General features: G+C 31.1%; 8 protein-coding genes and 2 pseudogenes across 13 annotated transcripts; 6 read left to right on the forward strand and 4 right to left on the reverse strand.

The window, feature by feature from the left end:
• The first annotated feature begins 740 nt into the window (after positions 1-740).
• Positions 741-5230, forward strand: DAL1 (E3 Ubiquitin ligase family protein). Its single transcript, XM_088504014.1, has 11 exons — positions 741-1325; positions 1483-1535; positions 2385-2503; positions 2617-2712; positions 2946-3083; positions 3188-3253; positions 3768-3880; positions 3955-4065; positions 4295-4338; positions 4424-4526; positions 4729-5230. Exons 1-11 carry the CDS (start codon positions 1246-1248, stop codon positions 4829-4831), a joined length of 1026 nt encoding a protein of 341 aa, XP_088360140.1. The 5' UTR covers positions 741-1245; the 3' UTR covers positions 4832-5230.
• A 1393-nt stretch (positions 5231-6623) lies between these two features.
• Positions 6624-8273, reverse strand: LOC107626044 (organic cation/carnitine transporter 3 pseudogene; annotated as a pseudogene).
• A 1444-nt stretch (positions 8274-9717) lies between these two features.
• LOC107626043 (organic cation/carnitine transporter 3 pseudogene) lies at positions 9718-11563 on the reverse strand (annotated as a pseudogene). The gene has a single exon (XR_015904942.1). The product of XR_015904942.1 is annotated as an organic cation/carnitine transporter 3 pseudogene (transcript).
• Positions 11564-17707: 6144 nt separating this feature from the next.
• LOC107626046 (protein HUA2-LIKE 3) lies at positions 17708-27817 on the forward strand. 3 transcript variants are annotated; one of them, XM_016328824.3, is made up of 11 exons: positions 17708-18250; positions 19182-19258; positions 21521-23560; positions 23829-24285; positions 25237-25345; positions 25458-25570; positions 25660-25847; positions 25948-26407; positions 26515-26950; positions 27064-27231; positions 27355-27817. In XM_016328824.3, the coding sequence occupies exons 1-11, from the start codon at positions 18128-18130 to the stop codon at positions 27378-27380; spliced, it is 4197 nt and encodes a 1398-aa protein (XP_016184310.2). In that variant the 5' UTR covers positions 17708-18127; the 3' UTR covers positions 27381-27817. The 3 variants fall into 3 exon arrangements, with proteins under 3 accessions (XP_016184310.2, XP_088360142.1, XP_088360141.1); XM_088504016.1 differs by having other exon boundaries at positions 17782-18250; positions 21559-23560; XM_088504015.1 differs by having other exon boundaries at positions 17936-18250; positions 19339-23560.
• Positions 27818-28851: 1034 nt separating this feature from the next.
• Positions 28852-30973, forward strand: LOC107626047 (putative glutathione peroxidase 5). Its single transcript, XM_016328825.3, has 6 exons — positions 28852-29154; positions 29350-29426; positions 29517-29578; positions 29690-29808; positions 29903-30073; positions 30613-30973. Exons 1-6 carry the CDS (start codon positions 29095-29097, stop codon positions 30655-30657), a joined length of 534 nt encoding a protein of 177 aa, XP_016184311.1. The 5' UTR covers positions 28852-29094; the 3' UTR covers positions 30658-30973.
• Positions 30974-47528: 16555 nt separating this feature from the next.
• Positions 47529-48255, forward strand: RTFL14 (ROTUNDIFOLIA like 14). The gene has a single exon (XM_088505226.1). The coding sequence runs from the start codon at positions 47625-47627 to the stop codon at positions 47760-47762; it is 138 nt and encodes a 45-aa protein (XP_088361352.1). The 5' UTR covers positions 47529-47624; the 3' UTR covers positions 47763-48255.
• Positions 48256-49690: 1435 nt separating this feature from the next.
• LOC107626048 (uncharacterized) lies at positions 49691-54215 on the reverse strand. Of its 2 annotated transcripts, none has more exons than XM_016328826.3 (9): positions 54002-54215; positions 53366-53429; positions 52636-52801; positions 51720-52561; positions 51288-51461; positions 51070-51186; positions 50716-50895; positions 50569-50615; positions 49691-50281 (listed from the first exon to the last, which is right to left on the reverse strand). In XM_016328826.3, exons 2-9 carry the CDS (start codon positions 53411-53413, stop codon positions 49864-49866), a joined length of 1992 nt encoding a protein of 663 aa, XP_016184312.1. In that variant the 5' UTR covers positions 53414-53429; positions 54002-54215; the 3' UTR covers positions 49691-49863. The 2 variants fall into 2 exon arrangements, with proteins under 2 accessions (XP_016184312.1, XP_016184313.1); XM_016328827.3 differs by having other exon boundaries at positions 53860-54071.
• A 2231-nt stretch (positions 54216-56446) lies between these two features.
• Positions 56447-58686, forward strand: LOC107626049 (Ubiquitin carboxyl-terminal hydrolase family protein). Of its 2 annotated transcripts, none has more exons than XM_021116421.2 (2): positions 56447-57740; positions 58271-58686. In XM_021116421.2, exons 1-2 carry the CDS (start codon positions 56508-56510, stop codon positions 58271-58273), a joined length of 1236 nt encoding a protein of 411 aa, XP_020972080.1. In that variant the 5' UTR covers positions 56447-56507; the 3' UTR covers positions 58274-58686. The 2 variants fall into 2 exon arrangements, with proteins under 2 accessions (XP_020972080.1, XP_016184314.1); XM_016328828.3 differs by having other exon boundaries at positions 56448-57740; positions 58263-58686.
• Positions 58687-58828: 142 nt separating this feature from the next.
• Positions 58829-59887, forward strand: LOC148575377 (Tetratricopeptide repeat (TPR)-like superfamily protein). Its single transcript, XM_088504017.1, has one exon. It carries the CDS (start codon positions 59232-59234, stop codon positions 59745-59747), a length of 516 nt encoding a protein of 171 aa, XP_088360143.1. The 5' UTR covers positions 58829-59231; the 3' UTR covers positions 59748-59887.
• A 9868-nt stretch (positions 59888-69755) lies between these two features.
• Positions 69756-71109, reverse strand: LOC107626050 (adenylate isopentenyltransferase 3, chloroplastic). Its single transcript, XM_016328829.3, has one exon. The coding sequence runs from the start codon at positions 70917-70919 to the stop codon at positions 69909-69911; it is 1011 nt and encodes a 336-aa protein (XP_016184315.1). The 5' UTR covers positions 70920-71109; the 3' UTR covers positions 69756-69908.
• Between the last annotated feature and the right edge of the window lie 592 nt (positions 71110-71701).

The following is a 71701-nucleotide window of genomic DNA, read 5'->3' on the forward strand; positions in this document are numbered from 1 at the left end:
TGGCGCCGGAAAGGGTTGCAGGACAACTATGGGTCCCGGAGCTGAATGTCAAGGATGCTGTTAGGGAATTTTAAAAGTCAAGGATAAGTATGAGTAACTCGTCCAATCTCAAGGACCACTTTGGGGTTTTAGTCCACTTCTGCGAATGCAGTAAGATTTTTCGCAGTGATATAACACACATCTATTCCTAATGTAGCCACATCGTTTCAGGTGCGGAAAAAGTTTTATTCAACACAGTAGCATGACCCAAATATTTTTCTCTGTCATTTTTTGTTATTTTATTATAAGGCAATTAAGTTGATAATTATCAAATTTAGACCACAATAATTGGTTTGACTAAATACCGATCAATCGAACTAGTCTAATTTGATTTTTTATCTGTGCTTGTATTTAAATTGGTCGCATTTTGTCAAATTTAGAAAAACTTTTTTCTTATTACATATATTTTTTTAATATTACATAATTAATTTAATTATATTTTTATATATTGAATTAATTAATTTTGATTTAAATATTTCAATGAATGACATGCTGATTGAATCATTGAGCTAGTGAATCTGTTTTTTGTCAGATAATCGACTGTCGAATCGATTTTAATAATTATGACTAAAATTTCATAAATTTAACTTAAAAAAATGAGATCAATTTAACACAAAGCATCATTTTGAAAAAAAAAAATATATCTAATTCAATATCCAACTTTTCTTTTCATATTTCAAGTTGGGGGAATGGTCACATTTGTCTAGATCTATGTTTGGATTTAAGAGGATAAGAAAGAAAAATTAAGCAAAGCACAAAATCGTGGATGCATTGGCATCAGGAAAACCGTGCAACCAACCCCACACACGCACCATACCTCGTTTTCTTTCTCTTCACTTCCACTCATTGCATCAAATTCTCTTTTCCCTTTACTTTTTCTCAAGCACCCAAATTTTTGTTTTCAATTTCTTCCCCTTTTCTCTTTTGTGTAATCCAATAAAGTAAGAAACTTTCCCAAACACAAACCCACCACTGTGCCACCTTCGTTTTTTTGTTTTTCCCTTCACTTTCTCAGCTGCCCAAAAAAAAAAAAAACCTTTTTCTGTGATTTTCTCTACGACCGCCGCATTATTTCATCATTGCCATTCAGATAATTTTCTAATTTAATTTTCCGATTGGTTTGGTTCTGGAGTTTCTGCTAATGACTCTAGCCTTTTATCATAGCTAGAGTTTTTTTTTTTTTTTTTGAAAAAGTAGAAAGCTTCGATGACGATGATTCCATGGGGTGGAATCAGTTGCTGTTTGAGTGCAGCTGCTCTATACCTCCTTGGCAGAAGCAGTGGCAGGTAACTGATTTTCTCACTATTTGTGTTTTTTCCCCCTTAATTTCAATCCAAACTTAGACCTAAGCTATAAACATTTGTGCATTGGAATGATAATAAATGGCATTCTTATAACATATATATAGTTTTATTTTATTTTTTAATTTTAATTTTTTTGCAGGGATGCTGAGCTTCTTAAATCTGTAACAAGGGTCAATCAATTGAAGGAGCTGGGTATGTTTGCTTTTCCTTTTTGGACCCCTGACACTGAAAGTTCAATTCTTCTTATGTAGATATGCAAGTCTTTTAATTGCATTTATTTTTGTTGTTTTGAAGCATATGATATGAGTAACTGATATTCAAATTGTTGTGATGCAGAGATTGTTTGTTTCTTTGATTATTTTATAAAATAAATTGCGTATAAATATAATCATGCTTGATAAATGAAGTTTTGTGTTATATCAATGGCATTGTTTCAGATTTATTGTTGTCTTGTATTGCTATGCACCAGAGAGATTGTCACTGAAAATGGGTAAAAGAAAATACTGATCAGATTAATGATTAATCTCTGTTTCCACAGTGATAATGCTGGCTACTGAATTGAATAGTTTAATTCGGTATAAAATTGTTTTTGTTACTTGTGTCATCTTTCTTAACCTCGATTAGTTTTCCTAATTGTAGCTTCTACGGATTTTGGTTTTGCATATGGCTGGAAAGCAGTTGTTGCTGGCTAGATTGAACATTGGCCTTGTATGGCTTCTTTGTTCATCATCCATTTTCTTGTTGTGTTCACGCCATTTTTGCTGAGCTTTTTTGTTGCAACATGCAAATTTTTATTGTCACCATTTCAGTCATGACATTTTGTTGTATGCTTCAGACATTATCTATGATATTGGTGTCTGTGATATCACATTTATCATTAATTTACTCTTTACAATACTTGTTTCTTTTAGTAAGTTACCTGTAATGATACTTCTTATTAATGTAGAGTTGATGTGCATTTCTACTTGCTACTTCGTAATTAGTGATGCAATATGTGCTCTTGTGATTTGTGACCTTGCTTCGGATTTCTTCGCTTTCCAGCACAACTGTTAGATGCGGAAATCTTACCCTTGGTTGTTAGCATTTCTGGGAGAGTCAGCTCTGAAACCCCAATTCACTGTGAGTTCAGTGGTTTAAGAGGAGTAATAGTTGAAGAAACGGTAAGTAGACACAATATTGTGAAGCATCATTGATTACTTTTCTATAGGAATTTTCCTTTCTCATTCAGCCCTTTGCGATTAACATGGAACCCATTTTGCAATTTTCATTTTAGGCAGAGCAACATTTTCTTAAACACAATGATGCTGGTTCATGGATACAAGATTCTGCTTTAATGCTATCCATGAGTAAAGAAGTTCCTTGGTATCTGGTGAGCAGTTTTCTCTGTTCCTCTAGTGTATTTTGATTTATTTCTTCCTTTATGTATTATATAACTATTAGTACCGGCTATTGAGTTCTCTCTTCTCTTCTCTTCTCTTCTCTTCTTCCCTCAATGCCCAATGGCCAAAGTGGTGATAACTATGAAATGAAAGAAAAAAGTTAGAATGTTTGTGTTCACTTGAAGCAAGTATTTATATACTTCCCTTCATTTTCATGTATTAGGATGATGGAAGTGACCGTGTGCATGTGGTAGGAGCCCGTGGTGCCACAGGATTTGTATTACCTGTTGCAAGTGAGGCGTTTGAAGAGTCCGGTAGGTCACTTGTACGTGGTACATTGGATTATCTCCAAGGTCTCAAGGTATGTCTTTGTTCATCCATCAAATCCCTTTTGTGCCCCTTTCTCTCAAAAGTATTTGAAATTGGAACAAAAGTGAAACACTGAGATACCCTTTTTCTACTCAGATGCTTGGGGTCAAGAGAATCGAACGGGTACTTCCAGTTGGGACTTCATTGACTGTCGTTGGTGAGGTAATCCAATTAATTTCAATAGTATGGCTATTTACCTCAGAAGAGTCTTCTATGTTAGTTTATCATTATAACTAGGATTAGTAGTGTTACAGAGTAGATGGGAATTGTCACAACTTATAACAGGAGTAACTTCGTCTGCTATTTTCTGGAGCAATCATTTAATAAGCATGTTCTTATTTGATATAGATTGATGACCTGAATATTTATAGTGTGACACCGTGAATTGAAGTGAGATCAACATGTTTTAAGTTATCAAACTCAGACCTTAGTTAGTCATTGTTGTATAAAAATATATGCTCCAAGGGAAAAAGGGGTTGTAAATTGTTTTGTTATTTGAGATGTTTCTTTCTGTGTTCAATTTATCATCTCTCATGGCATTTTTGTTTCCATTAAAAACTGATCTGATGCTTGAGTTGGATCCTTATTTACTAATGCCATGCTTATTGTTACTTGGTGTTCCTCCCTATAGTTCTTACATTTTATTGCTCACTTAATTTGTAAACTGTATGATCAGGCTGCTAAAGATGACATTGGGACTATTCGAATTCAGCGACCCCACAAAGGGCCATTTTATGTCTCTCCCAAAACACTTGATCAGCTTATCGCAAATCTGGGGAAATGGGCAAGGTTGCTTTACATATTTCTACATCCTTATTGTGTCTTTTTTTTATAGCAGACATTGACTAGAATTTTGTTATTAGATGGTATAAATATGCGTCTATGGGCTTGACACTATTTGGTGCTTACCTAATAGCTAAGCATGCTATTCGGTTTATCTTGGAAAGACGGCGTCGTTGTGAACTGCAAAAAAGGTACACATCACTGGTGATTCTTCTCATTAATAGTGAAAAACTGAATACCATGAATGAAAGGTTCGTGAATTAGGAAGAGTTATTACAGAGTTATTGCAATGAGCAAGTGTTCATTCTTGAAGTGTGCCCTATGTAGAATTACACACCAATCTTTGGTCAACATTCCCATGCATCTCTATGTCCTATTCTTAATTAGGTGAATTAACATACTAAATTCCTGTCTATGAAGGGTTCTCGCGGCCGCTGCTAAGAGACAAGGACAAGATAATGAAGGTAAATTACTACGATTCTCTGATATACATGTTTCGAGATGGCTGTTTTCAATTGGTTATGATGAACATGTGATTTGTTTTCTTAGGTGAAAAAGCTGACACCTCACCAGACGGCATGAAAAGGGACCGTTCAATGCCAGACTTGTGTGTAATATGCCTGGAGCACGAATATAATGCTGTTTTCGTACCGTAAGCCCTTGATACTATCTTATTTGTTGCTTGATGTGTTGTGTCTACAAACTAACATATGAAGCAGTAGCACTGAGAATGACAAACGTCTTTTAATTCTGAGGGGGGAAAAGAAAAGGCCTTTTCTAAGCCTATAAAATTGAATTTTCTAGTTAGTTTGATATTCTAATCAATTTCCCTAATTTTTGTGGTAAAATGTCAGATGTGGGCATATGTGCTGCTGTACTACCTGTTCTTCACACTTAACCAATTGTCCTCTTTGCCGGCGGCGGATCGAACAAGTAGTGAAGACTTTTCGTCATTGAGTGTTGAGTATATACACGGCAGCGCCGAACTGAATAATGCAACCCGGATCATGGAATCTTGCAACAACCCTGTTATTGTTGAGCTTAGGACTATATGAAACTTTTTGCACCTTTTTCACGAGTCTTTTTCACAGTATTGCTTTGCCCAGGAGCAATTCTGAAACAAAACTGCCCTGAATGAAATATGGAGATGGTGATTTGCTGATTGATGCTTTATGCATCCAAAAATGTACATATCTATCGTCATCAGATGAAGAAAAAGGGTTGTAACTTGTATGTTTACTGCAATATATTGTATATTGCTGTTGATGTTTTCTACTTTGGTTACTACTAACATGTATGATATATTCTCGTGAGACATATAATAATGTTTACATATATGTACTTGATATAGGTTCATCATCTTTTTGCATAATTGTCAGTATCAAACAAGTGATCGAACCGATTAGATTATTGAATCGATTGATTCGGTCCTATATAAATAAAATATATAAAATAGTGAAAAATTTAAATCTAAAATTTAAAATATATATTTTTACTAACATTTTAAAAATAATCAAGTCATTCTAAAACAATATGAAATAGGAATATTAAATATTTTATTATTTTTATTATATCATAAGTTATTTTAATTTATTTTTATATTAAAATAATTATTATTTTCAATAATTTTATTAATTAGTTTATATTTATATAATATATATTATTATATACTACAAATATTTATTAAAAAAATAATATTAATAGATATATATAAAAAAAATGAGTGAGTATATAATTAAAATTAAAATAAATTAAATAAAAATAAATTATTTGAAGAAATATATCTTTATGTATTATAATTTGGATATATGTTAACAAGAAAAATGACCGTTTGATGGCTGTTCATGCATGCCTCTCTCTTTAAGTAGTGCGGTTCGAACCCTATTTCAAGACTAAGCAGTTCAAGGATTGTCAACATAATTTATTTTTAAGAAATTCCTTATCATGACATGGAAATTTTTAAAAGATAAAAACTGTAATAAAAAATGGGGTCTTATGTCTAAATTGTGTCTCAACATAAATGACATATATGTAGTAACACATATCAAAATATCTATATCTTAACAAACAAATAGTAAATATATAGTTATATACCATTTTATTTATATCTCTAATAAATATGGAGCTTGTACAAAATGGCCAACCTCAATAAAGTAAATACTAAATAAATTACTATTCCACTTATGAAAGACTTTTACCACGTTTTTCACGAGTGTTTTGGACTTCCATTTAAAGTTTACGAAAATGCAATGTAAGATAATATAAATATAAATGTTTTTTATTTATTTTTAGTATTTTTTTATAATTTTAGTTAAAAAAAGTAGAAAATAAAATTTTATAATGCTTGTCTTGCCAGTTGCCATTTTTGTAATTTTTTTTACCTATGCCAGTATGTCAAAAAATTAATCGGTTGCGAATTGGTTTTTTGTGTTGCCACTATTTAAGTATATAATCAAAAATTTAGTAAATTGGATTTGTATTTAAAGTATTCACTCACACTTAGCTTTAACATAATATAGAATACAATATATATATATATATATATATATATATATATATACCAAACACAGAAAAGGACAACACCGAAAATCATGTAGCAAAACTCCTCCAGTGAAAGCTCATGGATTCAACAGGTATACTCTTGAAAGCACAGCTCAACGCTTAGTTGATAATTAATATAATATACAACACGAGATAATTAAAGAAACTAAAAAAAACACTTTCTTGAACAGTCGTACACTTGCTTTCCTACTTTTCATATAAGGGTAGAAGTTGAAAAACTTAACGAAGGAGGTAGCATGCAAGATAACATTAATTACAATCATTTGATGAAGGATTCAACTACTTCTTGTTTGCTTTCTTCTTCATGAATAGTGTCACAAAATGCTTTGCCCTTTGTCTCTGGCAAACACACTGAAAACAAGCCACTACACCCAATTGCCAAACCAAAAACACCATAACATAGAAACTTGTTCCCTCTACCAATTGCCACCAACATTGGACACAGTGTTCCACCCAACACACCAGCTTGTCTCACCAATGACAATGCTGAGTTCCTCACACAAGTTGGGAACAACTCTGTCCCATAAATCACTAACACATCATAAGCAGTGCAAGCACAAATGAATGACACCAACTCAAACACAATTTGAACCCCCACAACTTCAATTGTTGATACAACACTTGAGATCCCACTAAGTGTTGTGAGAATTAGTATCACACTTCTCCTGTTGAACTTGTCAATTAGCATGAATGCTAGAAAAGCAGATGGAATTTCAGACAATGCATTAAACGTGACACTTAAATAAATGTTGAATGACAATAATTCAAGACCTAATGGCATGCCAAAGTACACCAACCCAATCCCTAAACCCATTGCAATAATCACCACTAGTCTTCTTGATGACCATTTCTTTTGCAACAAGATCTTGAGTGAAGAATACAAACCAAAATTGTTGAAATTTTCTTCCTTTTGAGGCATGATTGCTGAGATAGCTTCGTCGAAGTAACTAACATTACTCAACGATGTGATGCTTTTCAACGCATCAATGGCTTCTTCTTTCTTCCCTCTAACAATAAGCCACCTCGGTGATTCGCAAACGAGCGGACGGATCAGTATGGAGTATATGATGGCTGGAATGGAAGTGAACAGATACAGATTCCGCCATGAAAATCCTCTGTTCATGTAAGCCATTGCTGGTAGAGTTAAGAATCCGAGACTGAACAAGAAGAAGCCGAAGATACCGACTTGGCCGCGCCATTTTCTTGAAACGAGCTCGGAAGCGAGCACGATTGCGGCGGTTCCGATGTTGACGCGGCCGAATCCGCAGAGGAATTTGAGGATGGAATAAATCCAAATATTGGCGGAGAAGGAAGCGAGAAAGGAGGAAAGAGACATCAAGAGACAAGAGAAGAAGAGCATCTTCTTGCGGCCGAGCCAGGAGTCGGCGAGAGTGGCCAAAACAAGGCCGCCGATTAAGCTTCCGACGAAGAACATGGATGCCGGAAGGCCGGTAATGAATGATCCGACGCATTCCAAGTCCCATTCGGAGATTATGGAAGTCTTAATTGGTTCGTCCCAAGACCATGTGTCGTTGGGGAGGTTGCACATGGTGGCGCTTTTGGTAGTACTCGATTCGCAGCCGTCTTGGTTGGTGGTGCAATGCCAAGACGGTTGCGCATCGGTGAAGATGGTGATGAAAGTTTGTTGGCCGTCGAAGAACCAAGCAAATGAGACTAAAACAACTTGGAAGAGTTGCGTCCAATTGAGTTCTCCGATGCATTCTTCAACTACTGAGTTGATTGAGGTGATTTGTTCATCGTCTTCATCATCTTGAAGTTGGATGAATGAGAGTGAACTTGATGAGTAAGAGAGAAGAAAAGGAGTTGAACCAACCATATTGCAACCGTGATTTCTATGGAAGAATCAATTAAGCATATATATCATATAGTGTATAGAATTTGAAACGGTAATGCCAGGAAAAAAATTCTGAACTTATCTTATTTAGTATTAGTTGATTTTTTTTTTATATCAAACATTTTTAAATTCTGTCAAGTTATAATAGACATGATTTTAACATGTTTGATTAAAGTATTATTTAATAATTTATAATTAAATATAAATTTTATTTTTAAGAATAAATTCTTTTAATATGGGATTTTTGAATGTGATTTTTTATTATACAATATTTTTTTTTATATTTGTTTCTACTTAAAGAATTTAATTTATAGTGACATATTTCACTTTATGATATTAATTGGGAGTAAAGATAAAAAAAATAGTAATTTCCATACAATTCACATGAAATATGATGCATCAATACATTTATTTATCATTTTCTTTAGTTTTTAGAAAATATTTTATTTATATTTTAAAAAAATAATAAATAAATGTATTGATGTATCAATGGTTGATTTTATGCTTCTAGAACTTGTACTTGTTCTCCAGATTATCGATTTTGTTCTTGTACTGTTGTTATGTAGGACATTTTGTTAATTATTTAATTTTGACCTCACTGTGGAACTAAATTGATGCTAAATGAAACTTTTTTGGATTCAAATAGAACACTTTAAACCTTAAGGACCAAAACAGAATTACGTCTAAACCTTAAGGACCAAAACAGAATTACGCCTAAACCTATGGACCAATTTAGTACTTTACCCTTAAAAATATAATTAGAAAGTATTGAAATTGAAAAATAAATTGCAATAGTAATTTACAAAATGAAAAGAGATTTGTATATATATTCATGAAGGTTAGTTTTAAATTATTAGTTGTCATGTAGCTAGTGGCGCGTCATTAAGTCTAATCAATTATGTAAGATTTGATTAATTTGACATGTAACCTACTACTCTACTATAGATATTAATTTCCAAGTAGTTGAATGATAATTATAAAATTGAGATGAAACATAACCAAAAATCATAAATAGATTAGATGTTATATATAATACATAAAAACAAGAGCAGCTATCTAGGACTATAAATTGATGAGCAAATATCATAACTAGATTATTAACGATGATTAGGGATAATATTAACATAACATGGGGTTTTACTTTGAAGTTATTATGTAATAAAAAAGAAAGAAAGAAAATATCGGATGCAGAATTATTGTTGATCAATAAGCTAGTGTAAGAAAAAATAGATTAAAAAAAATATTTTGTATGTTTATAACCAATTTTTTCTTAATTTTTTAATTTCCTTACTCTAGAACCTTGTGTATGTGATAAATAATTATGTGAAGTAATACAATTTTATTTTTATTTTATTTTTTTTGCATAAAAAAGCATAAATTAAAATTGTAAAACAGAAAAGAAAATTACATCGCATCAATTACCATATTACTACAATGAATCCAACCACAATTTATTAAGTCTCACTATATCTAACTAAGCTCTTACATACATAAATAATATATAGTTAGATAGATATATATATACATGATGAAAATAACATTATTTCTTAATAATAACATAATAACAAACCTCATTAATTATTACATAATTATTGCTTTAACAACAATTTTATACTTCTCCTATTTGCTTTCTTCTTCTTCATCCATGGTATCACAAAATGCTTTGTCCTTTGTCTCTGGCAAACACAAACCAAACAAGCCAAGAAACCCTATTGCCAACCCTAAAATCCCATAACATAGAAACTTATTATTATGCTCTCTACCAGCTCCTACTAACATTGGACTAATTGTACCACCCAATGCCACAGCTTGTCTCAACAAAGATAATGCACAATTTCTCACACAAGTTGGGAACAACTCACTCCCAAATATTATAAGAACATTATAAGCAGTGTAAGCACAAAAGAAAGACACCAATTCAAACACAAGTTGCAACGAAATTGTAAAATTCGTCACTTCAATGCTAGCCAAAACACTTGAAATCCCACTTAGTGTAGTGAGAAATAGTAGCATGCTTTTCCTATTGAACTTGTGTATGAATATGAAAGTGAGGATTGTAGATGGTATCTCTAACAATGCATTAAATGTGACACTTAAATAAAGATTGAATGATAACATTCCAACTCCTAGTGGCATACCATAATAGACTAATCCAATTCCTAAACCCATGGCTATAATCACCATTATCCTTCTAGAAGACCATCTATTTTGCATTAAGATCTTGAAAGTTGAGTATAGATCAACTTTCATAGTTTCTTCCTTAAGGGGCATGATGTTGGAGATAGCCAAATCCAAGTAATCACTTTGAGTAGTGAGTGATAATGATGTGATACTTTTCAATACTTTAATAGCTTCTTCTTTCCTTCCTCTAATGAGAAGCCATCTTGGAGACTCATGAAGAAATAAATAGACTAATATGCAATATAAAATGCCCGGAAGAGAAGTAACTATATATAAATTTCTCCATGAAGAACCTTTATTTAAGTAAGCTATTGGTGGCAAGGTTAAGAACCCTAAAGTACACACTAGAAAACCAAAGACACCTACCTGACCGCGCCATCTTTTGGAGACTAATTCGGAGGCAAGAACAAGTGTGGTGGTTCCAAGGGTGGAACGGCCAAATCCGCATACGAATTTGAGTGCGGAATAGATCCAAATATTTGTAGAGAAGGAAGCAAGGAAGGAAGAGAAGGACATTAGAAGACATGAGTAGAATATCATGTTCTTGCGACCGAGCGAGGCGTCGGCTAGAGTGGCCAAAACAATGCCTCCAATTAAGCAACCGGTGAAAAACATGGAAGCCGGAAGTCCTGTAATGATCGTATTTACACATTCTAGACTCCATTCTGATATTATAGAGACTTGTTTAGATTCGTCCCATGCCCATAAATCCTTTGAGAGCTCGCAAATGCTAGCTCTCTTGGTAGACATGGTAGTCGATTCGCAAGAGTTGTTACTTGCGAATCGACTACCAGTCTGGTTGGCGCAATGCCAAGACGGTTGTGCATCGGTGAAGATGGTGATGAATGTTTGTTGGCCATCAAAGAACCAAGCAAAGGAGACTAGAAAGACTTGAAGGAGTTGAGTCCAATTGAGTTCTCCAATGCACTCTTCAACTATGGAGCTAATTGTAGAGATTTGTTCATCATCTTGATGAGGTTGTTGTGCAAATGAGTTAGATGAATTAGGCTGGGAAAGAAGTTGGGTTGATGAATCAACCATAATTACAATCACTCTATGTTTCTTGTTTGTATACTAGCTAATAATTAATTAGTTGTGTGCAGCAACCATAGCTCGTATCATATAAGCCAAAAGCTTAGGAACTATTCATCTATTATTGAAAAAGGAACTTTAATTTTACACCACATTTTCTATATCTTGATGATAATGTGTCTAAAAATATCAACATTAATGTTTGTAATATCGTCAATCAATCAGCAATCATATTTAAAAGGAGGCCACTCAGATAAACACGCCTAAAACGTCTTTTTTTAAAGATGTCTTTATGTTGTGTTTTAATTGGTTTTGGTATAATTTATTCGGTGTTCCTCATCACATATTATTAAATTCCTCAAAAGATTTTCTTTCCAAAAATAATAAAAAACATTTAATTTGGACTAAAACAAAAAAGGTAATAGATTAACTATTAGATTTTTTTTTAAAGATTATTTACATAAAAAAATATATTACATTCATCAATATATATATATATATATATAAATATATAAGCTCTTAAAAAATTTTATAAATAAAAAAATAATTAATTTTTATTCGTATAATATATAAAATAATTACTATATTATTATTATATTATAGATTAAAATTTACTAATTTAAATTTTGTTTTTATTTTTAATATAAGCATTAGAAATAAATAATTTTTTTATAACAAGATATATTGTAATAAAATATATATAATATTAATTAGTTTTTAAAAAATTCTGAAAAGATGGTTTTTTCTAATAAAGTGTTATTAAAAAATTAACATTATAAAAACTAATTTCAACCAATATGATATAATATGATATAATAGGTTATTATAAATTTTTATTGAGTTTAAATTTTAAATAATTTTTAATTAAATTTCGAATATTTTTATTTTAAAAAGTTAGAATATTTTAACATCATTTTTTTCGTATCTTTTTAATTGAGTCTTTGATTTTTTAAATTATAAACCTTATTTATAATTAAGAGTAATGTTTTAACACCACCAATTAGTCACACATATAAAAATACAAGAACAATTCTATTGTCATAATTATAATCTAACTTTATAAGCAATACAATACAATGAAACTATATATAAGTAATATAACTAAATTTTATCTACATCTATAGTCACATTTCATAAATAATATAATTAAATTATATTTATGTTTATAATTAAAATATGAATAAAAATACAAAAAAGTATCAGGATGGTTAATTTTTTTCATTCATAATTTTTTATTATTTTTGTTGTGAAAAATTTAATTATTTTAATAATTAATTATTTTTTAAAAAAAGATAATTGAATAACACAAAAAAGTCTTATTAAGAGTAATTTATTTATATATGATTAAAAAATAATTGAATAATTATATACGGTAAAAAATTAATATTATTAAAAAATAAAAATAAAATTTATTTTAAAATTAAAAATAAAGTTTATTTAAAAATAAAATTAAAAATCATGGTTTTTTTTCTTTTTTCCAAAATTTATCTACGAGTAATTCTATAAATATTTTATGATGAATAAAAATATTAAACTCATACTAAAATTTATTCTAATAAAATTTATTTTTATTCTACTAAATATTAAATAAATTATTGAAAAGAATTTTGTTTCCTCCATTAGAGAAGAATGATAAACTTCCATACTTCTATTATGTTATGGCAATAATTTGGCCTGTTATTTTTTAATGTACATAATAATAATAATAATAATAATAATAATAATAATAATAATAATAATAATAAACAAGTATATCACAGTAAAAAAGAAAGCACGTCACCAAATAATTTATCATCCGAATTATATATGAATCAAATTGATAATATGAGAGCTAACACTACAAAAATCGACAACAAAGTTAGAGACTTACAAAACCTTTCTTAAGATCATAGAAAAAAAAAACGTTTATATTTGTGTGATATACAAAGCAATTATCATATTATTATTATTATTATTATTATTATTATTATTATTATTATTATTATTATTATATTATATATATATATATATATATATATATATATATATATATATATATATATATATATATGAGCAAAAAAAGTCCAACTGTATATTTTAAAGTAAAATTTTTTTTAATATTTGATTAAATGTTCTTGTATTTAGTACTTTTTTTTTTGCACTTCCTCTTAGTTAAAAATATAATCATTATAATTTTTTAGTTATTATTGTTAGGAGTGTTTACAGATGGGATATGGCTAAAATTTCTATCCAATCCGCACTAAACTCATTAGATCAAATTCGATATTCGCACTTTTTATGTTTGGATCAGATATCAAATATATCCATAAAATAAAAAATATAAAAAAATTTTATTTTTATAAAAAAAAGTCAATAATTTTTTTGTTTACGTTTTTAAACATATTTACTTCTATCTGATTAGAGTGTGGATCCGATTCGATCCAATCCGATCATCTTACAGATCAGATCATATTCTCAAATTACAGATCAGATACGGATAAATACTGTGGATTTATATGGATATGATCTAATCTATGAACACCCCTAACTATTACTATAGGTTCATTGTTGCAAAAGAATGTTTCTTTTATTATAAACTATTATTAGATTTTAATTACCATTAAAACAACTGAATGGTCAACTTAATTACCATTATTATATCCATAGTTGTAAAAACCGAACTGGATCGGTTGGTTTGACCAGAAAATTAGTGAACCGGATTAGAACTGGATTATAGTCCAGTTTGGTTTACTCTTTGGACCGTTTAAGGAATAAAATCGGTGTGAACTGGTAAGAACCGGTGCAAACCGGTCTAACCAAACTGGTTTGCTTGAAAAATTTTTTAAAATGTCTCCACAAGGTCTGGAACCAAGAACCTTGGAGCAAAAGTAACCTCTACTTGCCACTTAGCCATTGCACTTCTAAGTACTATATTTGACAAATACTAATTATATAGTATACATAAATATCTAATTTAATTTAATTTTTGTTTTTTCTATTTTTAAAATTAATTATATTTTAATTATATACCATTATTAATATAAATATATATTTCACTAAAAATATATTAATTTACTTGATCTATTTTATTGCTAGTATTGTGATTAAGGTTATTTGTTTTGATGTTAGTGTTAAAATCTACTGATATTATAGTTAGATGATAGGCTTTGTGAATTAATTATTTTTTTATTGTGTCAAAATAAGATACTATTGTAGTATTAAAATTTTATGGTTTTTTTATATTAGTTATTTTTAGAAGTTGAGACTTGATTCTTCATAAAATGTTAGTGAAGATATGCATTTCAAATTTTAATTTTAAGTTTTTAACTATTTTATATTTTATATTTACGTGAGACCAGTTTTATCGGTTCAACCAGTGATTTATTAGTTGAACCAATAAACCAGTGAACCAGTAGCTTGATCGGTTCGATCACTGGTTCAGTTCTAACAATTATATTTCAATCTAATTTCAAAAATTTTGATTTACTCAATTTAATAGTTATGACTCACAATTGGTTCCTAATCAAGCAACAACAAATTATGTCTCCCAATTGGTTCCTAATCAGTTCTAACAATTATGTCTCCCAACTTAATAGTTATGACTCACATTGGTTCCTAATCTTATTTTTGTCACTGTCTCACAAAATCATTAACGACATGCTGAAATGGACTAACGACTGCTACATTATACATTCTAGCGACTATTTGATGCGACAATTGAAATTTTTTTACCTTATTTTTTATTTTCAACTAAACACTTAAAACCCTAATATGAGTCACGGATACCTAAGTTAAAAAATCAAACTAAGTAAATTGAAACATTAAAAATCAGATTAAAGCTCGAATATAACTTCAAAACAGAACTTTAACTTATGTAGTGATTAATTTAAATGAAAATCAAATAAATCAAAATTCAACATAATTTTTATCAATGTTTTTAAATTCGAAATTTCTATACCAAAATTAACTAGGATTTTTCTTTAAATTAAAAATTTAATGAAATAGTGACTTTAATTATCTTAACCAATATCCTAATTAATTTCTTTTATGTCTTAAAAAAAACCGTATATGAGAAGAAAATAATTAATTTGTCTACTTTAATAAATAGTTATTTTACTAAAATGAGAAACTATTTTTTTAAAATTTTTAAGAACTAATTAATATTATATATATTTTGTTACACTACATTTAATTATAAAAATTTTATTTATTTCTAATACTTATATTAAAAATAAAAAAAATTAAATTAGTGAATCTTAATCTATAATATAATAATAATATAGTAATTATTTTATACATTGTACGAATATAAATTAATTATTTTTTTATTTATAAAAATTTTTAAACGCTTGAGCTTGTTATATATATATATATATATATATATATTTATATATTTATATATATATATATTGATGAATGTGATATATTTTTTTATGTAAATAATCTTTAAAAAAAAAATCTAATAGTTAATCTATTACCTTTTTTGTTTTAGTCCAAATTAAATGTTTTTTATTGTTTTTGGAAAGAAAATCTTTTGAGAAATTTAATAATATGTGATGAGGAACACCGAATAAATTATACCAAAACCAATTAAAACACAACATAAAGACATCTTTAAAAAAAGACGTTTTAGGCGTGTTTATCTGAGTGGCCTCCTATTTAAAATTGATATTGAAAGACTAACACTCAATATTGTATTTAGTAATTAGAGACTAAAATTAAAATTTTAATCTCAAAACATAAAATTTTAGTCCCATTACTTTTAAAAAGTGGAAATAGAAAAAATTGAATTTTCTAAAACTAAAGACTAAATCAATCATATTTTGTTCAAAATTAAAATTAAAAGACTAAGACTCAATATTATATTTAGTAATTAGAAACTAAAATTAAAATTTTAATCTCAAAATATAAAATTTTAGTTCCCATTACTTTTAAAAAGTGAAAATAGAGAAGATTAAATTTTCTAAAACTAAAGACTAAAACTCTAATAATATTTTTTTTTAAAAATAATTTCATTTAAATTTTCAAATTCTAATTTATATTTTTTCTTCTAGGTTTTAGTGTCTAGACATTACTTGTATAGTTGTATTACATGTATACTGCTTTCATGATGTATGTGAAGATTCATAGCCCAGTAAGAGCCCAATAAGGCCCAAACTTGAAACGTCTGAGTCCAGTGTTTCCGATTACTGATAAAAAAAAGAATCGTTACCAAAAACAGAAAAAAGAAGAAACAGCTGTGAATCTTTCCAGAACGATGAATTGAAAAATCTAGGCCAGTCAAGTCACGTGCTCCTAGTAAACAATCGTCGTCATCATCATGAATCATAATCATTCACTCAAAAAGTCAAAAGCATACATAAACACTTACCACTCTCTCTTTGATAGTTTCTGAAAGATAGAGTCAAGTTAGCTTTTTAATTAACTTTCTATTCATGTCGTTAATTAACTGTTAGCATTGTTAAATATTAAGTGACAATTGACATGTTCTAAACGAAAGGACTAGCTACTACTCTACTAGCTTAAGAAATTGTGTATCACTCTAAAAATTATATTTTTAATTTGGTTTATTATAAAATAATTTTGCATTATTAATTAAAGGTGTCAAAATACAGTAGTTGGTAACTTTTTTTTTTCTTTTTAATTTGAAGATTGTATCTAATACATGATCTTTTTCTTTAAAAAGATTCCTTTAGGGTAATGTTATTTTTTCTGGAGAAAGAATAAAAACTAACTACGAGTATCTCGAATTTAAACTATAAATTATAAAGTAAATTGCTTAATAATTATTAATTAGTTAATTTTTTTTATTAAAATTATAAATCTTCTAAGATATTTAAAAAATATATATTTATTTATAAATATGTTATATACATATTAAAAAATTAATTATTATTTATTTATATATAAATATATTATTTTATTATTTTAATTTATATTTTATTATATATTATATACGAATAATTAATTTAGTGAGTATTATTTATTATTTTTTATAAGATTAATTACTTTGTATTTTAAAAACACATTTTAAAGTATAATAATAAAAAATTGTTAATTTTTTTTATATATTCAATATATTAAAAACGAAAAAAAATTAATTTTTATAATAATTCATATAAAATATTTTTTTATGATATATTTAACCTATATTATTAGATGCATAAGTTAGCGAAACGTTTTTTATAAATGAAAAAGGGGTTTGAATTTTGAAAAAGAGCACTGGGCGCACGTTAGCCAACTTCACCGAGAGTTTTGATGAGAGCCCATAACTGTGTCCGTGCGCATCTTAGCTTCCACCTCATCTCACCTAACTAACTTTCTCTTCTCTCTCTCTCTCTCTCTCTCTCTCTCTCTCTGCAAAAGTTGTAAAAAAAAACGAAACCACTTGTGTGTGTGACTGTGTTGTGTTCCAAAAAATCTCTCTTCTAACTCTCTCCGCTTTCTCTCTCCTAATTAGGGTTTCTTCTTCTGCTTTCTCCGCACAGCACACAACACACTCTTTTCTCTTCAATTTTTCCGTTTCAATGCCTTTCAATTCTTCCGTTGAATCTTCAACAGTGCCTTCTTTCATTCTCCACCAAATTCCTCATTCGATTCGCATCCGAAATTCACTCATTTGACACCGCCGGCTTCTGTTGGAAATGGCTCCCAGCCGGAGAAAGGGAGTTAGCAAGGCGTCCGCCGCCGCCGCCGCTCGCCGCCAATGGAAGGTGGGCGATCTCGTCCTCGCAAAGGTTAAAGGCTTCCCTGCGTGGCCTGCCACGGTGTGTATCTATCTCATTTCCTTTTTTTTCCCGATTTTTTTGTCAATATTTTTTATTTAATTGAATTTTATGTTGAAGCTGTCATTGGATTGCGTGATGCTGAACTTTCTCTTGGGGGGTTTGGATTTTTTTATTAATTTTTGTTTTTTTTTTTTTTTGGGGGGGGGGGTGTTTCAGAGTTGGACTTTGGGGTTGGATTCCAGCTGGAAAAAGTTCATTTGTGGCCATGATTTTAGCTTAAACTTGCCTTATTGTAACTGGATTTCATTATTTACTGCACAACTCAAATGGGATCCTTATGCTTTTAAAATCTTAAATTGTGTTCTTGATTGTTTTGATTAATGAATGTTTTGAGTGTCGGTGTTTGATCCATGTAGCTGGCCTTATTGTTTTTAATTAGCTGATTTATTACTTTCTATGGAGAGGCTACCTCCTTTTTAAGTGAGTGATGGCAATGAGAATTGTTGAAACCAGAAAGCATATGGCATATGCTGAACCAGGTACCTTTGGTTTGTCCCATCTTTTGTGTCATAGGAAGAATGAACAGTTTTCTAAGAATAAGTGTTTGATCAATGTAGCTGACCTTGTTTAGTTGGAAAAAGCTTCACTGTTGTTGTTAATTAGTTTGTTTATTACTTCCGGGAGCACTGCCTTCTTTTTGGAAAATAATGGCGATTGAGAATGGTAGAAACTATAAACCATGGGCAGAAACAACCGTAGTCTTGACTGTCCCAACTTCTGCTTCATCCCCGGGTAAAAGAACAGGAATAATTAGTATAGTAAGAAAGAGAAAAGTGGGGTTTTGGGTACACAAAATAAAGAATTTGCTAACTCTTCGAGTTCCATTAATATTTATTTGTTTAAGTCTATTTCTCCTTATTCAATGTAATGTGTGTTTCATTTTACTTATTGAGTTCTTTGTCGGTGGCAGGTGAGTGAGCCAGAGAAGTGGGGTTACAATGCTGATTGCAAGAAAGTACTTGTTTACTTCTTTGGAACCCAACAAATGTAAGTACTCGGACCCATGTTTATTTGATTTCTTAACACTGCTGCTAATATGCCAATTGGTGCGGGTTGTATAACTTTAGGAATCAAACCAGATATACATGCTCAACTTTCATTACCAGGCAACTTGAAGTTTTGGTTTACACACATTTATGATGTCCATAATCTTGTGATGGCTTCTCGATAAGACACTAACTAGTAAGAATCGAGTGTGGTCTTCTTTTTCATGCCTCAGTGATTTGTTATTGTCAACAAAGTTGCTAGGTCGCAGTGTTAATTAATTAATGCCCCTTATTTTCAAGCATTCTAAGAGCTTATGCATGCATGAATATTATGAAGCTCACATGACAAGTTGATTTCCCTTCTTGTGTGGTTGGTTTGGAGACATGCTTTCATTCAGCTAGTTTGGTGGTATGCAGTTTGGGTTAGTAGTGGTTATAAAATTTGTAGGTAGTTTAACTTTGACACATGGTTCTGGTTACAAGTGTGTTTATAGTTGTAAAGGTCACTAGGATTATATGATATTTATGTGCATGTGTGATTATTTTAATATCCATTTTATCTTATCGCTTGCTGGTTTACTTATATGGATTAAATGTAGAAACATATAATGGCAAGGCTTGTTGTGTCATCCCATAATTGTTGATTACGTAGTTTCAAGCTCATACTCACTACTCATCTATGGCTTCTTGAATATGGGTGATGGCCATGGTAGTCCATCACACATCGTCAATGTGTAATGTGTAATGTGCCCACCTGGAAAAGGGGGCTAGTGGGATGTGTGGTGCCAGGATTGCCATAAAGATAGGTAATTACTTTGCAATAAAATATTATAACATACATAAAAATATTCACAAATTCAAAATAATCTCTATAATTATTTTAGTGGTAACTTTTCCTATTTTAAGCACATTTGCCCACTAAGCATACACTTTCATGGAAATTAAAAAATTTCAAATAGTTGTATCACTTAGGTTTCTGTTTTAATATTAAAAAATAAATAAATAAATAGGTAACTGACCTTGGTATTGTGCCTCACTTTTCTCCCCAATACACTTTCTCATGCCACCTCTCTCTCATACCCATACTATATATTACACATGTACACTTTATCGTGGCAACCCCTTATGGTGGATGTGGTGACAATGCAAGATGGTGTGGCATGACACATCACTGTGCAGCGGACACTAGTGCAGAAGATACCCCAATCCTTGCCGCAATTTTAGTTGCGATTATTGCCAATAGAATATTTGACGCAATGATGGAGCCATGGCTGATAAGAGCCATGGTGGCATGGATGCTGGCATTGTGCGTGATAACTACTATGCCTTTTTAGTATTTGTTTTCCACTTGGTGATGGCATTAATTAGTAGTTTTCAGTTGGTTGACTTTTGGTCATAACATTTACGTGTTCTTTTGTGTCTCTTAGAAAACTCCTTTCATACTGACTACGCGTAGCATTATATCATTATTTGTGCTTGGTGGTGTTCTGGGCTTGTCCATGTTGAATTTGAGATGTGTCCAGTTGTGTTGGATGTCTAAGCAGGGAGAAAGTTTTCTTATGTGTGTGTCTTTGGATGTATGTATAACAAGCAATCCATGTTCAATTTGTGTTAGGCAGGTGGTGTGTCTGTCCTTCATATCATAGGCAATCCCTAGTGGTATACTGTACATAGATAAGAAGTGGAATGATATACTTGAGAGACAAGTCCTAATGAGGGTAATGCAATTGCCTAAAAGGAGGACGTTTTCTGATAATCAATGTGGTTATAGATAACAAGTGGAAGGATATACTTGAGAGACAAGTCATAATGAGGATAATGCAATTGCCTAAAATAGATAGGGCCTTTTCTGATAATCAAGGTGTATATAAATCCAGAACCTCCTTGAAACTTCTCTTGCACTTGCAAATTGACCTTCTTCCTTGTCCCCTTTTACTAATATGTGTATCCCCAATTCTTGTAACAATATTTGCTGTCTAAACTGCATGTGCTCACTTACTAATATCATTCTCCTCAGCTAGTATCACTAAGCCCGTTCCTTTTTTTCTTTCTCCTTGCATAAATCTGCTTATTGACAACTCCCCTAAGGCTGTTAAAATTGCAATCTACCTTATTGTTTAGTGTTTACTCTCTTCTTTATTATGTTATGATATTTTTATTATGCAAATTTTCAGTCTTGTGTGTTTATGTATGTGTACAAAAAACATATCTGTAACTGCAACTTGCAAGTTGTATAGGTTTTGAATTGGCTTTTGTTGTATAGAGCTTTCTGCAATCCAGCTGATGTCGAGCCATTTACAGAGGAGAAAAAACAGTCTCTTATTCTCAAACGTCACGGAAAGGGTGCTGACTTTGTTCATGCTGTACGAGAGATTGTTGATATTTATGATAGGTTGAAGAAAGAGGCTCAACTTGATGAAGCTAGGTCTGATGTTGAATTTGCTAATGCAAATGTTTCAAATTCACTTGATTCATCTGCCAAGGATCAGAATGACTCGTCCACCAGGGATCAGACAGATGCTCCTGAGTTGGCTATTAATTTATCAATGAAATCATCAAATTCTGTCACCAACAGACATGAGCTGGCTTGTGCCACTGAGAATGATTCAGCTGCAGCATTGGAGGATGGGTCTCGTGGCAATGTGGCATCCTTGGAGGATCCTACTGATAATACCGTTGCTGGAAAATCATCAAAGACTGTTACTTATTCCTCTCGAAAAAGATCTTCTGGCAACTTGCACTGTCAGGGCAATGGAGCTCAAAGTCTTGCACCTTTACGAAAGTCCAGAAGCTTGTCACGGGTTCAAAACTCTGCAATGCATGGCAGTGATGGTGGAAAGCATGCTGATGATCTATCAGCTGATGCAGATCTGAGTGCACCCACAAGAAGGAATAAATGTAGCAGGAAATCACCTGATCTTTCAAGCTGTGATGATTTTGGTTCATCTGCTCGAGTCTCAAATGATAGCATGGATGATGATTCTGAAATCCTCACAATTGATTCTGAGACATTTAGTCTGAATGAGGGCAGTACAATAGAATCAAATTTTAAACATGAAAAATCTGAGGCTACTGAATACTCAGAAGTTGGGTTGAGCAAAGAACATGTTGATACAAAGGCTGCAGTTAACAAGAAGAAAAGAAAACCAAATAGGAAAAGGGAAACCAATGATACTGCCAAGCCGATCAGTAGAGTAGAGGAGAATGCTGGCAGTGTGCAGAATTCCAGTCAAATTTCACAAAATATTTGTGGAAATTCAGAAGAGAAATGCATTGAGCAAGATGGAGATGAACACTTGCCCCTTTTGAAACGAGCTAGAGTGAGAATGAGTAACTTATCATCTACAGAGGTAGAATTCAGCAACATTATTCGAGCTCAAGAAAAAACCTGTAAAGAAGATATTAATTCACAACAGCAGATGGTCACATCTTCAAATTGGGAGAACAGTCCTGCCGATGGAGACTCATCTGTATTAAATGGAGCTATGGATAATGTTTCTCCTTCAAAAGTATTAGTTACATGTTTTGAGACTCAGATTTGTAATCCTAAGAAGGAAGAATCACTGTGTTCTGTGGATGGTGAGGCTGCTTTACCTCCATCGAAACGCCTTCATCGGGCTTTAGAAGCCATGTCAGCTAATGTTGCTGAAGGTCAAACTCATATGGAAGTGTCATCTTCCATAATAACATCTAGTGTTACATGCGTATCTTCTATTGAGAGGTTTCCGTGTATCGCCAGTAATAATCATGAAGATAATGATGTAGGATTGAAAGCTTTGGATAGTTGTGGCATTGGTTCTTCCGAAATTAATGTGCATGGCATCTCAACCAGTTCAAATCCGTTGATTTCAACAGAGAATAAAGCATCATTACAAGTGGATAAGATGTTGACCAAGTTCAGGCAACATGAATCTGGGACTGATGGCAATACACCTGCTTCATATCAAGTTGTTGATGATACAAATAATTATGTGGTTTGCCACACTGCTGAAACAGAATCCAAAAGGGAAACTTCTCCTAATCTTGATTCAAAATATCTTGAAGTTGGCAGCAACTGTGACTCGTCAAATTTATCATTACCACCAAATGAAGACAAAACCCAAACGTCAAGTCACCCAAATAATGCTTCTGATGGATCAGAACATAATGGGTTGAGTCTTGATCCCATGGCATGTTCCAATGAAAAAAGTATTCCTTTACCTGAAGGCAATGTTGAAGTGCTTCAGCAGAATGAGGTCGCTGTTTGTGAGGATAAAGGGTGCTTGAAGACAGCAGTTGTTCACTGCAACAAATCAAATGATATGTAAGCGTCGTCGTGGTTTTTTATAGTTCTTTTCTGTATTGTCAAACAAAAAATGGAGTAGAAATGAGGAAATTTTCAGTAGCCTTAATAGTAACTAAAAGTTTTGGCTTTGAACTTCAGTGCTATGATACTGTCGCAGAATATAGTAAAAGAAACTTGTGTTTTCCTCACTTAGATCATGCATTGCAAGTACTTGTTGGGGTTCTTGAATGAACCATGGATGCTTCATTTCTCCCAATTTTACTTGATGTCTATCCTTTAATTTCAGGAGTGAGGCTGCGAATGAGATAACTTGTAAAGGAGCAGAAGAGGACATGAATTCTGTTTCAACATCTGATGGCTGTTTGGGTGAAAAGGTTATTTTGGACATACATTTGAGCCCATCATTGACTGACGGGGGTGATTGCATTCCACCTGGATCACCTCCAAATATGTCAGTATGCAATGTTTCTACATCAGACAGTAGTAATATTCTTCACAATGGAAGCTGTAGTCCAGATGTACATTTACATCAGAAGCAAACAATATCTAGTCATATAGGTGTAGATAAAGATGGGTTTGTGGCAACTCAAGAATCAAGTTCTATGGGAAAGCCAACTGAAGCAGGACGTGCTGCTTTGTTGTACTTTGAAGCAACCCTTGGGACATTGACAAGGACAAAGGACAGTATTGGTCGAGCTACACGCATAGCGATTGACTGTGCAAAGTTTGGCATTGCAGATAAGGTAATATTTTTTGTTACTCCTGAAAATGTTATCATTAGGTTGTGAATACTTTATGTTGATTAATTTTACTTTTGAAGTGCCAGTTACTCTATCCTCTCAGTCTATATATATTAGTCTTCCATTTAACCTTGCTATTTTATTTGCATCCATTTAGCCATTGCATTTGTTTCTATTGGACCAATGAGTTTGTGTAATCTGAACTATCAGATGCATATGCCTGAACCAAAGAAAAATGCAGCTTCCCTTTTTGTTTTTGGATAAAAGATTTTATACAGAGGAATAATATGAAAACCTGGGAGGACAATGCATCCTCTTTAATAAGAACAAACAAAATTTTAATGGAACATGTACAATGCAAAGCTTTCCAATATCTCAATATTTTAGTGCACACAAGAGTTGGAGAAGTTCACTTATCCAAAAACAGATGTATGGATAATTAGATAGGGTGTATGAAATGGCTTCAGCTATTAGGTAAAAAGGGATATTGATGTGAAGAACATGGATAATTAGCACAACTTATTGTTTCAGTTAGCGGGAAACAAATCTAGATTAAGTGGCTACTAATAATATTTTCTGTTCCCTCTCCTGTAGTTGAAGTACTTCCTTGATGTATTGGCTTTAGCAGTTGGGCAAAGATGGGATTTCAGTGTGAATACTGAAAGTATGGATAGGTGGATCAACTTCATTGTTCATTGTTTCATATGTCCTTGTTCTTCAGTATGGTCTTTGATTACTTTGTGCCATCTCTTAAAACTTAATGAAGAGATGCAGGATGGGTCGAAGGATGAGAGAGATTTTGGTTGTGACTGTTTCTACGTTTGACTTTTGGAAATTTTAGGTAGAAATGAGAGAGCAAAGAGCATGATATATAATGCGCAAAATAGGTTGAAAGCTTAACCAAGAAGCTGCCACTTTTATTGTGTTGATGTAATTCTTCTGGGTGTATTCCAGGTTATGGAGATTCTTGCCCACAATCTAGAAACTGAATCAAGCCTGCATAGGAGGGTGGATTTGTTTTTTCTTGTTGACTCTATTGCACAATTTTCTCGAGGATTGAAAGGTGCATTGTTTATTGCTCTGAGTTTTCCCAAGTTTCAGAAGGAAGAAACTGATGAAACCATGTAGTTGATATTTAGTTATTAACTTATTATGTCTTATGTCTGATTTTGCAGGTGATGTTTGTGGAGTATATCCATCAGCTATCCAAGCAGTCCTCGCACGGCTTTTGTCTGCTGCTGCTCCTCCTGGAAATAGTGCACAAGAGAATCGCAGACAGTGTCTTAAGGCAAGGCATTGGAGTCTCTTTATATGCTCTAATATTACATGTTTTGAGGTCATCCCTTTTCTATTAACCATAGTTGTGACTTTGTGTAGGTTTTAAAGGTGTGGTTAGAGAGAAGAATCCTACCTGTGTCTGTTATTCGCCATCATATACGTGAACTGGACTCATATAGCAGTTCAGCTCCTGCTGGTCTATTCTCTCGACGATCATTGAGAACAGAGAGGGCCCTAGATGACCCTATTAGAGACATGGAGGGTATGCTTGTTGACGAATATGGAAGGTTTGAATTTGTTTAGCATAAAAATGTTTGACTTTATTGTTTTAGCATACTTGTGAGGACTCAAGAGTATATTTACTTAAATTTCCATTTGATCTTGTAGCAACTCAAGTTTTCAGCTACCTGGATTCTGCATGCCTCGCATGCTTAAAGATGAGGAGGAAAATGAAGGGAGTGATTCTGATGGAGGGAACTTCGAGGCTGTCACACCAGAGCATAATTCTGAAGTACAGGAAATGACTTCTACAGCTGAAAAACACAGGCATATCCTGGAAGATGTTGATGGTGAGCTTGAAATGGAAGATGTGGCACCGTCTTGTGATGTTGAAATGAATTCATTTTGTAGTGTGGTAGCAGGAAATACCACTCAGTTTGAGAATCCTCTCACGTCCTTTGCCCCAGCTCAGGATGTGCCTCCGTCTCTCCCACCCCCACCACCATCCACTCCTCCCCCACCCCCACCCCCACTACCGCCACCGCCACCTCCAATGCTACATCCTGTCTCATCTACCTTAGATCCATATGGAACAGTAGTGAATTCAAAAGTGTATGCAGATTCGCAGGTATATTTTACATTTTATACATGGAATTGTACCATCTTATTTATGGGCCACATGAAGTAATAACTAATTCGTATACATTTTCCTTTTGCACTTTGGCTCATATGCAGATGCAGATGCAGAAAGACAACGCACCCCACTCTATGGCTCAGCCATTGGCTGCACCAAGGTGTAGACAGCCTATAAGTGATGCAATGCAATATCAAGTCTCTGATTGTAGAGAAATACCAATGTCAGATTCTAATTGCTCCTTCAACAGTTATCCTGTACCACCCCCTGACAATTTTCGACATTCAGACAATATGCACAACGGATACTCTATTAGGCCTCCACAACATGTTCCATCCAATCAGTTCTCTTTCGTGCATGGCGAGCAGCATGTGAAGCACCACCACCAAAGGGATTTTCCACCACCCTCTGCATATTCTAATAGATCACACTTCATGCAGAACATGGAGAGGGATAACTTATATAATAATCATGAGAGAATGAAACAACCTCCATATGATTACCGAGAGGGATGGGATGTTCCTCCACCTTATTCTGGTAAAGACTGCGATAAATGATAGTATTTTGGTGATATTGTTTGTTTATTTATCATGATTTCTGGCTATGTGCCACGGCCTTCTACCGTCAAATTAATTGAATTTCTTGTATAGGTCCTTCTTATCATGACAAGGGGGCGCCTCCCCCGTACGGTTGTCATCCATGTGAATCAAGTAGAATACCCGGCCATGGGTGGAGATTTCCTCCCCGGTCAATAAATCATAGGAACTCCATGGCTTATAAACCACCCTTTGAGGACGCTATTCCAGTGACAAACAGAGGTGTGTTCACTGTCCTTGTTCGAATATTTTGCTACAAGAAATTGTTTTTTATTCAATTCACCCCAATTTACTGTTTCATTTAACATATTAAGGCCTAAATGTATTTAATTATTTTTGTTTCAGGTCCAGGCTTTTGGCAGCCGAGGTAATCTGAAGTCACCAAGAAATCAACCCCATCCGGTATACTTACATGGTCATCCACAAATTGTCCTTCCTTCTTGTGATTAAAATTTCACTGCCTTTTAATTTAAGGTGTGACCTACTTTTTGGCCTTAGCTATGGCTTTGTTTATTTCCCCCATCATTCTGTACATGCAATATTCCCTTGAACTCTCAGCAGAATTTGCAATGTATATGTGAATGATCCAACTTAGATTTGTATATATATGTATTTTAGCCTCTTCTGCAGAGATAGCAGGGCAGGAACAGTCACTGTAGAGTTGTTGGAGGGTTTGTACCTACTTAGGTTGTCAAAGTCCCAAATTTTTTAGCCCCAAAAGTTCTATAATTTATTTAATGGGAGCCCTTATAGAAGTTAGATCAATATCTATATCTATAATATAATTTTCTTGTGATGTTCCTTGAAATGGTTCTCTCTGCATGATTAAGAAAAGATAAGCTTCGCGTGGCAACTCAATTATAGACTTGTATTTATTGTTTGGTTGCAAATGTTTTGTTTGGTGGTCATAAATAAAACCTTCATGCTTTATGGATTGTGTTACTGGCAGCCAACTCTTTTATCGTTGGGCCCCCTTGTATTAAAACGCGTTGTCCATGAAAACGATATTGTTTATGTTACATGATGGAAATCTATTAACTTGAATGTTTAGTGCCATTGTCAATAATAATCAAGGGTACCTTCTTTGTCATATTTTATCATGTTCAAGAAAACGTGTGATGGTTAGAAGAAGAATGAGACGGTTAAAAGTGCTATGTTTTCCAATGTAATGTAATTTCTAATTTAGATAGTACAAAAGTTTATGATTATAAACAACTTTTTGAAGATATTTTAGTTCAGCTACCTGAAGGGGGTGTAAAGAACCAACAATGATGTTATATATAAGCAAAATAATGGTCTTGATAATGGAAAAAGAAATGTTATATTATGGTACTTTTATCAATGCCAACTATCTTATGTATTAAATAATATAAATAAAGTAATAAACCGTTTTAGACCTTTCTAGTAATTTATTATACAAAAGCAACATTTTCATACAAGTCATACAAAATTGATTATTTCAAGTTAATGCTCCAAACATAAATTAATTATTTAAAAAAAATTTAACTAATCACAAGAATTGTTGCAATTACTTCAGTCTCCTATTTTTCCTATACATTTCTTTTCTTTTTTTAGTTGAGTAATTTACATCCTCTTCATCTATGCTTCTATAAATTGGTTAATTGCACACGTTGTTTGCCTATAATAGTCACTAATCAGCACATAACATAAATAGAAACACGTTAAAATCAATAAATAGATTTTTTTAGAATTCTTAACAAAATTTAACAATAAAAAAGCTAAAATTAAAAAGGTCAAGAGAACCACGTTATGATTCCAGGGTGTGACTTAACAAGGAAAATTACTTAAACAAACATGCTTTCAATAACGAAGAAACATCTTAGTTGTAATCGTGTAAGAAAACGATTACACTAAGAACCAAAAAAAAAAAAAAATTGGATAGTTGTTTGGTTTTATTAGTTTAATCAAACAGATTCAAAAGCTGTGCAGCCAAATCATTGAATCACATTGAAGAGTTGAGATTAAATAAATAAATAAATAAGAGAAAGAACAAAGTTTTGGCATTGAAATCAAGGCTGAGGAAAATTGTTATTTGCATCTTGAAGAAAAAGGTCAAGAGAAATAATGGGTGGTTCTCAATCACAACAAGTCACAGCAAGATCAATCCATGAATTCACAGTGAAGGTTGTTATAGTATAATGTTTTTAATTTCAATGTCTCAGTTGAAATAATGGGATTATCATTATTTTGCATGTTAACATGCCCTTTTATCATTGTTATAATTGCTAATAATTATATTAATTAGAAATTAGAAATTGCAATAAAAAAATTATGTGGGAAATTTGTTAAGAGAGTTAATATTTGTGTTGTTTCACACAGGATTCCAAGGGCAGAGAAATGAACCTGAAGGTCTTCAAAGGAAAAGTTCTTCTTATAGTTAATGTTGCATCAAAATGGTTATTCTCTTTTCCTTATAACAAATTTGTTGTTATTATTATCATTATTATTATTATTTGCAGTTAACTCGTTTCATTTTTTTTAAACAGTGCATTGGGTAATGCAAATTATACCCAGTTAACTCAGCTTCATAGTAGATACAAGGACAAAGGTATATATGTTACCAATAATTCATTTTTCAACCAAATTATATTATTAATTAGTGTAGTAAAAAAAGAGAGAAAAATGATTGATGAAATTTGTTAAATAAATAATGTGTTAGGTTTTGAGATATTGGCATTTCCATGCAATCAATTTTTGAATAAAGAGCCTGGAACCAGCCAGGAAGCTGAAGCCTTTGCTTGTGAAAGATATAAGGCTACTTTTCCCATTTTAGGCAAGGTATGTAACATAATAGCCTTAATAATACAATATAATTAATCTTATAACAATAAGCCTGTTGATTAAGAATTGAATTAATTATATGTATGTGTAGGTGCGTGTGAATGGAGCAGAGACAGAACCAATATATAAATTCTTGAAATCACAGAAAACAGGAAGCATGGGATCATCAAGAATTAAATGGAATTTCACAAAGTTCTTAGTTGATGAAGATGGCCAAGTTCTCAGGCGTTATAGCCCTACCACCCCACCACTTGCCCTTGAAGTATATATATTTCCTCTCATTATCTTATATTATATTATATTATATTATTATATCAATCCTGCTTCCTATATACAAAATATTGACAACTAAATCAATTATTCGTATAAATTATATATTAAGATATAAAATATATATTAAATATATTTATATATAAATACATAATAACTGATTTAGTGGCTGATTTTTTATATAAATATATATATATTTTGTTATCTTATATATTAGAACTGAATATTGACATTTGTTAGCATATTTATGGAAAAATATGCATACACTTAACTATATAGTATATAGATGTATGTTTACATATGATTACATGGTAATATTGTAGGAGTTTTTTTTTTTTTTATGAAGTTAAAAACTTTACTAAACTTAATTACAAATGACTATATATTAACCAAAGTATTTGATACAATATCAAAAAATCTATATGAAAAAGCTTATGATTAGATGAAATTTTGTACTAACAAAATCATGTATTATATATGCAAATTACCATGTGAAAATAATTTACATAAGTTGTTTTTCTTACTTGACAGATGGACATTCAGAAGGCATTGGGGTTGGTTCCAAAAGGTTTCTAGTTACTTCAAATGCAAATAATTGGCAGTGATGATGACGAAGACATCCTAATGTTTTAGATAAATATGTTGTCTTCCATGTTTCTGTATCTGTTTAATTTGATAATGAATCAAAATTATGTCCTTAATTAATTTATTAATAATTCCCATCAAAGAAAAGCTGGGTATTATTTGAACTTGTTGATTATTATTCCATGGAAAATAATCATCAATTTCATTATGTTCATTTTGTTCATTTCTTTATTTCTGGATTTAATTTGTATTCAGTGTCAATGTAAAATAATTTTATATAAAATTATGTATGTATTTATGTCCTTGCTATCAAGAACATACAGTAGTTTATTTCCATGGATAAAAAATAGTCAACTTTTTTTTTATTATGGAATCAATGTATAAATTAGCTTTGTATAGATTAAATATATAATTATATATTGTTAGGTTAACAAAATTAAAAATAACTTGACATGGTGAACATTTTAGGAACTTTTTTCTTCCCTAATATCTTTTTTTATGCTTTTTTTTTTTAATACCTATGAAAAAATACCACATCTAACTGAAAACCTTAAGATAATTAATTAAGGAATCTCTCATCTTATAAATTACTCATTTTTTTTATTTTTTTTAATGTGGGACTAATTTTATACACTACTCTTCATACTTACAATGTTAACAAAAATCGTTATCGTAACTTATTTTATGATCAAATAATGTCTCATGATGATATTTCTTATAGTGGCAATGTGGCATCATAATCCCTCACAAATTTTCCTTAGATATCTAAGACCAATTTGAATGAAGGCATGGACAGCATCATGGTTACATGAATTAGTGCACTCAATTATTTTTGTTTTGCTTTGTTGTGTCTAAAGAAAATGGTGTTTTTTCATAGCTATCTATCAATCTTAGTGTTCAATGAAGACAATCTTTTTTGATACAATAATAATATTGGAAGTGATCAAAGTTCAAACTTTAGCATACAACCGTTGAAGTTTGATCCGGCATGTAGGGTACATAGTCACACACTTCAACCACAAACATCTTATCTCTTCTTTCTTTTTCTTTTTTACTTCAATTTCTATTAAGACAAGGATATCAAAGAATGCTTGTTGCTCCAAAAATAAAAGGCATGATAGCTACTTTTAAGCAGAAAAAATCTTCAAAAATAAAAACAAATTTTATTTAGCTTGTAACTTATCATACCAATTTTTTAAGGACGTAACAAGTTCAAATATTAGCATCATAAGAATGAAAATAAATAATTATTTATTAATGACAAGTATATCATATTGATCAATATATTCCTTGTCATCCTTTGGATTTGAAGAACTGGTTCTTGTATCATAGCAGAGAGCGCCCGTTCAAGTTCTTTTCGGGACTTTGGTGGATATGGCGAGCAAGGAATAACGACATCTTTAATCCCCATGAAACTTGGCCTCCGGAAAAAGTCATTTGTCTGGCATTAATTTCAGAAAAGGAGCTTAGAAATATTTTTGAATTACAACGTATGTCCCTTCCCTCTACTCTAAATGGTTTTTGGAATCCCCCATCCATTGGTACTTTTAAGATTAATTGTGATGCTAGTTATTTTGGTTCGGGTGATAGTGTTGGTTTTGCTTGTGTTATTAGAGATTGTAATGGGAGCTGGCAAAGGGGGTGTTTGGGAATGATTGAGAGTAATAGTATTCTTCAAGGAGAATTATTTGCTATTTGGAGAGGATATCTCTTAGCTTGGGATGTGGGTCAACGAGATGTTATTTGTGAGACGGATTGTGTGGAAGCATTTAATCTTGTTACTCGAGATGGTTTTGAGTTTATTGATCCACTGGTGCTCAAAATAAGAGATATCATGCATTGGAATTGGCGTGTTGACTTTCGTTTGATTATGAGAGATGCAAATACGGTGGCAGATACTATGGCAAAGATGGCGATGAAGTTACAACTTTCGCATGTGGAGCTTCTTTCACCTTGGGAGGAGTTTAAGAGTAGTCTTAAACGGGACTGTCCCTCTATTTAAGCAGTTCCTTGTTTTGTTTCTTTTGTTTTTCTTTGTTTAATTTATTTCAGTCACCAAAAAAAATATATATATTGGCTTCAAATTTTCATAAGATTTTTTTTTGGTGCAAATATTTTCAAGATTTACTTTAAATATAATAATATATAGTATAAAATTTGTTACTCTATTATCCAATCATGATTATTCATGTATTCTACATGAATTATTATACTTAATTGTTTCTCCCATTACTTGAAATAAAATAGTTTTGGCTTTGCATGAACGTTTTTAATTTTCAATTTTCAATTTTATTTTTTCTGTAGTAGAATTCGGTATATAATAAAATAATAGTAATAGTCATAGAGGTACAAAATCACAAGAGTTAATGCACGTGGGCTGGGTCCCACATGATAGACAAGTCATCAAACGCAGGCACACGTGTAATTCATATAACCAGATAACTCATTGGGCTGGGCCCAATAAAAGCCCACTATGTCTAGTTTTGGACCAACAGTCAAACTCATGTGGGCCTTGGTCCTTCAATATGATCAGTAATCATCACCTTTATATATGACTTTCACTATAATATTTCCACATCAACTCAATTATATAACAAGGTATTATCACAATAATAATAATAATAATAATAATAATAATAATAATAATAATAATAATAATAATAATAATAATAATAATAATAATAATGAGGTATTTGGAATAAAAAATAAGAAAATAAAAAAATAAAAAGAATAATACCAATTCCGTTTCACAATGCACTTTTCGGACCGTAAAAAGCGGAACAGCTTAACGTTACATATTTAAACTCATTAAAACTCGATTCGCATTATTATGCTCAATAAAAGGACATTCATTTTCTATGCATTGACTCGATTTATGATACCATCAGAGAAAAACAAGTAGATCTAAAGAAGAATAGGGTTCGATTCCATTAGTAATAAGTAAATCCTTTAATTTAATATGTAAATGTATGTTAAAAAGTCCTTATATCTTTTTTTAGGGGGACAAAAATATCAAGGTCTGAAATGACCCAGAAAGCACTATCAATTTAAGGAAGCTTACTTGGATATTGAAAATTTACAAATAAGAAATGAGTTTTTCACAATAGATAGTTGTGTAACTCCATAAAATATAATTGAGTCCATTTTCTTACATATATAATTATATTATATATATTATATAATTTTTTGACCTAATCTTTCGTATAACGAATGAAATAATATAAATCCACTTAACTAGTCCCTATTCAGATTTGTTAGTATTTGATGAAATTTAATGACAGAGATCGAACTTCATAAGATCCACTAAAATAAGTGAAGTGGTCTAATACGGATTTCATCCTATTGATTTCACTTAATAGTATTGAAATGCATTCATTTTATGATACATCAGAGTGAAACAAGTAGATCTAAAGAAGAACAGGGGTTTCAATTTTTCTGTATTTTTTATATAATTTTTTTTGAATTTTCCGTAGAAATTAATTGCGTTAATGAATAAGCTTTCAATGCTATCCAAAAGCTTCTCATTTTCCAAAGAGTTTTTCAGATTTTTTTTTGGATCGCGAAGTGTATTTCTTTGGAACGACCATGCAACTTATATAGTTTTTTTATTGCTACAAGTCATGTGAAAGACATATCTTCTGTTCTGTAAAACAAATAGTTCTTTTATTTGATTAATTAGCCATTTTTTATCCCCTCTTTTTTTTATCTTTCTATCTAAAGTAAAATTTTAAATATTATAACACTTTTCTCAAAATTTTGCCAAACATAAATATCTGTTTGATGTAAAAAAGAAAATTAGTTCGAAAAAATTAATGCTTTTAAAATAAAAGACAAATTCTTATTTATTTGATTAGGTCATGTCATATGAATTTAATTTTACTGCATATCAAATAAAATAAACGAATATTTTGATTTGATTTGACAAATTTTATTTTTATGAATATCTAAATAGGACAAATCGTCCTGTGGATATCTTTGCTTCGGAACTGAACAATTAAAATTAGGCTCGGTCAATTGGAATGTGTATTATCAATATAGGGTATCCTTCAATTGAGAAGAGCTATCGACCTGAAATAAAGAGAAAGAAAGGTCTATTTATAAAAAAGAAAAAAAAAGATGAAAAAATGGAGTTTGAATCTTTATCTTTAGAAAAATTTAGAAAAAATCTACATACTGAGAGTAGGTTTAAAGATGTATTTAGGGATTAGTCATTTCAAAATGAAATCTCCCTAGATACCCAATATATATGAGATTTTAATTCACAAGTGAATTAATTTAAAAGAGACCTAAAGTTAAGAATTTCTCAATAGATAATGTTGCTCCAACACCCAACCAAAGGGCTACTGTAGTACCAATAAAAAAGATAGTTGTTGATATTGGACGGCGGAATGGGTTTTGAAATTTATTAACATTCTCCAAAAAAAGTACTGTTAATAATTCCATGGGTACCGAAACCATTAAAAAAATGCCCACTAACTTATTAAGCACTATACAAAGTATTTAAAATTCAGAAAAAAAAATACTATTCCAACAATATTTTCAAAGGAGTTGCAAATAGATCCACGGGTTCCCAATCATTGATGGTTCTAAAACTGTTAAACCTACGTTACAAGTAATAGTACCTAGAATAACTATGAATTTGACCATGTGGGTTCTCTATAATAATTATGACCCATTTCTTTAGCTAATTTCACTCTTAATACAAGTCAGATTTTTTTGTTATTGGGATAGGTGAATTCTTATTGATCCATCATTCGAAAGAAATTTTTTTTTCTGTCATCAAATAGAAAGTATCTATTACTACTATTTTTTTTTACTTGTTATTGAATAACTAACTAATTCAACTATTTCTTCAATAAAAGAAAGATAATAACAATTAACTTGGGTTGGTCGAATAGTAAGTTTACTCGTCTGTTTCGCAAGTGTCGCGAATTTAATCATTGACCTGTTGGGTTTTTATTATTAGATTTTTTTTGAATATCCTCCGCAACCACTATTTTTAAATTTGGCATCTAATTTTTATTATTAGATTTTTTATATTCTTTATATTCATTATCTAAATTATTTGATAATTTCATTCTATGTTTAAATTTCTATTAATTTTGACATAAAACTAATGTAGAAGACACTTTTATAGTTATCGATCTTATTTCAAGTGGTTTATATATGTTATTAATTCTTATAAAAATGGTTCACGTAATTTTGGTCTTTTCTTCTGTTTACTTTTTTTATTTTTTACACAAAATCTTTTGGTGATCTCTCAATTTTGATTAGGTTTAATTACTCTATTGATCTTTATAGTTTCGCAAAATTTTCAATTAGGTCCCTATACTTTTTTTTCTTTTAATTGGATCCTTACACGTATTTTTTTTTCAATTAGGTCCCTATCGTGACCAAACAGTTAGATTTAACAGAATATTCCGTTCCTGAATTAAAGATTCTGTAACTTTATGTCAAATCCCTAACTCGCTTTGCACTCATATTTTCTGAAATACAATTTTACCCTCCCACACTTAAGAAACTGTTCGTTCTCTTCTCCCAAACTTAGAGAAAAAACCCATTCACATTCGTTGGTTGCCAACTCGCTCAGCTGCAGTCTTTCAACTCCACCGGAATATTGCTAGAGGGTTTCGCGTCTCCAGTATCACTGCCGTCGTCGTAGGTGTTGGTGCTGCCTCTAGGTAAGACAACGCTCAACCTTTCAGTCGTTGAAGGGTTTTTCTTTTTTTTTTTCCTGGGAAAATTTGTCATATTGTTTAGTAGAGCTTCCTTTTGTTTCTGAAAATGTTTCAAGAGGGATTTATGGCATTATTATTTTTTTTTTGGTATGCAGTTATGGGTGATTCGGATTTCACTATCGAAATCCACCATGGTGGCAAATTTCTTGACAGTGGACAATGATTAGAGTATTTAGGAGGAATGGTTGGGGAGGATTTACATTTTGAGGTTGATGAATGGTCATTGCAAGAGATTGTCAGTCAGCTAAAGCAACTAGGGTATAAGGGTTTCGCCAGGGTATAGTACAAGGAACCTGGGATGGATTTGAAGTCAGGTCTTAGAGAGATGAAGTCCGATGGGGATGCGATGAGAATGGCTAGGTCACTGGTGTCAAGTTCATGCAAACATTGTGAGGTATATGTTGTCGATGGAGCCAGAGAAAGTAACGGGATTGAAATCACTTCAAGTGATGCTGATTATGTGCCAGAGGAAGGTGAAGACAGTGGTTCTGGGTTGCTAGAGGTTGAAGTGGATGCTGAGTCAGAGCCTTCTACTGAAGAAGAGGTATTTGATGATAGTGCTGATGATTGTGACCATGAGGATCACTTTGAATTTGAGGTGGAGGATAATGATCCACAATCAAATGCATTTGGGGGATTTACTGGCCCACTAAATGATGAGGGAACTGCAGCAGCTGGAACAGCTGAAGGTGATGAAGGTTTAAGGGAGGGTGATGAGCAAGTTGAGGGCATATCTAATGGATATGAGACTGATGACATAGACAGTTATGAGGGGGACTCTGATGATATGATAAAAAAGAGGAGGTTCCCTAAATACAATGAGGCAGAGATGAACAGAGAGTATGAATTTCAGGTGGGGCTGAAATTTAAATCACTTAGTCAATTCAAAGAGGCTGTTAAGGAGCATGCCCTATTGAATGGTCGGGACATTAGGTTTCGAAAAAATGATAGGGTGAGGTGTAGAGTTGTTTGCAAAGGAAGAAAGGAAAAGTGCAAGTGGGTTTGTTTTGCGAGTAAAATCAGGGGTTCTGACTGTTTCAGGATCAAGACTTTGAATGGAAAGCATACATGTGGAAGGAACTATAGCGGAAGACTTGCATCAAGTAGTTGGATCTCAAAGAAGATTGCCAACAACATCAGTAGAGGGGAGGAGATGAAGCTCGCGACAGTTATTCAGACTATCCAAGACAAATACATGGCCAATATCAGTGTTGGTAAGGTTTACTGGGCAAGGAGGAAGGCAAGAGAAGAGGTACATGGGCAGGAAATCCAACAATATGCTAAGCTAAGGGATTACTGTGCAGAGATACTTAGGGCAAATCCAGGATCTAGTCTGAGTATATTGGTTGATAGGCCTTCTCTTACGCACCAGCCCTGATTTATGAGAATGTACATGTGCCTTGATGCAGTCAAGAAAGGCTTCTTGGCGGGTTGTAGACCTATTATTGGTGTGGATGGTTGTCACTTGAAGGCGACCATGGACAGCAGCTACTAGTTGCTGTTGGCAGAGATCCAAATGACAATTACTTTCCGATTGCCGTAGCTGCAGTAGAGGCAGAGACTAAGGACAGCTGGGGGTGGTTCTTGGAGATACTGTTAAATGACATTGGAGAATAAAAAAAGTGGATTTTCATGAGTGACCAACAAAAGGTATCACTAAATTTTTTGTGAATATAATTCTGAAATGTATATGATCATATAAGTCTGAAATGTATATATGCAACTGATATATGTTTGTGAATATAAGTCTGAAACATATAAGTCTGAAATGTGCTTGGATGAAATGTATATATGCAACTGATTATATGCTTGGATGATATATGCAACTGAAATGTTTGTGAATATAAGTCTAAAATGTATATGATCATATATGCAACTGATATGTTTGAGAATATAAGTCTGCTATGTATATAATGATATATGCAACTGGAGGCTTGTGAATATTAATCTGATATGTATATGATCATATATGCAATTGATAAGTTTGTGGATATAAATCTAAAATGTATATGATCATATATCAATGGCTAAGCTTGTGAACATAAATCTGCTAAGTTTATTAAGCTGCTTCAAAATTTGATATGTTAGTGAACATTAATTCGCTATGTTTAGATGCTATATTAATCTGTTACATGGGTATATTGTCTTCTGCACTGAAACAATAAATCAGGGGTTGATGCAAGTCTTTCAAGAGGCATTGCCAACACTGGAGCATAGGCTTTGTTTGAGGCATTTATATGCCAACTGTAAAAAAGCATATGGGGGTGGAACTGTACTAAGGGACCTCATTCTATCTATTGCCAAAGCTACCTATGTGGAAGAATGGGAAAGAAGAATGAATCAACTAAAGGAGATCAACAGAGACTGTTATGACAAGTTGTTTGCTTTGGATCCAAAATTGTGGACCAAGAGTCACTTCACATTTCTGGCCAAGAATGACATGCTGATGAATAACATCTCGGAGGCATTCAATGAAAGAATCCTAGAGGCAAGAGACAAGCCAATTCTGACTATGTTTGAATGGATTATGTGCTACTTGATGACAAGATTTGCAAAGAAAAAGAAGAAGGCAGAGAGGTATGAGGGCTCTGTTTTGCCAAAACCCAAGAAACGGCTAGATATCATTGCGGTTAGAGCTATGGAGTGGCAAGCTAAATGGGCAGGAGACCTGAAGTTTGAAGTGCATCATAAGAACAGGATGATCATGGAAAGGTTTGTGGTCGATTTGATGGCTGGAAGGTGTAGTTGTAGGTTCTGGGGTTTGTGTGGTATGCCATGTCCACATGCTTGTTGTGCTATCTTTGAGAAGGGTGACAACCCGAAAGATTATTGTAGTAACTATTACAGCAAGGCAACATATCTTGCTACATATGGGCAGTCAATATCACCAATCAATGGAGAAAATATGTGGCCAAAGATACAATGTGATACCATCATCCCTCCAATTTTCAGAGTTAAACCAGGAAGGCCAAGGATGGTTAGGATAAGGGAACCCGATGAAAACAGAACACAAACAAAATATAGAAGAACTGGAACTTCTGTTACCTGCAGTAATTGTGGCCAATAAGGACACAATAGAAAACTTTGTCCAAATCCTATAGTGACAGGTATTGGTTGCTAACTTATTTTGTTCATATGTTGAGGAACTATTATTAACTGCTATTTCATTTTGTAGCTCCTGAAGGCACACAAGGATCTGATGTTCCAACTGGAACTGGAGGAGTTGATGCTGCTGCTAATGAACCTGGTGCTGCTGTTGAAGCAAATGGATCTGCAACTGCTCCTACTGCTAGATCCAGGATGGTTAGAGGGAGAGGCAGAGGAAGAGCAGCAGTAGGGATGGGCAGAGGAAGGGGTAGAGGGAGGGCTGCACAAACCCCTGCACCACCCTCACAGCCTCCACACACCCCTGCACCACCATCACAGCCTCCACAAACCCCTGCACCACCATCACAGCCGGCCACCTTACCCACACCAGCATCACTGCCCACTGCACCAGCATCTCAACCTTTGTCCAAGACCAAAATATTTGGTGTGAGAAGAAGTGGAAGACTCAAGATTGGAGTTAGGAAGGCAACAAATCAGCCGCCTGAACATGTTGACCTCACACTTGATTGAGGCTGGAGAGAGTTTAGGATTTCTTTTTTATATCTAGTGTTATGTAGGATTTGTGTTCATATGTGACTCTGCTTTCTTTATGGTTTGGACCACTGTTATTATGTGTTGTGGACCACTTTTGTAATTTTGTTATATGGGTGGAAAACTGTTATGAATGGGTGTCACATTTATTTTGTGGTTATCTAGGTGTCCTACATTATATAATGTAAAAAAACAATGGTATCTATTATAATTCAATGCATCTTTTGTTTTACCTACTTTTTTCTCAGTCTCATACTTGTATGCATATTAAATAACAAAGGAACAACTTTCATTTAGAGAAATTAAACAACATTTCATATAACTTCATTGCACTCAACATAAACAGTACACTATTGTCTTATATAGACTATTATATTATCATAACAGCCATGCTTTCTACATCTTTACATATAACACTGCAACAATAAAAACACCTAATATCAAAACCAGCATAATTAGCATCTTGTATTGCTTTTTCATACTATCTTCCAGTTTTGCAAATTGCTCTTCCACTGAACTCAGCTCAGCACATAACTTTTCTACACATGCATCTATTTCTCTAACCTCTGCAATTAATCTCTCTAGATCCACACTTAATCTGTCTATCTTCCTTTCTTGTGCCTCCAATTCTCTAACCCTTCCAAGTACTTGTTGTGAACTGTTTACTCCATCTTCTCTAGAAAACTTTTTTTCTTTCCCATCAACTCACTCAAAAAACTTGCATCTCCTATTAGGGCAAGAAATGAATCTTCTATTTAGATTTTTTGATGTACTTGAACTACGAAGAATCAGAGTGTCTCCACAAAAGCAACGAACCCTCCTTTCCTTTTGCTTCAACCATCCACTCTTCTCATCTTCTTCATCATCAATCCCCTCGAAGAACTTGCATTTTGGCATTCTCCCACAACCAACATACCTTCTTCCATGGCTTGCTACTGCCGAAGAAGACATCACAGCAACTGCCTCACCACAAAAACAAAGATGTCTCTTCTTGACGAGGGTTCTGGAACTACAAACTCCTGAAGATAACTGACTCTGATCCATGAGTATTGACATAGTAAGGGTAAGGGACGAAAACAGAGGAGGAGAAGTTTAAGGAAGAGGCGAAGAGAAGAGAGTTACAACTCAAAACCCTACTGAGTCTCGTTCATTTGTAAGGGGTAAGCGAGGGTTATAATGGTCAAATCACTCATTCTTAACGTTTTTTGTAATGTTTACCGTCAATAGGGACCTAATTGAAAAAAAAATACGTGTAGGGACCCAATTAAAAGGAAAAAAAGTATAGAGACCTAATTGAAAATTTCGCGAAACTATAAAGACCAACAGAGTAATTAAACCTTTTGATTAATATAATACGATTTTAGCCTCTTTTTAACTAAGATTTTCTAATTAGGATATTTATAGGACCAATAAAATATTCTTAAAATAGTTATGCTATAAGAAGCCAAAATTTATAAAAGAATATATATATATATATATATATATGATACAGTAGATAACAAATACATAATATTAAACAGAAAATATAAAATTACAAAGACCATGAAATAATACCCTATATTTATTTACGTCGATTAAACAAAATAATCAAGTTGCCAATGAGTTATAACCCAAATGACATAGTCTCTGTATACTCAATTAAGAGGTTGCAGATTCGATTCTCTTATCTTTAGTTAAAAAAAAAAAACAAAATAATCAGGTTATATATATATGCCACGTTTTCATTTATTTCTTTTGATGTGATATCATATACACTTGTAATTATATTGAATTAAATATTATTAAATAATAATTTAATCAAATTTATTAAATTATTTAATAACTTTTAATTATCAACTTCATCTAAAAACAAACTACAGGAGCTTTCATCATTATTTACAATCAAGACTTCTATTAAAGTAAAAACAATAATTGTATACAATTCACAAAAAATGATAGAAATAGTGGACATACACTAAAGTAATGAGCAGTTTCCACTTACTAATATCAACGCATATATGGAAATTCTACAGGGATGGTATAGTCTACTAATTAGTAGAAAAATGCTATTTTTTTTTTATTTTTTTATTTTTTGGTTTATCTAAACAGTATCTCCCAATTCGACAAGTTAAGGACTAATCCGTCACGGATTTGAGTTCCATTTAAGGGTCTGCCGCTAGCCAATGAGTTGCTACATACATAAGGCAAAATTCGAACTCCCGACACTTGCTTAAGCAGACGAGTGAGCTGACCACTCGACAAACCCAAGTTGATTAAAAATGTTATTTATTTAGTTAAAACTTGTTCATATTCTACCTCATTATTATGGTCAGGCCCAATATGGTAAAAAGGCCGAAACTAAAAGTTTGACCTTCATCATTTGATCGACTTTCTCAAAGAGGTTGGATTTAACATAAGCTGGCAGATTCAAATAAGTAACTACTCCCTAAAATTTTTTATCCACTTTTAGAAGGGAGATTTCAACAACCCAAAGATAAAGGAACGGTTATCCACTATCAGAAGCGGAACTACTTCAACAGTGGTTATTGGTCTATCACCTATAAATACAGTGAAGTACTCAGGTAAAACTAGGTCCAATACATTCAAAACCTGTTTAACCCCTTACTGACTTAAGTATTGGAATGTTTTTGTAGGTACCACCTCCCATTCTTTCACATACACAACTCAGACGGCAGTTCCAGACATAAATCAAGTCGGAAACCACCCTTCTCTAGCGCTTAGGCCTCACAAACAAGTCCAACCACCATCCGATTCTAAGTAAATCCTAAAACAGAACTCATCATATCATTCAACAATAAATTAATAAAATTTATTTATTAAATATAATTTAATATTTATATTAATCTAATAATAACTAAAAATACTAAAAATTACTACCCCAATAATTTCTCACAATAAAAACCTTTTAGGAGCAGACTTCTACATCTTACAAGTACTTCCGACTAAATTTACCCTAATAATAAATGGCATGGAAGAAAAATAAATAAAGAAATAATGTTTCTTTTTAATTTATTAAAGGGTTTTTATCTATGATACAAGAATACTGACACGAACACAATACGACATGAAATACATCGACACACAAATTTTAAAATCTTATAAGACACGAGGGCATATAAATTAATTTTTTAATTATTTTTAATGTCTTATTTTAATTATATAAAGTATTTAAAATATTTTTTATTTTGATAAATAACAATATATATTATTTTTAAATTTATTTCAAGAATACATGTTAACAATAAGAAAAGATACGTTGACACATACACGATGGTATTTAGATATGTCTAAGCGTATCCAATTAAATTTTTTTATTTTTTATTATTAAGACGCAGTTGAACACAACAAACACGCATATCAGATAAGTATCAATGAGTGTCGTGTTCGAAATATATCTAACACGCAGACACCACAACTCAGTGAAGTATCCATACTTTATATTTAGGTCTTTACCATGAAATAAACTTCTTCAAACTCTATGTTAGAATATAATTAGGATCAATTAGAATTATTTAGTATATCTGAATATTTATTATAGAATATTACGTCCTTATTATTACGATTCTCTTAGCACCTATATATGTACCCTTCTATATTGTATCATTCTAGACAACTTGAATAGACAACTTGAATACACTCAATAATACACAAATCCTTTCTCCAGTTTAGTCTCTTATTTCTAACATGGTATCAGAGCCATCCTCCTTGAAGAGGATATATTGTTTTTTCTTTTGGTGAAATCACTGTATTTTTTCACACTTTTCCTCTATTCCATTTTTCTTGTCTTTTGTTACATCTTTGATACTTTTTCATCTCACCGACTAACCTATTCTCTCCGTCTTGTGTCTTTCCGAGTCAAATAATCAAACACCAATGTCATCCGTTGTTTACCTATTCTCATGGAGAAATCATATATTTTTCGCTCTCTTTCGCCAGTTTCGTTTCCTTGTGGCAGTTTCATCTGCTTCCTTATGACAATTCCGTCTGCGCTTCTTTCAGACAGCGACAGTTCCATCTGCACTTGCTTTGGATAGTTTCGTGTGCACTTCCTTCAAACAGCGGTAGTTCCATATGCCCTTCTTTTCGACAGTTTTGTCTGTGCTTCCTTTAGACAAGCGGCAGTTCCATCTGCGCTTCCTTCCAGCAATTTCATCTGCGCTTCCTTCTGACAGTTCCATCTGCACTTCCTTCAGATAGCGGCAGTTTCGTCTGCGCTTCCTTCAGACAAACGGCAGTTCTATCTGTGCTTCCTTTCGGCAGTTCCGTCTGCACCTATTTTATCAGTTTATGCAATTTTTTTCCTCTTTATTTCGTTGTTTTAAATAAGTTTCAAACTCAAATTGTCACTTGAGTTTGAGGGGGGTGTTAGAATATAATTAGGATAAATTAGAATTATTTAGTATATCTGAATATTTATTATAGAATATTACGTCCTTATTATTACGATTCTCTTAGCACCTATATTTATATCCTTCTATATTGTATCATTTTAGACAACTTGAATACACTCAATAATACACAAATTCTTTCTCCAGTTTAGTCTCTTGTTTCCAAAGAACAACATTAATTAATTGAATGTTATTGAAGGAGAAATTGATGTGGATTATTTTCTTCTTTATAAGTTTGAGTTTGTTGATGATGGGTGTGCCGGCAGAGATAAAGGGTGGGCATGTCACGTCGATGAGCATGATAAGGAAATTGTTATGCACTTATATCACACAGCACGTGACTATGGCTTCCATTGGGGGGCAACCCCTTTGAACCTTCAAAGTTAGTTGTTTCATTTGCATTGAATCATTGTGTTTGTTGTGGAAAAGCATCTTGTGTTTTCTGTCTTCTCAACATCATCAATTCATCAATGTTTGGATCAATTGAATCTGTAGCCATAACTTAATTTTCACTCCACAAATTCATTTGACCCTCAAACTTATTTTCCTAATTAATGGGATTTTTTTTTAAATGTTTCTTTGAAGTTATCTTTAGCACATTTTTATCATATAGTTTATATTTATTTTTGTTTTCAGAAAATAGAAAGTTAAAATGATGATAAACATTCTATATATATAGGAGATTGATAATATGAATATACGATTTTGTCATGTTCATTTTGAATATGAGAGGTTCAAAATTTTTCGTTAAAAGTTATAAAGAGATAGGTTATGCGTATGTGGAGAAAATATGTCGAATAAATAGACAGAAGATTATTTTTGGATGCATGTGTATTGTCCTATACAAATCTACTAGATAGTTTTGTCCAAGTCTACGTCCTAGTGTTATACACAAATCTATGTATGATATTAATTATTTAATTATCACAAACTCAGTGTCCATTTATACCAATAAAATTTAATGGTAATTAAATAATTAAAGAAATTTTGTTACAGTAGTGGAATTACAAAAAAAATCATCTAATGGTAATAGAATGATCTAGCCATATATTTTGTTTCTATTAACCAACATATCAATCTATTATCTATCTATTATTATATCGTATCATATCATCTGTCTTCTATTATATAAAAGAGATATAAAAATAAATTAATATCCAAATTATCTTTTTAAAATATCATTTATTTTATATATTTGTAAAATAAAACATTTTACTATTTAATATATTGAATAATTTTAAATTTATTATTATTATTATCGGCCTATTAATTATACACTAGTTATATATAACAAGGATTGAAAAAATTCTAGTATACAAATTTATATTCTTGAAATGTCATTTGTTTATATATATATAACTTGAGATTTTTTTTTGTTTGAATTAAAGTATTTACTATCTTGACTAACCTAACATTTGTTATTATTTAATTTTACATATTCAATAGACAAAAAAAAAAGGATTAATATGTCTATTAGGTTAATAGTCTGTTGATCACATTATTGTTTAAATTTCTGTTTTTTTTTTTAATTAAAGAAATAAAAGGAATTGAAACGTCATATGGAGTTTTAGGTCATTTAGTGTCTTGTAGGTGTGTAAAGGAATTTATGTAACATGACAAAGGGAAATGTCCAAAATCTCCGAGCATCGTGTACATGAGTCAGCTTTCTTCCAATCAGAATAATATTGGAAGTTTTGTCATGTGATTTACGTCAAACCATAACTTCATTCTTGAACTTTCATCATAGTAGAAACTAGAAACTAGAAACCCACTTTCTCCCTAAAAAATGCCACATGTTATTGAAGCTATAGCTCCATTTAGAATTTGTTTTTCAGGTTATATTATAAATTTAATTTTGATACACGGTCAAAATAAAATAATTTTATACGTATATCTAATGACATAATATTAAATAAATAAAAATAATTATTTTTTATATTGATTGCGTAAATAATTATTTAAAAGAACGAATATAATTATACGATTATATAATATATAAAAATTAAACACTTATATTATTATATGATAATGATTATTATTTAGTTCATTCATCCACCTTTTGGTTTACTATTATTTTATTTGGTCTATAACTAATCACCAATATGATTAGACCTTTTTGCATAACTACCATTACTCCATTAGGATATGTCTTTATTAGCAACCAACTTATGATAATTTTAAACAATGTATACTATTATACATTATCATCACTTTATTATTGAGCTACTTATTTTTAGTTAAGACGTCCTTTGTGTATCGGTCTAGTCATATTAGAAAAAAAAGGGGGGGGGGGAGAAATATTATAAAAAAAAAATGTGTTATTAGAGAGTGATAAACTTTGTTAGAATTTGGTTGATTTCTGTTGAAGACTTTATTATATATTTTTTACCTCATTTTAAAAATTGAGTGGACTCAGGGTTTAATATATATAACCCTAAAACTTAGTTTAAAAAGTAAAAGTCACTTAACATTTCTAAAGACTATTATGATCATACATTCATACTCTCTAGCGATATAAAACTTTTAATAAACTTGTAATTAAGAAATCCAATTATTAAACAAATTAAGATCTGATACTAATTTACAATCATCTATGGTTTATTATTGTCATTTTTATATCTTAACTACTAATAAAAAAATATTATATATACATAAAAATTAACAACTATGTATTTATATATATTTCCTATTATAATATATATTTTATATTGATAACTGATTAATTTTTTTTTTTTTGTGCACAGAGCATATTGGGCTTGAATAATACATATTAAGATTACTTAACAAATGAAGAGAATAGAAAATGGAAGATAAAGATGTATAAAAAATGGATAGCATTAAGAATGGTGGAGGGAACAAGGGTAAGGCCCTTAATCAGTAGTAGTGGATGACAAGTCACTCTCAAAGGCGTGTTTGGCAAAGGGGACAACCTTCATGCCTGTGACTTTGTCATCTTAGGTGGACAATGGGACATGTCCAATTTCTCCAAACCATTTGGGCCCCACAACAACAATCTCACACACCACAAATTTTCTTCCTTTATTCATCATATCATATCTTCAACTCTCTTCTTAGTTCCCACTATTATAAATACATTGCCCTAGTACAATTATTATTCATACCATACAAACATTATAGCTTCTTCATTCATTCAAGTTCTCTCATTTTCTTCACATATCCAACAATTCAAACAATGGCAGCTAATGTATACTCTGTTAGAAGCTCCAAGATTCGTTCATGGGAGAGGTGTTCCAAACAAGTTAGGCAACAAAGGACAAGGCTTTACATAATTTGGAGATGCACTGTCTTGCTCTTGTGTTGGCATGACTAAACTCTCCCAATCTCGTCGGCGGAATGTCAAGTCCCACATCGGTTAAGTTTGGACTAAGAAAAGAGTACATATTTTAGAATATCTATAATTTTATTCTCTTAGAAATTTAGATCAAGATGTAGAGGTGGATCTATTGATTTAGAATTCTTCAATTTGTGGTGAAGCTGAATTTGGGGTTCCAATTTGTGATTACTAACCATATACTTTGAGATAAGTAGTAGTGATGAAATTGTATTGTTGTATTATTGTACCTTATGGAAATTAAGTATAAGTTTTGGGGGTGGTAGTACTAGTAAGATCATCAATACTAACAAGGTTTTATATATGTTAGGTTGTAGGGTAGGTAAAGAAATTAAAGTAGGAGCTTAAGAGCAAGATTCATAGTGAAATGTGTAAGCTATGAACAAGCATTGTATTGTAAATAATTCAAAATTGAAGATGAAGATTATATTCCTTTATATTATGACTTCATCAACTAAGCCCTTGATTCTCAGTTTTGTTTAGTATTTTTTGTTTAATATTAGCTTTTAATTATTGCCATTGAATCAATAGTTGCAATGTGCAAATTTGGTGGACAAATATGATTGAAATTTGGTGATTTTTCTTTCAAGTTAACAAAGAGTTTGCTCTTAATATATAATTATCTTAATGAAATTAAAGAAATAAAAAAATGAAAACAAAAACCAGTTCCGGAATCAACCATGCATTATTATAAGCAACCTCCAAATTCCAAAGTGAGAGTTTAAAAATTTTAAATCAATGGATCACCAACCATTTCCTAACACTAAAAGTTAAGATATTGGATTGAAGTGCATTTTATCTTACTTCTGGATAGCATGGAATCCTCATTTTGTTGAGTGTTAAATTTTTCAATGTGGCAATGAAGAAGAACAAAAACCATATATTATACAAGCTTTTCAATTCCAAAATGAAGCTAAGAATAGGGCATCACTTTTTCTAGGGTGGTGGTGGGGGGGGGGGGGGGTTGTAGTTAATGTTAATATTGGTTTACACTTTACAACATATGATGATGCTAACATAATGGGTTTTCAGTCATGTTCCAATTAGGTTGCACAAGTGGGCAGTGTCATTCATTCACTTGGAATATGATGGCATCCAAACATGACATAAAGTAACAATAATAGGAAGACAATAACATTCATCAATGCCTTTGAAAACACCACCTTGTTCTTTGGACACACAAATCACTTGTAGGGGTCCTTTATTTGGATTAGAGATAATACTAAATTAAATTATTTAGACTCAATAGTAATTTGTTTGATTGAACTACATTAATGATAATTCACATTCCTAATAATTCTTATCTTTTAGAGTTTTAGGTATTAATCTGTGTTATCCAATTCAAACTCCTTTAAAGGGAGAAAATGAAAATCTAATTATCTTTAAATTAAATATATAAAATTTATACATGATAAAAATTATAAATTAAACAGTGATTAATTTTTTTTATTACTTTACATATCTCTGAATTTTCTCTATTATCCTACAGAGCATGATGGCATTGAGACTGTTACATCAAGCATCCCAAATTCTACAAAAAAGTTTATTTAGAAAGTGATAATCTTTTGAACACTACAATATATTATAACACTACTCATAATATAAAAAGTGATGATATTTATAGAGGTACCTACATTACTAGCAATCTCATTATTATACAATTTATCAGATGCACTCATGATTACTTCTAATCAAAGATGTTCTAATGTTCATTTACCAAGAAATGTATTGTTATTGACCAATTACATTCCACTATGTTGTTTTGGGGGAAAAAAAACCGCATCAAGTTTTCCTTTTCCTTTTTAATTACTATTAATTCGATAGTTAAAATTTTTCAATTCCTGCAATAATATATGTTCAATAAGATAGTAAACAAAAAAATATAAAATTATTGCACATCTGATAAGTGATAACCAAAAGTAAGAAACCGGGTATAAGAAAAATTCACCTAATTATGTTTTCTGTACAAAATTGCAGAAAGATTGAAGAGTTGAACTTTTCAAGTTACTAGCTATTTACTACTACCTACTACGGCTACTCATATTTGAAATAGAAGATATAAGCAAAATACCTAACATAACTACCACTCAAAAATATCCCATCCGTCATCAACAAGATCCTTGTTGTCATCATTAGCTTTGAATTTTTCCATCTCCCTCTCCTTCAACTTCAACTTCAGCTTCTCCTTTAACTTTTCATGTTCCTTTTCCTTCTCCATATCCACCTTCTCCTCCTCCTCCTTCTTCCCCTCATCATCATGCCAACTTTTCTTAGAAGAAAGGCTTGCAACTGAGGCAGCTGGACTAGTCTTCAGTAGTTCAGTCGAATCACTGAGCACAGAACCAGCTTCCGATGCCGCCGAGGTTTTGTGGGATGAACCTGAAGATGCTAAGATGCAACTGGTCTCCTTTGAGGTGAAGGATTGGCTCAAAGGAAGATTTGCATCAAATTTCTCTTTTAGAAGCCTAATGTCCTGACAAATAACAGATATTTCTCCTCTGCAGAGTAAACAAGTAAAAGATAAAATAACATCAGGATAGGAAGTTTTTAAGAAAATCATAATTAACAAAGTCAAGAATATGCACACATACCATTGGTTTGCAAATTATCAACTCATAACCAAAACTAAAACAATGTAGAAAAGGTTAACAACCATTTCTAGCATTTTTTTAAAAAAACCAACAGTAAGTTTTTGAGATTAATTGATAATTGACAGCAAAGAGGATGAGATAATGGAAACAAGCAGGAAAATACATATTTAAAAAAGAAGCCTGAAAACACTTACTGCAAGACATCAACAACCCGCCCACGGTCCATCAGGAACTCCCGTAACTGGCAAGAAGAAAAAACAAGAATCGGAACACTATAAATATTAGAAATATATTCCTCAATGAAATAATAAAATAAATGGTATAGCAGGGAAAGCACAAACCTTTGAATTCTCTTCTGCCTCCTTTTGTAGCCTTAAGGACTCCAGTGCTACCTTATTCATCTCCTCTTCCTGTTCAGCAAGAAGTTTTCTTGCAGATTCCTCCTTTTCCAGCTTTTCATGCTCAGCTGCTTTCCTCAATTCCTCTGCTGCAGCTAGTCGTGATTCAAGATTTTGGCGCATCTGGAAGCACACCGAGGAGATGAACCAAAATAAGAATCTAGTAATTTTATTCCTTTGATATCAAGTAAAGTAATCCAAATGTGGGGAACAGCTTTTACATCCATTATTACATAAACTTATGGAGAAAATGTTTGAAGAACAATTTTCAACTAAACAAGTTAAATTGTAAACAACCTCTTCAAGAATGGCAAGAGACTTGTCCCTCTCTTCAGACAAACCGAGCAGACGAGATTGAAGTTCCCTAAGTTCAGTTGCAAGAATTGCCTTTTCTCCATAAACTTCTCCTGCATGCTGCAAAAAGAATACTTGGGGTAAAAAATGTGTTCATTAACACAGCAGCACCAAACATTTAGTAACTTTTTAGATCAACAATTATTCTTATTGTGTACAACCATGTCATTTGCTTCTTTGGCATGTTCCAGCATTGTTTGATATTCTTCCACCCTAGCAAGAATATCGCAGCCTCCTGTAGCAGCTTCCATATTGGCCTCCTTTGCAGATTTCTCCTGAAGCTCCACTTCTCTCATTAAGTTCATAAGAGATTCCATTGATGAAAACAAAGTTCCCTGTATCATTATCAATATCAAATAAAATATTAATATAAAGTAAGAAGTTCTTAACAGATTTCATCTAGCAAATTGTTATTACATTATTCTAAACTCTTAATATTCACATATTAACTAAACCTTCCATTTAACAATTATAAATTGCTAGACGTCATTCGGTGTAGCAATGACATTACTTTCACAATCCAAGCCATTTATCATTATAAAGCTACTAGCAATGACTATAACATTCAATATAATAAGCAGCGGCTAAAATACCTTGTTAGTTTTTGCTTCATCAATTATCTCCTCAAGCACATCAATCCTGCATATTTGACTAGATTGGACAGTTTTATTATTCTGATGAATTTCATCAACAGCACCATTACTTTCAATTGCAAGAAAATCTTGCTTTGAAGATGCAGAAACATTCTCTAGATCATCATTAACTGTATCTCCTTGAACATGACAAACAGCTTGACCCTCAGCATCTTCTTTGTCAATCAAGGCAGTTTCACATTTGTCCAGCAAGAGGTTTTCAGTAGAAATAGTAGCAGCAGAACTAACAAAACCCATCAATTCTTCAGTCAGAACGTTCGCATTTGCATTAGCATTTTCATCCAAGGAAACTGACTCCTTGATAACGTCACGTTCAATCTGTTGACACACCCCAGCAGAAATCAGATTTTCGCTGTCAGCATCTACATCAACTTGTCCCCACTCCCAATTTTCATAAGCATCCTGCCTAAAACCATTTGATGTATCCTTCTTAGCTGTCTTACTTGAGGTCTCTCCAGTAAAGTTATCTTCACCATTCCAAAGAACATTTAGATCCAGAATTTGATTTCGCCCAAGAACTCTAGCAGTACCATCATTTGAATTGCTGGCAACATCCAGAGACACATTCAGATCTGGTGTACTAGAACAATCAACAGTTTTAGTAATTTGTATGGGCATCAATTGTGGAGCAGAAGAAAACCCTCCATCATTAACACAAGCATAGTTTCCAGCCGTATTGGTTATTTCTACAGGTATAGAAGGTGAAGCAAAAGAAGGCCCAACATCTTTAACATCAACACGCCGACGATGTCTCAACTTATTCCCTTCCTCCTCCCGTTCAACTGCAAATTGAGCACATCATAAGAAGTTTATTAGGAAACCAGTTCAACATTATGCAGATAACAAGTAAATGCACCTTGCAAATTTATTGGCACTCCAGGGCCATTATCCTGTGGAGGAGTAGCAGGAGGGTTGTTGCTTTTTGGAATAAAAGGAATAATTTCAGTAAGAACAATTTCAGCAGCTTGATCGGCATCCTTTGGATGTTCAATAGCCACAGCCCTCAGTATTCTGGAATCAACCTGCATATTGCAAAATGATGAAACAGAGCATTCATTTTGGAATCAGGAGAGAGTGATGCTTATATGCTGATCGCATATGGATATTAATACACAAAAAAATACTCTGGAATTTGGTAAGTATAGTCTCAAAAAATGCTTTCAAGCTTGTTCTCATGTATATGGAAACTACCAGTGTTGGTTTCTGAAAATTTGAAGACTATATACTTTTTTACCAATCACATAGTGTTAAATAACTAAATATCCGAAATTGTTCAGGTGAAATTAGTAGTGCCCTCTAAGGATTTTAGGTGAAAACCACAGCATATAACGCTATTCATTCATCCGAAAACACGCAGCTATTATGTGTTTAATACTCAGCTAGAATCTCCAACACTGAATAATCTTTCTTTTTTTAATTAATTAAATATTTGAATACCGATTCAATCCCACAATTCAAAATTCTCATCTAGAATACAATATAATAACACCAGATCACAGTGTGGCGATTATTATACTTAAATTAAACAATAGATTATCATAATTCAATTACATTCTCAACTTTTAAAAAAGGTAAAGAGCAAATACCTGTGGAAATATATCCTGCAAGCTCCTATATACCGAATTGAAACCCATGATCAACAGATATTATCTGCAAGTTCATGTTATCAGAAAAAGGGGGTTAATAAACACAATGAATAGGAGGATCATTTTAAAAACGATAATACACAATTATCTGATCATGCAATTACAGATACAGATACACAACAAAATATGCGATCAAAACCCCAAACAGCTGCAAGATTACAATTCATGAATTATTCAAATAATCCAGTTGCAAAATTCACTCATAAACCCTAAAAGAATCTCTTCGTCACCCAAAAAACGAACATGTAGACAGAAAAAGCGGCAATCAAATTGAAAAAAAGAGAGAATCTTTTTCCCCCTGAATTGGAAAGTTTTCTTTTTCTCTTTAATTTTTATTTTCAGCTGAACAAAATCGCGTGGCAAAAGTGCAAAAAACCCTTCAATTTTTCATCCATAAGCTCAAATCATAATCCTATAAGCATAATTCAGCTAACCTTAATAGAAATAGTGAGAATTTAGAACCAAAAACAGAAACAGATTAAAATAAACAAGAATTGAGTGCAAAAAAGGTGAGAATTGAGAAAAAAAAATAGATAGAGAAATTGGTGAAGAGAACAATGAAGAAGAAGAAGTGACCTAAGAGCAATGGAGAGTGTGAAAGTGAAAAGAAGAAAAAACGAATTTGGACGATTATTATTGTTACGACGCTTTGTTTCGTAATACGGATTTGTATTTGTAGCTTCATTTTTTTTATTTTTTTAAATGTTTTAAAAAATAAAGAAAAAAAAGGAAAAATTGAAAATGAGGGACGAAAAGGAGGACCCATGCTTGCTTAATGGCTAAGGCCTTCACACTTCATGGTTGACGGCTTTCTTTAGAAGATCAAAAATCAAATTTAATTTAAATTTTGAATTCTTAAATAATTAATATGTGATTCAAAAGTCACAACAAAAAAATTAATATGATTCAATATACAAATCATAGCGTTGTCAACTCAGAATGTTCAAATTTTAATGTATTTGTAAAAATAAAATAAAAATTAATCGCTTTTTAATTAATGGCTAAAAAATTTAAATATGAATTATAATTTTTGGTATTTTTTAAAATTGTTGGAGGTATATTTAAAAATTAAAAAAATTGGAATACACAAATTTAATGTTTAAAAATTTAAAAAAATTGGAGTACAAAAATCGGACTCCAAATCCTTTTAAAATTTTTAAATACAAATCGAAAGCTCCGAGTACATAAGTCAAAGAGTCCAATTTCTATACCTTTTAAAAATTGGACGATCCAATTTCTATTTTCCTAAATTAAATCATCCCACATTTTAAAAAAAATACCACACCAATTCAAAATTAAAAAATACCATTATTAATCAAATATTAAAAATAAAAAAATGTTAATTTAAACATAATTAATTATTTAATTATTTTAATATCTTATTAATTCTCTCATTTAAAAAATTTATATCTTTATCATTTAAAGAGAAAAAAAATCACTATTTTCTAGAAAAAAAATCAGTTACTTATCCATATTAGCCAATACTAACAATTTTCAAATTAAAAATTTTGTTTTATATTTATTTATTATTTTCAAACATTATTTGTTTTGGAAAAGTTATATATATTTAAAAAAAAATTATTAGGTGAACAGGTTTTTTTTTTAACTAAATTCAATCAATTTTTTTTTTTCTTTTAACTAATGTTTTTTATTGATTCTTACATTATTGGACCAACTTAGTTATCAAAGTAATTTAATTATATAATATTATTGATATAATAATCATTATTTTATATTTACTATTTTTTTTTGTAAACGGGGTTTTTTTAGTAAAAAATATAAAGATTGTGTATTTTATATTTTGATATAAATTTTATATAAATGTTTTATTTTTTTGTGTAAAACTGTACATACTGAATATTTCATATTTGTTTTGAAATGATAGTAAAGTTTTATACAATACATGATCATAATCTACAACGCCATATTGTTCTGCATTACGAACCTTCCTTTCTTGTCAGCAATGTCTCTTTCTACATGTACTATTCTTTGCGAGTGCCTGGCATCTTCTTTTGGATACAACAATTGAAATCATGAAAGTATATACTTTTAGAGTGTCAAAATTACATGACGAAAATGTTGTATATCAGTACTCTCTGCTTAGTAGAACATTTTCCCTATCAAATTTTTGGTGTTTTGAAATAGATATTTGATTGCACCAGTAGTATCTTAACGAAACCTAAAAGGCAGATAATTATGTTCTATATACATAAAAAAAACCCTACTGTTTATACACTTAAATATTATGTCAGATTGATCACCCCATCAATTAAATTATTAAATTATAATGCCATGATGTGTGGTTTAATCATTTTGTTATAAACCATCAATCAATGGTCTGCATTAAAATTATTTATTAAAATCAGTTATTAATATAAAATATATATTAAAATATAAAATATAATAAAATAAATTAAATGGTATATATTTATATATAAATATATAATTGATGTTGATAAATAATTAAATATATATTATTTTTTATATTTATTTAATTAATAGAAAATCAATAAACTATAACTCAAATAACAGTCTCTTCATATTTATATAGAGATTGTGAGTTCGAAACTTCTTATCCTTGGTTAAAAAAATGATAGAAAAACCAATTTAATTCATTGTTATATATTTTTATTAATTTAAAATATTTAGTTTTTTAAACTAAATTGACATAATTTGATTTTTCAAAAACTATTTTAACCGTTAATTCTATTAAAAAAAAACACAGACTTTTTTTTGTTTCCCACGGTATCCCTCAATCCGACAAGGTTAAGGATTAATCCGTTGCGGATTTGAGCTCCATTTAAGGGTCTGCCATTGACTAATGGATTTGCACAAGGCGAATTCGAATCACCGACACTTGTTTAAGTAGAAGAATGAGCTGACCACTCGACCAACCCAAATTTAAAAGAAAACACAGACTTTACAAAATAGTTTGTCAATATGGGCTACTTTAGTGGACAAAAATTTAACAAAAGCCCATTATCTTTACAAGCCCAATTTAATTTTCTCTTTTTTCTTCTTCTGCTGCTGCTTCTCTGTAACTCAGTGCAACAGAGTGAGCAGTGTCACACACCTGAAAGCAATGCTCTTCAAACCCCACACCATCTCTTCCCACATCCTCAGCAACCACCTCAACCAACTAAGATCCATTTCGAGCCTCAAAGTCGTTTGGCGCAAAGACCCAGAACTCGACCGTGCAATCGAAAACGACAAGCGTTTCAAGCTATGCGCCCGCGTCGTTCGCGAAGTCCTCAACGAACCCCGCCACGTCATCCCCCTTCGCTACCTCGAAAAGCGTCGCCAAAGAATGCACCTCAAAGTCAAAATCGAAACCTTCCTCAACCATAACCCTGGTTTGTTCGACGTCTACTTGGACCGCATTAAGCCCAAAACCGAACCTGTCCGGTTCATCCGGTTCAGTGCAAAGCTCCAGAACTTTCTAGAAGAACAAAAGAGAATCTTCCAGAAGAACGAGGACTTGATCGTTGCGAAACTCTGTAAGCTTTTGATGATGTCTAAGAATAAAGTTGTTAGTGCTGATAAGTTGCTTCATGTCAAGAAGGAATTCGGTTTTCCTGATGACTTTTTGGTTGATTTGGTACCTAGGTATTCGAATTATTTTAGGTTAATTGGATCACCTGGTGAAGGGCAATCGTTCCTTGAATTGGTTAACTGGGAACCTAAATTTGCGAAATCTGTGATTGAGCATAGGGCTGAGGAGGAGAGTGAGAGGATTGGGATTAGGGTTAGGCCTAATTTTATAGTTCAACTTCCTAGTGGTTTTGTGCTGAAGAAGGATATGAGGGACTGGGTTAGGGATTGGATGGAGCTTGATTATGTTTCGCCTTACGCGGATGTTTCGCATTTGGAGCAGAATTCGAGGGAAATGGAGAAGAGGATGGTTGGTGTGTTTCATGAATTGTTGTCACTTTCACTGTATAAGAGGATTCCGGTGCCGATTTTGGGGAAGTTCTGTGATGAGTATAGATTTTCGAATGCCTTTTCGAGTGTTTTTACAAGGCATTCAGGGATATTTTATATGTCACTGAAAGGAGGGATCGAGACGGCGGTGCTAAGAGAAGCATACGAGGGTGATAAGTTGGTTGATTTGGATCCACTGCTGGAGATAAAGGACAAGTTTGTTGAGTTGTTGGAGGAAGGTTGGCGGCAGAGGGCGGAGGAGTTGAGGTTGAAACAAGAGAAGCTTAGGAGGGATATGGAAAATTCGGCCACCAAAGTTGACCAAATGAGTGTGAAAGAGACCAATGTGGATGGTCGAAGACATGTGGACAATGGAAGACGGAGAGCTTTCAAGGTGAGTAGAAAATATTGACCATTGTTGGCCAGAATGTTGCTCCTTAGTTCCCATAACTTCCCTTGAAATGCATGTGTTGTTATTTTATATAAATTGAATGCTTACATGTCAACAAGTGCCATGTTGAAAGATGGTTTAGTAACATGTTGAGATATGGTTTAGTAAGCTTTTTGGCTTACTAGTTGAGACTTCAGACTAATTTCTTGAATGTAAGGTAGAGATTAGAGAAATCTTTCTTCTTCCATAGTGTTCACTTTCACTAGTTGTGGGGTTAAGTTTTAACCTAGTTTTGAAATGACAGAAATCAATGTATTACTCCATTCCTTGAAAATATTTTAGTTCGCATTGCATAATCTGGCTATCTAACAGTGCATTATATTATTGAACTTAACTATAAGAAAGGGGCTGTGGAAATTGGAAATCTATGATGCATGATAACTTCTGAAATTAAATTATCAAGAAAGGAGGTTCTAATTGAAATTAAGTTAGTGTTTCTCTAACTGATTGTCCTTTGGCATTTAGGATTTCAGTGAAACAGTGCTACAAGAAAATCTTTGTTTTGGTCCCGCATGAAGCCTGCAATATATTGGAGTTGGCGAGCAGTATATTTAAGTTCACAACTTATGAAAAATTCTTAATTTCTGCCAGACATCTGATGTGAGATTTCCTATTATAGTTCCAAGCGAAGGATACACATTAACATATCTGCTAAGGATGGAAGAAATGAATTGCAATCTTGGACTTTATTAGCAATTTCTGCTACCAAATAACTTTCTCAGAGTAGCAATGAAGTAATTTATATCCTTTCAGGAACAGCTGGAAGTAAGGCGAAAAGGTGTGAAGAACTTAACTTTTGTCATGTTATTATGGTATCATGCATGTTATCTTCAGAGAATTGTCCCCAATTAATAATATCAGATCACCTTGGTTGAGGGATTTATAAATATATATATATATATATATTTTTTTTATGTTAATGAGCTGTTAGTATTAGGCTATTAGCACTTTTGTTTTCAAGTCAAGATTGAGTTAGAAGTATTCTTACCTGTCTTTTGGTCTATCTTTGTTAAGGTTATGATTATGATTAGATTGTAGTATAAAAAGAAATTGTTGAGATCATATGGAATCAATGAAAATTTTGAATAGGCTGTGACTTTGAGTAGCAGGCATGAGCATTTGTTTCTTGAAGGGACTCCTTGGTTAAATATTTTATTTCTACCCCTCAATAATATCTCCTTGGTTTGCACTTCATGAGTTCTGCATGCTATTAATTTGCATTATCTCACACCCAACTCGTCACCATTGTGAGATGAATTGTATAAAATACTGATCAAGAATAAGGTGGGTGGTTTGAACTCCCACTTAGAATACTATTTGTTGTCACCTACAAATTCATCACACAAATATTGATGAGAAATAGTAACCATTAACCAAAACTCTACCAACATTTATGAATTTGCAAGTATTTAAGCATGTCTACTTAGGGGCCACATGAACATCAAAACATTTCTGGGGTTCTTGATGGAGAGAGTCAAGATTCTAAATCTAATTACATTGGCTCTTACATTTTTGGCATTGGTGCCAAAGATGGAGAGCCAGATGAGGTCACCAATTTTTCCACTGCCTGCACTGCCTGCACCACCACAATCTCCTCCACTCCGTCCACTTTGTGCATCGCAATTTGCACTAGCAAACTATGCTTGTGGACAATTGCGTACCCAACCAACACTTCCATCGCTGCCGAATTCATTGCTCCCTGATCGTGATGAAGACGAGGACGGGAGTCACCAAAGACACAGCCACCGGCATGGCCATTCACACCGGCACCGGCACGAACTCACTGCTTCGGAGCGGAACTGTTGCCGTTGGGCCAGGGAAATGGACAGCCAATGTGTGTGTGAAGTTCTACTTAGGTTGCCTCTTTCCCTTAGTAGACCTCGGCATAGGTTCACAGTCAGCATTGGAGAATCTTGTGATGTCACTTACACTTGTGAGGGGACACGATGATTGTTATACTTAGGTTTGTGATGCTGGGAAAAGGTTGAGTAGTGAAAAATAACCCAATGCTGCTCTTGGTATTAAGGTTTAAAACTTGAAATTATATTTATAGTTTATTGTTCTTAGTCTTCTACTTCTTATTCTGTTAATGGTTGCTTTCAATTTACTCTAACATTGTTGGATGCGAAAAAGTTGAGGTTAAGAAAATTAACACTCATCAAAGTTGGTGGTTTGTATGATGATAAAACATAAAAGCATTCATGTAACTTCAATTACTTGCATTTTTATTTGGCTAGTATCATTCTCAAGTTTCAACATACATAATATATTGGCCAGTGGTGCCTATATGATATGCAACTTATGATTTCATTTTGAGAAACTTAGGATAATAATAGTAATATAATAGCACACGGTTGCTAATAGTAATAATTTTGGGTAGTAAAAGCTTGGTTTAACACGCGAAGATGGTGACTCTATATATGATGGAAACCGCATTCATCACATAATAATGGCTATTATCTTTCATGGGATGCCAAGACATACATGTGCAAGTTATCTTCATGTTTTTGTAACTTCTTGCCTATTCACTCTATCTTTTATTATTTATTATTTATGCCTATGTTTTTTTTTTTTTTTCAAGATTGTTACACAACACACACAATTTGCATTGGATGTCTCATCTTGATTTACACAACTAAAATAGAAAAATCCTAGCCAGCTATAATGCTCTTCCCATTGTGGCATTTGTGTACTCCTTTCACATACTATAGTGACAAGAAGGAAGAAGATATTCACTTGAAAATTGAAATACTTGAGCACTACCTATAGGCTATACTTGGAAATAATTAAATAAATACTTCAAAACGAGAAGATTGGTAAAGTAACAAGACCAGTTAATTATTATTGAGTTTGTAATTTTTATCATATTTGAGTTGAGTAATGCTAAATAATCAACCTTTTTCAGTCAGAATTGGTCAATTTTTAAAAAAAATTATTTTATTTATTTTAAATTTTAGATTCTAAATTATAAATTATTAATCATGCATCTTAAATTAATTCTTAAATCTAAATCTTAAGTTAGTTTTATACTATGTAATTTTTTTATTTGAGATCTGCTACTATAATTTAAAAAAATTAACCCTTTAATTTCTTACTTTATCAACCTCTTTACTATAGAATATCTTGATTTGTTACACTTCCATTCAATGTGATAATTTCTTACATTCTACCTTAATTGAATATTGTCCTCTGGCTATTCTATTTCTAAGAGCTCCTCCCTCTATCATATAGAGAGAAACATATGAGTTTAATTTTTATACAATATTGATAAGTTTTATAATAATATTTAATTAGGAGATATTATATAAATTAAAGTGATAAACTGTTTTTTTTTAAATATCTTATATGACAGTACCTAATTAGATATTAGTATTAAATTTGTTTACAATAGTGAGTGCTAGAAGATCAATAAATTTTGATCAACAATCGATCAATACACCAAGTTTTGACATTAATTTTTATATCTACATGTACGTACATATAAACTAATATAATTTGTATTTACATTATCTATTGTCTACGTATACATCATTAACAAAAAAATATATGCATATTTAAATAGAGTTTAAATTAAAGATTAATGTATCACGGATATGAGTTATATTTAAGCAATCAACCTAAATTGATTAAAAATATGTATATTTAAATCATTATATCTGACACCCTTTTACATGTATTGGCTACAAGTTTTGAAAAAAGAAAAAAGAAAAAAAAAAGTTTATTCTAAGGGGCTTTTATATTTGTTGTAAAATGTCAACATCAATCGGACAACATATATAGCTTTGAAGATATTGGGACTCAAATATATATATGCTTTTGACCATATATGCTGAGTTAAGGACGAATGCTGTGAGAATCCGTCCTAACAAAGGACAATGTCCTTTGAGGAAATGGACCATGTTTATTCAATGATGAAAAGTTCCAAAAACCCTTTATAAAAAAATTGGAATCTATGTAATAAGGCATCACTTCTCTCCTTTGGCACACACAAAAAGCCATTGCAAATTCTTCATTGCAAACTTTTGAACCAAACTTAATGGTTGCAAGGCTTTGTAGCAGTGATAGGCAGAAAGTGACATTAGAGTATTAGACAATGTATCCCAAGGTTCTTATGTTAGGACTTAGGAGAATATATAAGAGATGTACTCAATATTAAAAAAGCTATTTTATTTTAAATAATTATCTAGAATTTCAAGCAATATGTTTATTTAAAAAAAATTTGATGATGTCTAATTATCTATAGTGTTCCACAATTTCTATTGTTTGTGACAATTTCGGTTTATGTTTATAATTTTATGTTATTTATGAGTTAACTACTAATTTAGTATCTTAAAATTTTTGACAAAAAAAAATTATGAAAGATGTTATCGATAAAATAATATTTAAATGTTAAAAATACAATAAAAATAACCACTAAATAGTATATTTTTTATAGGTGAAAAAAAATTCATATTTAGCAAATGATTTATTCATTTTGATTCGATACTGTGGCAATATTTGAATAAATATTTAGAAGATGTACAAAAAAAATTGGAGCAACATTTGGTTTCTATTTTTTTTTTTTAAAATGTGATCATTCACAATTTTTTTTTAAAATCACTTGACATAAAAATACTAAAATTTAAAAGTAAAAAGATATTTTTTTTAATAATACTTGCAAAAATTTCTATCAAAAATTGATCTTGAAAGTCATTTCTAGAATATATATTTAATATCTAGTTCTTTTTGTCACATTAAAAAGATGTTAATACTCAATTTGATATTTGAACTTGCACGCAAACCTCAATTTAGTTCCTGAAATTTCAATGGCCTTTTTTTAGTTCCAAACTTATGCAAACGTTATTCACATTAGTCCTTGAAACAATTTTTGGCATAAAAATATTAATGAAGCACTGACATGCACAACAAATGCCATACTAGAACTTGTAAAAGGACGTTGTTGTTATGGTTTTAGTGCTTAAATAGTCTAAAAATGACGCCCGATCACTTATTTTAGGAGAAAAAGTTTCAATAAATACTACTTTTGATGTTTTTTTTGGACTATTAGAGGCTAAAACAAAAACATCGTCATTTTATTACAGAGTCAACATGGCATTCGACTGTCCACCCCAGTGTTCTGTCAACATTTGTGTGTGGAAAATTAGCCTAGGGACTAACGTAAGCCACATTTGCAAAGTTTGGAGACTAAATACGGACAATTGAAATTTCATGAATTAAATTGAGGCTCGTATGCAAATTGAGGGATCAAACTGAGTATTATTTCTATTTTTAAATATGTCTAACATCTTTTAAAATTATTTTTGTCAATAATATAAATTTTTGGATATCATTTCACTCTATTTATTCTCTAAGTACCATATTAATTATCGAATTTAATTTTAATGTATTATCAGTATAAAAGTAGTTTTATACGTATATCTAATTAGTAACGCCATATCAATAAAAATAATTATATTTTAAATTGACTGCGTAAATAGTTATCCAAAAAAATAGATATAATTGTACGTATATGTTACACTGAAAATACATCAAAATTAAACTCTTGATTATCATGATGAACAATTCCACCATGGTCAAGTTTCGAAGACAAAAATTTGTGCCTCCAAAAAAAAAGTTGGATCTGAAATTGATATTGAAATGAAAAATTAATACAAGTTGTGTTTGGATCTGAAAACGTATGATTGATACAAAATATCTTATGGAGAAATGTTTAATTTGTTCGTTTAAAAAATAGTAATTTGCACAAATAAATTAAAGTACTCCTTTTATAAAAAAAAAGTTTCTAATAATGCTCTATCTTGTGTAATATATGTTATATTATTATATATAGCAGAGGAGTGGTGCAACTTGTTCCACGCCCTCACCTTCTATGTTATCTTCTGCATAAGTGATAAACTTCTTATCATGGAATATATATGTAATATAAATATATGTATAGTTGTGTTATGATGATGTGATTATAATTTCAATAACAATGGCGATCGAGTTCATTACTGTGAGACATTGATGATGCCGGCAATAGAGTGTGGTAGTGCTACAACAAATATAATAAATATATATAAACATTAGTATTTTATTTTTGAAAGAAATAATAATATAGAGTGCGCATGCATGATGCATCACATATATATATATATAATGCCCATTATCTTTGAAAAACACTAGATAATTCTTTTCTTAAAAAAATTATAACCTCCATAAAAAAAATTTCATAAAATTATTGACCATCTAATAACATATCTCAAAAAAAAAAATTATGATAAATGTCAAAAATTGAAAGACATTGTTAGTCATTTTCATTTCTATAATTTCTTCCCATTATTAGCACCCTATGTAGTGCTTATTACTTGAATAATAAAGAGGAATGTTAGAGGACCAGCAATTTTAATGTTTTGTAATCATCAATTGGCCATCAATAGTGTTTTTAATAGTGTGGGATTACATCTAATGGTGAGAAATCATTCACTTTTATTTTGATGGTTAAGTGCTGGCCAGAAAACACAAAAGTTGCTAGCCTCTAAACTTTTCCTTTAATAAATAATAAACCATTTTCATCATATAAATTTATAATTATAAAATGTGTATACTAAATAAATTAATTATCAAATCAGCATCTTTATTAAATATATGTTAAAAATATATAAAATAACATATACATAAATATATAATAACTAACTTAATTTTTTATTTTTTATGTATATATAATATTTTTTAAAAACCTTATTATATATAAATTTTATTATATTTAACTAAGAGATACTAATCATGAATTGTCAATATCAGGGAAGAAGCTGGGACAGCATGGCTTTGGAGATAGTGGGATTCATTCTTTGACTTTAAAGCTTAGTTACGGACGAATAATATGAGAATCCAACCCATAAAAAAGAGGGGCAATGTAAAAAAAAAAAAAAAGAAAAAGAAGAAGAAGAAGAAGAAAGATTATCTTGGTCCTTTTGTTCCATTGTATAACAAACAAAAATCATATCTCACACAGTATATAATTATTATTATAATCAGCCAAATGGTGGAGTGGTCAAAGACTCACACAATAGAGGCTGGATTCCAATTTTTTCATATATAAAAAGAAAAAAAAATCAAAATAATTGTTCATTAATTAGCTTAATGAATATAATTTTCGTTTATAGATTAAATGTGAAATTTAAGCATTAAATTTACAAATAGTTTTATATTTAAGTTTTGGTGGGTATAAAAAGAATATCATATTAATTATCTCTAATTAAAATATAATCACGATTTTATTAATTTAGGTTAGTCGAGTGATTAATTTACTTGTCTGTTTAAATAAATATTAAAAATTTAAATTTTATCTTGTATATACAGTAATTTATTAACTAATAATAAATTCTTAAATAAAATTTTGATCGATAATAAATTAATATTTGATTTACCAAATCAAAAAATAAGTAAAAAAAAAAAAACCAAAAGAATGTCCATGATTTTATAAACATATGAGCCCTTAGATATCACATTAACTCAAATCTTTTCTGGTTTTCTATGTTGAATATACTAATAAACTTCCCTTAAATAATTAAACCTGCTCTGTGCCCTTGTTAATATCTACTAACCTAATAATAGTTAAAAGATGAGTTTTTTTTTTTTTTTTCATCAGTTTAATTTCATGTATAATTTTCTAAATTCATGAGACCTGCCTAACAGATAAATTTTTAAAAATTTTTTAGAAAATTTTCTAATCTTTTTAAAGGTGGTGAGGGCACTTTATAAATGGTAGGACCAATTGACCACAATGCAAATGCAATGGGCATCTTGTACGGAAAACACTGTTTATGTTGCTCTTTGCACTCTGCACCTTTTACGGATCATCCCTTCTCACTTCCCATGGAATCTTTTCCAATTGGTGTATTAATTTAAAAGATTTATATTAATCATATTTAGTGGTTTAGTGGCTCATCACTTAATTATTTCTTAATTAAGTAGTTGAGCATGTAAATGTTATCTTAACTAATAATTAATTACTTGGTTTTTCAACTAAGTTAAGCATGTAAAATCTATCTTAACTAATAATTTATTATTTAGTTTTTTTTTTTTTTAAACTAAGTTGAGCGTGTGAATTCTATCTTAATTAATAATTCATTCCATATGTATATTTTTATTAATGAAACTTTGAAATTTGTTATGGGAAGTCTAAATAAAAAATACAAAATGAAGAATATAATAATGTGTCATTTCCAATTTTTTCTTCCTTTTTTGCTTGTACCAAATATGTCAATAAGTCTCATCGAATAAAGGAAATAAAGGTTATTTGAGATATAAATTTAATAAATAAATTATCATTTAAAATTATATTTAAAGAAATTATGAACTCATCATACACATGAAAATACTGTCTATCAATATACTAATAATTGATAATTTTGTTTTACCAAATATATTATCTATTATCTATTATTTATTTCATAAAATTTTTCTTTAATTTGTTATTGTTCAATTATTGTTTTCACTTATATATGTAAAATACCCTTTTTTCATATATTAAAATATCATAAAGTATTTTTCTTCTCTAAGACTTTAAACCAAAAGTCAAGACCATTGATTAAGAACTTAAAATGTTATTTAGATGTTAACCAATATAACAATTATTATTATTAGTATTATTATTATTGTTGTTGTTGTTGTTGAATAAAAAATAGATTAATAGACACAATTAATCTACTAATTAATAATGATAATAATAACCATGGGCAAGATAAATAGGCACGTCTAGTGCAAATTATTCTACTAATAACAATGATATTAACGGTTAATAATCATGAGAACTAATTAAGAACTAATTAAGATTTAATTAAGGTAGTTATTGTAAAAGTTATATATGATTGCTTCCGGTTCTTTAATATTGTATGTGAATGATTAGATGTTTCATAAGATTTAAATTTTTATAAAAGTAAAGGTGATTGTGGGAACTCCAAAACCTCTTCTAAAATATCTGAAGGTTGACTTAATTAAATTTCTAATAATATATAGGATCCAATAATTTGATTAACTAGTTATTTAAAGAAAAAATCCAAATTAAAATATTTTTATTTGAAGCGAGTACCGGTTAAGAATAGAAAGAAAGAAATCTGGAATATAATGCCTATGTCTATTATGCCTAGCATGGTTAGAGAGTGATGGAAGAATAATTATTTCTTTCGGAAAAAAGAAAAAAAAATTCCTTAATATTCAATATAATTGGTCTATTTTTACATGGTCATTTAATTTAATTTTAATATATCAATGTGTGGTTATATTAAACATGCGCATATTTATCTTTCCTTTTTTTTTTTGGATAAGATAAGATGGACACATTTTTTATATATATTATTCAAGTTAAGTGAATGCAGATATAAATTAAACAAATGCATTCTCCCAAAAATATTCTTTACTCATCCTAAAGAATAAATTTACATGTTGATTCTAATTCAGTACGGGGTATAAAAATTGGAGGTCCATCTTAATTAATACAAATTAATTTAATTTCAAATAAAACCCACTAAAAGAAGGTGAAAAACAAAGTCTAAAAGCATTATTCACTAACATGATGCTACCACACCAACTTGGGTAAGTTGATTTTGACTTATTGTCCTTATTTTACTTAATAATAATAATGGATGCACTAAAAGTTTATTAATAAAATTATTCAAAGGAATGGTGTTTTTGGGAGGTTAGCCTCATAAATTCTGATAAAAAGAGAAGAGAATAATAAACTCAAGAAATACTACACTAGAAAAAGGATCTCTCTAGTTATACTATTAGTAAATAGAGTTTAACTCAAATATTAAGGAAGTTTTTATAGCTTCAAGATATTGAATTATATAGGTTAATTTCAATATTATTGAATAAAATAATTATGTAATTAATTAAGTTTGTAGAACAATTTGATATTATTTTTCAAGTTGTTCATACGAATATTTATGCTTTTGCATACCGCAGTAGTGAGAGAGATAATGAATTTGTACACTTATAATTATTGTGTATTTTATTAGTATTTTTGACAGATATTTAAGTTAATTAAAAATGGATCACTAAATGGTAGAGAAACAAATTTTTTTATAGCAAAACATTATATGTTCACACATATAAAGTCAAAAATTAAAGTTAGAGATAATTTAGTATTCATATTTTGATTTTGTTGGATGTTAAGACAATTTTGATCAATTGCAAATATATTTACATGTTCATTGGAATAATTTTTTGAAAAAATGTTGAGAAAATTAAATACTTATTACTCTTTTTACTAAAACACTTGAATATAAAACACATTTTGAAGGCATCTAATTAGGTGACTACAAACACATGTGACAAATTATAGATATATATTTAAAAGATCACTTGAGTTATTTTGTGATAATGTATTAATAGTATAATATTTTAAATTGATATTAAATAAGAAAGTTCAGAGTGTTTAAGTATCTAATGAGCAAATTAGCACAATTGCACAAATTTCATAAATATATGCATATTTAGTTTATAAGAAACAAACACCTAAGATCTTTCATCTGGATATTATTTATATAGGTATCATATCATTTTATGATATATTGTTTCAATAGGAGTGTGTATTTAGATGCTCAGTTTAGACAAATTTATGAATATAAATATTTCTACCGAAATAAAGTATTTAGTTTTATTATCACTCTGATTCATGATCTCATAAAGTTTATTAAAGTTAGACCAGTTGAAAATAGACATCTATGAGACCATTTTCACATGTAATTTCCGAATTTTCTCATCCAAATTTGATCTATGTCGTTGATTATATTAGTATAGTGATCATCGTGGTATCGTCGCGATACTAATGTGATAAAAGTTGCGGTAATTCCATAATTAATATATGAAACAGACCAGATTATTAAAATAATTAAGGAAATAGCATTCAGATGTGCGCATAAAGTTTATAAAATGTGATTAACTCAAGAAAATATATATGTATAGTCTAAGTGAAAATTTGTTAGAAAATTATAATTTTCTAATTTATTTATGGGTAATACATATAATTGATCATAATTAAATTAGTTATTTTATGTTATATGACTTATATAGGTGATCTCATTTATTGTTATAAATGCTAATAAAATAAATCATTATTATTTTTTATTTTGAATTAAATGAAAATAAAACTAAAGATACTATTTTATTTGTATTTTAGGATTTAATAGGTGTCACACTCAACTATAAATAGTAACTTTAAAGTTTTAGTTCTTAATATATCAAAACCGCCTCCGTAATTTTTTGTAGCTCTTTTTCTCATTAAAGAATTGTGATTCAGCCTTATTAAAAATATAGAAGGTTTTAATTAAGAAAGATCAAAGAACTAAATTCTTTTAATCATGCTCAAGAATTTAAATACATTTCCGCACCCAAATATTTCTTTCTTAATAATTTAATAAGAATGATGTTAGAATTAAAAAATTCTAAAAAAATTTCAACATATAAAACGTGACATGTGATTATTGATAATGACGAGAGATTATAATGGTTAAAGATCACATGCTTATCAAGTAAAAAATAAAAATAAGATCGAGGATCAATTTTATTTATGCACCTCTATATACTAAATGATCTCATTTCACTTTTAGGAAAAAATTATTTGAATCTGTGAAGCCACACATTTAATTAATTAATATTTAGTGATTATTGTTAAAATATGTATTACTTTTGTTCTTAAATAATTCATGTATCTAGACATATATATATATATATATATACTGTGTCAATATATATTTCTTTCTCCATATATATATATATATGACTAGTTTTTATGCCACCTAAACTCTTACATCATACAATAATGGTCGATTAAAATTTGTATCATAATATTGTCAAAATTATACAATATACATGCAAACTACTCCTCAAATTAAATGGAAGGGTATGTACTATATGCAATGATTTCATTCACATGTCATAGTGCATATAAAATATATGATCTATCACAAGTAATAGGAGGTAAACTTTTTGTGTTATTATTATATTATTCTCTCAAAACTCTCTTAATTTTCATCTGTGGCTACAACAATTCCTTTCACCCAAAATGAAAAAAAAAATAAAATAAAATAAAAATATGGCTTTGAACTTTGAAGAAAATCATGATGATCACACACATACAACACTCTCTGATGAAGCTGGAACACTACTACTAAATCCAGAAACAACTCTATTATTGGAAGTGATGGATGATGATGATGATGATGATGATGAGTTGTTATTATATAAAAACTTTGCAATAATCATAGCACTAGGCTCCAACACAAACTTGTTCCATGCCTTATTTGCTTCTTGTCCATGTTTTTGAAAAACAGGTGTTGCATCCAACCTATGAATCTTCCATCTCTTAACATTCCTTAGCCTTTGGATTTTTCCAAATTGTTTCCTAGCCAAGTTGCAAGTGTTGACCTTGATTTCATTGATTGCTTCATCAAGCAACCTTTGCTTTGTTTCTTCATCAACAACATGTTCTCTTCTAAAATACTCATCAAATTCAGGCACCCCAATTGCTTTTCTAATCCCAATTGAGTAGTCCTTATTATTGGGATTGAAAAAGGGTCTAAGCTCATTGACCATACCATTTAGGTACATTTGGTCAACCCTTTTTTGCACATATGAATCAAGAACATCCATTTTCACATCCACCCATAGGCAACAAAAATCATACCTTGATCTGAATTTGTAATCATCATCATCAATTAGGGCTTCAAGGTATGAATTGGATCCACCAACTATGATTGGAAGCTGTTCCCTCCTAGTGATTGAGTCAATGGCACCTAGTGACATGTCACAAAAATCATAGGATGTGAAATCAATGTTGGGATTTTGTGTCCCTAGTAAGTGATGTGGCACCCCTTTTTGCTCTTCTTTGGAGATTTTGTTTGTGACTATGTCAAGTCCTTCATACACTTGGATTTTGTCTGAGTTGATGATTTCTGAAGGAAAACATGTTGCAAGGTCAACGGAAAGCTTTGACTTTCCAGCTCCTGTTGCTCCCATGATCAACACTACTTTCTCTTTCTGAATTTGCCTCACATTCAATTTTGGGACATTGCTAGTAGGAACATTTATTAAGGGTTGTGTTAATCTAGACATGAACATTGAAATAGTGGTGGTCATGGTTTAATTTGAACAAACAAAGATTTGGGTCTAATGGGATAGATATATAATAAGATAGAAGAAATTTTGGAAGGGTGAGAAAAAAAAAATTAAACTTTGGGGTTTAATTACGAAGTGTGACACATTGACACATTTAATTTGTTCAAAGGTTGTCACATACACAAGATAGAGAGAAGTATATAATTAGTAAATTGATGATGAGAAAAATGGGTTGTTGAATATTTATAGGCTAAGGGAAAGTAGAAAGAGGTCAAAAGTGTCACAATCTGCCTCTCTGTTCAAGAATATGTTATTGGAAAATGAATTATTTAATTGTCAACTATAATGGAAGCTAGTGGATGGCCTTGACAAATATTCCTCCAATATTTATATTAACTTTATGCCATATACAAAAATAATGTTTGATGCATGGTCCACTGTGTAGGCTCAAGGAAGGTCCTTTTATTAAGGTCCCATGTTGTTTTATGAGAAACCAATGGGCACTACAGTGGGTTTTGGCTTTGATTTGAGAGTGCCAAATTGCATCAAGAATAATAATATTGATATATGATGATGATAAGGTCATTCTCAATTCTTATTATTCCTTTTTTGGTTTTTTTGTTTCTTATGAATTTTGTCTATATATAAAATATATTATATTATTTTATATTCTAATGCTTAGTTTTGAAATTAGTGATTAAAACAGCTTTCCCACTAATCCTACATCACTAGATAGGGTAAAATATTATTTAACTTTATATAATTAATGAGAAATAATTTAAATGAAAGAAAACAAAAAAAGC

This window comes from Arachis ipaensis, chromosome B2 (genome assembly GCF_059453495.1).
Source record: "Arachis ipaensis isolate K30076 ecotype BB chromosome B2, ASM5945349v1, whole genome shotgun sequence".
Classification (NCBI taxonomy): domain Eukaryota; kingdom Viridiplantae; phylum Streptophyta; class Magnoliopsida; order Fabales; family Fabaceae; genus Arachis; species Arachis ipaensis.

What these genes read in the sequence shown, in the direction of transcription:
- LOC107626046 (XM_016328824.3), top strand. Translation starts at nt 18,128, where the DNA reads ATGGCTCCCAGCCGGAGAAAGGGAGTTAGCAAGGCGTCCGCCGCCGCC. An exon ending in AAGTGTATGCAGATTCGCAG is followed by an intron (nt 26,408 to 26,514) that starts GTATATTTTACA and finishes GCTCATATGCAG; the next exon opens with ATGCAGATGCAGAAAGACAA. An exon ending in TGTTCCTCCACCTTATTCTG is followed by an intron (nt 26,951 to 27,063) that starts GTAAAGACTGCG and finishes TTTCTTGTATAG; the next exon opens with GTCCTTCTTATCATGACAAG.
- DAL1 (XM_088504014.1), top strand. Translation starts at nt 1,246, where the DNA reads ATGACGATGATTCCATGGGGTGGAATCAGTTGCTGTTTGAGTGCAGCT. An exon ending in CTTGGCAGAAGCAGTGGCAG is followed by an intron (nt 1,326 to 1,482) that starts GTAACTGATTTT and finishes ATTTTTTTGCAG; the next exon opens with GGATGCTGAGCTTCTTAAAT. An exon ending in CGTTGTGAACTGCAAAAAAG is followed by an intron (nt 4,066 to 4,294) that starts GTACACATCACT and finishes CTGTCTATGAAG; the next exon opens with GGTTCTCGCGGCCGCTGCTA.
- LOC107626047 (XM_016328825.3), top strand. Translation starts at nt 29,095, where the DNA reads ATGGGTGGTTCTCAATCACAACAAGTCACAGCAAGATCAATCCATGAA. An exon ending in TCCATGAATTCACAGTGAAG is followed by an intron (nt 29,155 to 29,349) that starts GTTGTTATAGTA and finishes TGTTTCACACAG; the next exon opens with GATTCCAAGGGCAGAGAAAT. An exon ending in TAGTAGATACAAGGACAAAG is followed by an intron (nt 29,579 to 29,689) that starts GTATATATGTTA and finishes ATAATGTGTTAG; the next exon opens with GTTTTGAGATATTGGCATTT.
- LOC107626050 (XM_016328829.3), bottom strand. Translation starts at nt 70,919, where the DNA reads ATGACCACCACTATTTCAATGTTCATGTCTAGATTAACACAACCCTTA.
- RTFL14 (XM_088505226.1), top strand. Translation starts at nt 47,625, where the DNA reads ATGGCAGCTAATGTATACTCTGTTAGAAGCTCCAAGATTCGTTCATGG.
- LOC107626048 (XM_016328826.3), bottom strand. Translation starts at nt 53,413, where the DNA reads ATGGGTTTCAATTCGGTATATAGGAGCTTGCAGGATATATTTCCACAG. An exon ending in AGTGCCAATAAATTTGCAAG is followed by an intron (nt 52,562 to 52,635) that starts GTGCATTTACTT and finishes CTCAATTTGCAG; the next exon opens with TTGAACGGGAGGAGGAAGGG. An exon ending in CTCTTGCCATTCTTGAAGAG is followed by an intron (nt 50,896 to 51,069) that starts GTTGTTTACAAT and finishes GTGTGCTTCCAG; the next exon opens with ATGCGCCAAAATCTTGAATC.
- LOC107626049 (XM_016328828.3), top strand. Translation starts at nt 56,508, where the DNA reads ATGCTCTTCAAACCCCACACCATCTCTTCCCACATCCTCAGCAACCAC. An exon ending in GAAGACGGAGAGCTTTCAAG is followed by an intron (nt 57,741 to 58,262) that starts GTGAGTAGAAAA and finishes TTTGGCATTTAG; the next exon opens with GATTTCAGTGAAACAGTGCT.
- LOC148575377 (XM_088504017.1), top strand. Translation starts at nt 59,232, where the DNA reads ATGAACATCAAAACATTTCTGGGGTTCTTGATGGAGAGAGTCAAGATT.